Raw genomic sequence first — 51,929 nt, forward strand, 5'->3', positions numbered from 1 at the left:
CGACTGCAGCTCCAACAACCACAACAGCCGCACCAACAACCACAACAGCAGCCCCAACAACAACAACAGCCGCAGCCACAACCACAACTGCAGCACCAACAACCACAACAGCCGCACCCACAACCACAACACCAGCCCCAACAACAACAGCCGCAGCCACAACCACAACTGCAGCACCAACAACCACAACAGCCGCACCCACAACCACGACTGCAGCTCCAACAACCACTACACCCGCTCCAACAACCACAACAGCCGCACCCACAACCATGACTGCGGCTCCAACAACCACACCAGCAGCTCCAACAACCACAACTGCAGCTCCAACAACCACAACAGCATCTCCAACAACCACAACAGCCGCTCCAACAACCACAACAGCCGCACCCACAACCACGACTGCAGCTCCAACAACCACAATAGCCGCACCAACAACCACAACACCAGCCCCAACAACAACAGCCGCAGCCACAACCACAACTGCAGCTCCAACAACCACAACAGCCGCACCAACAACCACGACTGCAGCCCCAACAACAGCCGCAGCCACAACCACAACTGCAGCACCAACAACCACAACAGCCGCACCCACAACCACGACTGCGGCTCCAACAACCACTACACCCGCTCCAACAACCACAACAGCCGCACCCACAACCACGACTGCGGCTCCAACAACCACTACACCCGCTCCAACAACCACAACAGCCACACCCACAACCATGACTGCGGCTCCAACAACCACACCAGCAGCTCCAACAACCACAACTGCAGCTCCAACAACCACAACTGCGGCTCCAACAACCACAACAGCCGCACCCACAACCACGACTGCAGCCGCTCCAACAACCACAACAGCCGCAGCAACAACAACAACCGCTCCAACAACCACAACAGCCGCACCCACAACCATGACTGCGGCTCCAACAACCACACCAGCAGCTCCAACAACCACAACTGCAGCTCCAACAACCACAACTGCAGCTCCAACAACCACAACAGCCGCACCAACAACCACAACAGCCGCACCAACAACCACAACTGCAGCTCCAACAACCATGACAGCAGCTCCAACAACCACAACTGCAGCCACAACAACCACGACTGCAGCTCCAACAACCACTACACCCACTCCAACAACCACAACAGCCGCACCAACAACCACAACTGCAGCTCCAACAACCACAACAGCAGCACCAACAACCACAACAGCAGCACCAACAACCACAACAGCCACACCAACAACCACAACTGAAGCTCCAACAACCACTACACCCGCGCCAACAACCACAACAGCCGCACCCACAACCACGAATGCAGCTCCAACAACCACAACAGCCGCACAAACAACCACTACTGAAGCTCCAACAACCACAACTTCAGCTCCAACAACCACGACTGCAGCTCCAACAACCACAACAGCCACACCAACAACCACTACTGCAGCTCCAACAACAACAACAGCCGCACCCACAACCACAACTGCAGCTCCAACAACCACAACAGCAGCCCCAACAACAACAACAGCCGCTACAACAACCACAACAGCCGCACTCACAACCACGACTGCAGCTCCAACAACCACGACTGCAGCTCCAACAACCACTACTGCAGCTCCAACAACCACAACAGCCGCACCAACAACCACAACTGCAGCTCCAACAACCACGACTGGAGCTCCAACAACCACAACGACCGCAGCAACAACCACGACTGCAACTCCAACAACCACAAAAGCAGCAACAACATCCACGACTGCCGCACCAACAACCACGACTGCAGCTCCAACAACCACAACAGCCGCACCAACAACCACAACAGCAGCCCCAACAACAACGACAGCCGCAGCCACAACCACAACTGCAGCACCAACAACCACAACAGCCGCACCCACAACCACAACACCAGCCCCAACAACAACAGCCGCAGCCACAACCACAACTGCAGCACCAACAACCACAACAGCCGCACCCACAACCACGACTGCAGCTCCAACAACCACAACTGCAGCTCCAACAACCACAACAGCCGCACCCACAACCATGACTGCGGCTCCAACAACCACACCAGCAGCTCCAACAACCACAACTGCAGCTCCAACAACCACAACTGCGGCTCCAACAACCACAACAGCCGCACCCACAACCACGACTGCAGCCGCTCCAACAACCACAACAGCCGCACCAACAACAACAACCGCTTCAACAACCACAACAGCCGCACCAACAACCACAACTGCAGCTCCAACAACCACAACAGCAGCACCAACAACCACAACAGCCGCACCCACAACCACGACTGCAGCTCCAACAACCACAACAGCCGCTCCAACAACCACAACAGCCGCACCCACAACCACGACTGCGGCTCCAACAACCACAACAGCCGCACCAACAACCACAACAGCCGCACCCACAACCACAACTGCGGCTCCAACAACCACAACTGCGGCTCCAACAACCACAACTGCAGCACCAACAACCACAACAGCCGCACCCACAACCACGACTGCGGCTCCAACAACCACTACACCCGCTCCAACAACCACAACAGCCGCACCCACAACCATGACTGCGGCTCCAACAACCACACCAGCAGCTCCAACAACCACAACTGCAGCTCCAACAACCACAACTGCGGCTCCAACAACCACAACAGCCGCACCCACAACCACGACTGCAGCCGCTCCAACAACCACAACAGCCGCAGCAACAACAACAACCGCTCCAACAACCACAACAGCCGCACCCACAACCACGACTGCAGCTCCAACAACCACAACAGCCGCACCAACAACCACAACACCCGCTCCAACAACCACAACAGCAGCCCCAACAACAACAACAGCCGCTACAACAACCACAACAGCCGCACTCACAACCACGACTGCAGCTCCAACAACCACGACTGCAGCTCCAACAACCACTACTGCAGCTCCAACAACCACAACAGCCGCACCAACAACCACAACTGCAGCTCCAACAACCACAACGACCGCAGCAACAACCACGACTGCAGCTCCAACAACCACAAAAGCAGCAACAACATCCACGACTGCCGCACCAACAACCACGACTGCAGCTCCAACAACCACAACAGCCGCACCAACAACCACAACAGCAGCCCCAACAACAACAACAGCCGCAGCCACAACCACAACTGCAGCACCAACAACCACAACAGCCGCACCCACAACCACAACACCAGCCCCAACAACAACAGCCGCAGCCACAACCACAACTGCAGCACCAACAACCACAACAGCCGCACCCACAATCACGACTGCAGCTCCAACAACCACTACACCCGCTCCAACAACCACAACAGCCGCACCCACAACCATGACTGCGGCTCCAACAACCACACCAGCAGCTCCAACAACCACAACTGCAGCTCCAACAACCACAACTGCAGCTCCAACAACCACAACAGCCGCACCCACAACCACGACTGCAGCCACTCCAACAACCACAACAGCAGCTCCAACAACCACAACAGCATCTCCAACAACCACAACAGCCGCTCCAACAACCACAACAGCCGCACCCACAACCACGACTGCAGCTCCAACAACCACAATAGCCGCACCAACAACCACAACACCAGCCCCAACAACAACAGCCGCAGCCACAACCACAACTGCAGCTCCAACAACCACAACAGCCGCACCAACAACCACGACTGCAGCCCCAACAACAGCCGCAGCCACAACCACAACTGCAGCACCAACAACCACAACAGCCGCACCCACAACCACGACTGCGGCTCCAACAACCACTACACCCGCTCCAACAACCACAACAGCCGCACCCACAACCACGACTGCGGCTCCAACAACCACTACACCCGCTCCAACAACCACAACAGCCACACCCACAACCATGACTGCGGCTCCAACAACCACACCAGCAGCTCCAACAACCACAACTGCAGCTCCAACAACCACAACTGCGGCTCCAACAACCACAACAGCCGCACCCACAACCACGACTGCAGCCGCTCCAACAACCACAACAGCCGCAGCAACAACAACAACCGCTCCAACAACCACAACAGCCGCACCCACAACCATGACTGCGGCTCCAACAACCACACCAGCAGCTCCAACAACCACAACTGCAGCTCCAACAACCACAACTGCAGCTCCAACAACCACAACAGCCGCACCAACAACCACAACAGCCGCACCAACAACCACAACTGCAGCTCCAACAACCATGACAGCAGCTCCAACAACCACAACTGCAGCCACAACAACCACGACTGCAGCTCCAACAACCACTACACCCACTCCAACAACCACAACAGCCGCACCAACAACCACAACTGCAGCTCCAACAACCACAACAGCAGCACCAACAACCACAACAGCAGCACCAACAACCACAACAGCCACACCAACAACCACAACTGAAGCTCCAACAACCACTACACCCGCGCCAACAACCACAACAGCCGCACCCACAACCACGAATGCAGCTCCAACAACCACAACAGCCGCACAAACAACCACTACTGAAGCTCCAACAACCACAACTTCAGCTCCAACAACCACGACTGCAGCTCCAACAACCACAACAGCCACACCAACAACCACTACTGCAGCTCCAACAACAACAACAGCCGCACCCACAACCACAACTGCAGCTCCAACAACCACAACAGCAGCCCCAACAACAACAACAGCCGCTACAACAACCACAACAGCCGCACTCACAACCACGACTGCAGCTCCAACAACCACGACTGCAGCTCCAACAACCACTACTGCAGCTCCAACAACCACAACAGCCGCACCAACAACCACAACTGCAGCTCCAACAACCACGACTGGAGCTCCAACAACCACAACGACCGCAGCAACAACCACGACTGCAACTCCAACAACCACAAAAGCAGCAACAACATCCACGACTGCCGCACCAACAACCACGACTGCAGCTCCAACAACCACAACAGCCGCACCAACAACCACAACAGCAGCCCCAACAACAACAACAGCCGCAGCCACAACCACAACTGCAGCACCAACAACCACAACAGCCGCACCCACAACCACAACACCAGCCCCAACAACAACAGCCGCAGCCACAACCACAACTGCAGCACCAACAACCACAACAGCCGCACCCACAATCACGACTGCAGCTCCAACAACCACTACACCCGCTCCAACAACCACAACAGCCGCACCCACAACCATGACTGCGGCTCCAACAACCACACCAGCAGCTCCAACAACCACAACTGCAGCTCCAACAACCACAACTGCAGCTCCAACAACCACAACAGCCGCACCCACAACCACGACTGCAGCCACTCCAACAACCACAACAGCAGCTCCAACAACCACAACAGCATCTCCAACAACCACAACAGCCGCTCCAACAACCACAACAGCCGCACCCACAACCACGACTGCAGCTCCAACAACCACAATAGCCGCACCAACAACCACAACACCAGCCCCAACAACAACAGCCGCAGCCACAACCACAACTGCAGCTCCAACAACCACAACAGCCGCACCAACAACCACGACTGCAGCCCCAACAACAGCCGCAGCCACAACCACAACTGCAGCACCAACAACCACAACAGCCGCACCCACAACCACGACTGCGGCTCCAACAACCACTACACCCGCTCCAACAACCACAACAGCCGCACCCACAACCACGACTGCGGCTCCAACAACCACTACACCCGCTCCAACAACCACAACAGCCACACCCACAACCATGACTGCGGCTCCAACAACCACACCAGCAGCTCCAACAACCACAACTGCAGCTCCAACAACCACAACTGCGGCTCCAACAACCACAACAGCCGCACCCACAACCACGACTGCAGCCGCTCCAACAACCACAACAGCCGCAGCAACAACAACAACCGCTCCAACAACCACAACAGCCGCACCCACAACCATGACTGCGGCTCCAACAACCACACCAGCAGCTCCAACAACCACAACTGCAGCTCCAACAACCACAACTGCAGCTCCAACAACCACAACAGCCGCACCAACAACCACAACAGCCGCACCAACAACCACAACTGCAGCTCCAACAACCATGACAGCAGCTCCAACAACCACAACTGCAGCCACAACAACCACGACTGCAGCTCCAACAACCACTACACCCACTCCAACAACCACAACAGCCGCACCAACAACCACAACTGCAGCTCCAACAACCACAACAGCAGCACCAACAACCACAACAGCAGCACCAACAACCACAACAGCCACACCAACAACCACAACTGAAGCTCCAACAACCACTACACCCGCGCCAACAACCACAACAGCCGCACCCACAACCACGAATGCAGCTCCAACAACCACAACAGCCGCACAAACAACCACTACTGAAGCTCCAACAACCACAACTTCAGCTCCAACAACCACGACTGCAGCTCCAACAACCACAACAGCCACACCAACAACCACTACTGCAGCTCCAACAACAACAACAGCCGCACCCACAACCACAACTGCAGCTCCAACAACCACAACAGCAGCCCCAACAACAACAACAGCCGCTACAACAACCACAACAGCCGCACTCACAACCACGACTGCAGCTCCAACAACCACGACTGCAGCTCCAACAACCACTACTGCAGCTCCAACAACCACAACAGCCGCACCAACAACCACAACTGCAGCTCCAACAACCACGACTGGAGCTCCAACAACCACAACGACCGCAGCAACAACCACGACTGCAACTCCAACAACCACAAAAGCAGCAACAACATCCACGACTGCCGCACCAACAACCACGACTGCAGCTCCAACAACCACAACAGCCGCACCAACAACCACAACAGCAGCCCCAACAACAACGACAGCCGCAGCCACAACCACAACTGCAGCACCAACAACCACAACAGCCGCACCCACAACCACAACACCAGCCCCAACAACAACAGCCGCAGCCACAACCACAACTGCAGCACCAACAACCACAACAGCCGCACCCACAACCACGACTGCAGCTCCAACAACCACAACTGCAGCTCCAACAACCACAACAGCCGCACCCACAACCATGACTGCGGCTCCAACAACCACACCAGCAGCTCCAACAACCACAACTGCAGCTCCAACAACCACAACTGCGGCTCCAACAACCACAACAGCCGCACCCACAACCACGACTGCAGCCGCTCCAACAACCACAACAGCCGCACCAACAACAACAACCGCTTCAACAACCACAACAGCCGCACCAACAACCACAACTGCAGCTCCAACAACCACAACAGCAGCACCAACAACCACAACAGCCGCACCCACAACCACGACTGCAGCTCCAACAACCACAACAGCCGCTCCAACAACCACAACAGCCGCACTCACAACCACGAATGCAGCTCCAACAACCACAACTGCAGCTCCAACAACCACGACTGCAGCTCCAACAACCACAACAGCCGCACCCACAACCACGACTGCAGCTCCAACAACCACAACAGCCGCACCAACAACCACTACAACCGCTTCAACAACCACAACAGCCGCACCAACAACCACAACTGCAGCTCCAACAACCACAACAGCAGCACCAACAACCACAACAGCCGCACCCACAACCACGACTGCAGCTCCAACAACCACTACAGCCGCTCCAACAACCACAACAGCCGCACCCACAACCACGACTGCAGCTCCAACAACCACAACAGCCGCACCAACAACCACAACAGCCGCACCCACAACCACAACTGCGGCTCCAACAACCACAACTGCGGCTCCAACAACCACAACAGGCGCACCCACAACCACGACAGCCGCTCCAACAACCACTACAACCGCTCCAACAACCACAACAGTCGCACCAAAAACCACAACAGCAGCCCCAACAACAACAACAGCCGCAGCCACAACCACGACTGCAGCACCAACAACCACAACAGCAGCACCAACAACCACAACAGCCGCACCCACAACCACGACTGCAGCTCCAACAACCACAACAGCCGCACCAACAACCACTACAACCGCTTCAACAACCACAACAGCCGCACCAACAACCACAACTGCAGCTCCAACAACCACAACAGCAGCACCAACAACCACAACAGCCGCACCCACAACCACGACTGCAGCTCCAACAACCACAACAGCCGCTCCAACAACCACAACAGCCGCACTCACAACCACGAATGCAGCTCCAACAACCACAACTGCAGCTCCAACAACCACGACTGCAGCTCCAACAACCACTACTGCAGCTCCAACAACCACAACAGCCGCACCAACAACCACAACTGCAGCTCCAACAACCACGACTGGAGCTCCAACAACCACAACGACCGCAGCAACAACCACGACTGCAACTCCAACAACCACAAAAGCAGCAACAACATCCACGACTGCCGCACCAACAACCACGACTGCAGCTCCAACAACCACAACAGCCGCACCAACAACCACAACAGCAGCCCCAACAACAACGACAGCCGCAGCCACAACCACAACTGCAGCACCAACAACCACAACAGCCGCACCCACAACCACAACACCAGCCCCAACAACAACAGCCGCAGCCACAACCACAACTGCAGCACCAACAACCACAACAGCCGCACCCACAACCACGACTGCAGCTCCAACAACCACAACTGCAGCTCCAACAACCACAACAGCCGCACCCACAACCATGACTGCGGCTCCAACAACCACACCAGCAGCTCCAACAACCACAACTGCAGCTCCAACAACCACAACTGCGGCTCCAACAACCACAACAGCCGCACCCACAACCACGACTGCAGCCGCTCCAACAACCACAACAGCCGCACCAACAACAACAACCGCTTCAACAACCACAACAGCCGCACCAACAACCACAACTGCAGCTCCAACAACCACAACAGCAGCACCAACAACCACAACAGCCGCACCCACAACCACGACTGCAGCTCCAACAACCACAACAGCCGCTCCAACAACCACAACAGCCGCACTCACAACCACGAATGCAGCTCCAACAACCACAACTGCAGCTCCAACAACCACGACTGCAGCTCCAACAACCACAACAGCCGCACCCACAACCACGACTGCAGCTCCAACAACCACAACAGCCGCACCAACAACCACGACTGCAGCTCCAACAACCACTACAGCCGCTCCAACAACCACAACAGCCGCACCCACAACCACGACTGCAGCTCCAACAACCACAACAGCCGCACCAACAACCACAACAGCCGCACCCACAACCACAACTGCGGCTCCAACAACCACAACTGCGGCTCCAACAACCACAACAGGCGCACCCACAACCACGACAGCCGCTCCAACAACCACTACAACCGCTCCAACAACCACAACAGTCGCACCAAAAACCACAACAGCAGCCCCAACAACAACAACAGCCGCAGCCACAACCACGACTGCAGCACCAACAACCACAACAGCAGCACCAACAACCACAACAGCCGCACCCACAACCACGACTGCAGCTCCAACAACCACAACAGCCGCACCAACAACCACTACAACCGCTTCAACAACCACAACAGCCGCACCAACAACCACGACTGCGGCTCCAACAACCACAACAGCAGCACCAACAACCACAACAGCCGCACCAACAACCACTACTGCAGCTCCAACAACCACAAAAGCCACACCCACAACCACAACTGCAGCTCCAACAACCACAACAGTCGCACCAACAACCACAACAGCAGCCCCAACAACAACAACAGCCGCAGCCACAACCACAACTGCAGCACCAACAACCACAACAGCAGCACCAACAACCACAACAGCCGCACCCACAACCACGACTGCAGCTCCAACAACCACAACAGCCGCACCAACAACCACAACAGCCGCACCCACAACCACGACTGCAGCTCCAACAACCACAACTGCGGCTCCAACAACCACAACAGTCGCACCAAAAACCACAACAGCAGCCCCAACAACAACAACAGCCGCAGCCACAACCACGACTGCAGCACCAACAACCACAACAGCAGCACCAACAACCACAACAGCCGCACCCACAACCACGACTGCAGCTCCAACAACCACAACAGCCGCACCAACAACCACTACAACCGCTTCAACAACCACAACAGCCGCACCAACAACCACGACTGCGGCTCCAACAACCACAACAGCAGCACCAACAACCACAACAGCCGCACCAACAACCACTACTGCAGCTCCAACAACCACAAAAGCCACACCCACAACCACAACTGCAGCTCCAACAACCACAACAGCCGCACCAACAACCACAACAGCCGCACCCACAACCACGACTGCAGCTCCAACAACCACTACAACCGCTCCAACAACCACAACAGTCGCACCAACAACCACAACAGCAGCCCCAACAACAACAACAGCCGCAGCCACAACCACAACTGCAGCACCAACAACCACAACAGCCGCTACAACAACATCAACATCCGCACTCACAACCACGACTGCAGCTCCAACAACCACAACAGCCGCACCAACAACCACTACACCCGCTCCAACAACCACAACAGCCGCACCCACAACCATGACTGCAGTTCCAACAACCACAACAGCAGCACCAACAACCACAACAGCAGCAACAACAACCACGACTGCAGCTCCAACAACCACGACTGCAGCTCCAACAACCACTACACCCGCTCCAACAACCACAACAGCCGCACCAACAACCACAAAAGCCGCACCAACAACCACAACTGCAGCTCCAACAACCACGACTGGAGCTCCAACAACCACAACGACCGCAGCAACAACCACGACTGCAGCTCCAACAACCACAAAAGCAGCAACCACATCCACGACTGCCGCACCAACAACCACGACTGCAGCTCCAACAACCACTACTGCAGCTCCAACAACCACTACACCCGCTCCAACAACCACAACAGCCGCACCAACAACCACAACTGCAGTTTCAACAACCACAACAGTAGCACCAACAACCACAACAGCAGCAACTGCAACCACGACTGCAGCTCCAACAACCACTACACCCGCTCCAACAACCACAACAGCTGCACCAACAACCACAACAGCCGCACCCACAACAACGACTGCAGCTCCAAAAACCACAACAGCAGCTCCAGCAACCACAACACCCGCTCCAACAACCACAACAATCACAACAGCCCCACCAACAACCACAACTGCAGCAACAACAACCACGACTGCAGCTCCAACAACCACAACAGCCGCACCAACAACCACAAATGAAGCACCAACAACCACAAATGAAGCTCCAACAACCACAACACCCGCTCAAACAACCACAACAGCCGCACCAACAACCACAATTACAACTCCAACTTCAACAACCACCGCATCAACATCCACAACAGCTGAGGCAACAACCACGACTGCAGCTCCAACAACCACAACAGCAGCACCGACATCCACAACACCCCCACCGACAACCACAACTGCAGCTTCAACAACCACGACTGCAGCTCCACCAACAATCACAACAGCCCCACCAACAACCACAACTGCAGCTTCAACAACCACGACTGCAGCTCCAGCAACCACAACAGCCGCACCAACAACCACAAATGAAGCACCAACAACCACAAATGAAGCTCCAACAACCACAACACCCGCTCCAACAACCACAACACCCGCTCAAACAACCACAACAGCCGCACCAACAACCACAATTACAACTCCAACTTCAACAACCACCGCATCAACATCCACAACAGCTGAGGCAACAACCACGACTGCAGCTCCAACAACCACAACAGCAGCACCGACATCCACAACAGCCGCACTAACAACCACAACTGCAGCTCCAACAACCACGACAGCCGCACCAACAACCTCAACTGCTGCTCCAACAACCACAACTGCATCTCCAGCAACCATAACAGCTGCCCCAACAACCACGACTGCAACTCCAACAACCACAACAGCCGCACCAACACCAGCAACCACAAAAGCCGCACCAACAACCACAACTTCAGCTCCAACAACCACAGCACCTGCTCCAACAACCACAACTACAGCTCCAACATCAACAACCACCGCACCAACAACCATGACTGTGGCGCCAATAACCACGACTGCAGCTCCAACAACCACGAGTGCAGCTCCAGCAAGCACAACTGCCGCACCAACAACCATGACTGCAGCTCCAACCATCACAACAGCAACACTAACAACCACAACCACAGCTCCAACAACCACAACAGCAGCTCTGACAACCATAACAGCCACAACAACAACCACAACTACAGCTCCAACATCAATAACCACCGCACCAACAACCATTACTGCAGCTCCAACAACCAGAACAGCAACACCAACAACCACAACAGCATCTCTGACAAACATAACAGCCGCAACAAAAACCACGACTGCACCTCCAATAGTGACGGCCCCTTCCCCATCAACCACCAAAGCCCCGCCCTCCACCACTGCCCTTCCATTCACCATTACCGCTCCTTCATCAACCACAACAGCAGTTCATAACACAACAATCCCTCCAACAACTGGCAGGGATACAGTAATGAGATATGTCACATTCAGATCACTTCAGAGCAATTTTGAAACAGACTTGTTGAATTCATCATCTGCAGCCTTTATAAGTCGATCTTTAATGATAAAGAGACAGGTCAGTAACTGTTTTTCCCAAAATCCTTTGTGAAATTAATTTCCTCTCAATATTAGGTTAATGCCCTTTTCCAACAATATTTTCATGTTAATTTTTTTTGTTTAACTACATAAGCACCTCTACCATGACCATAATCCTAACACATCAGTCTGTTTCAATACCTACAGAGCTCTTCAATTCAATATAATTTCTGTTTTGTTATTCTTCATTCAAAGGGATGAACTTTCCACACACAAGAAGATGTCTATAATGTTCATACGTATTTCAAATATTTAAAAAAATACAACAGAAAAAATAGTTTTAAGAAAATCTCTTTTGTGTGTGTAGATTCAACCTGTTTACAGTAAGGCCTTCCCCTCTTCCTTTGTCTCCTTGGATGTGGTGAGCTTCAGGTAATTTCCATATTTTGACATATCATGTAGGGCACTGACCTAAAAAGCTAATATTCAAAACAATAACTTGTGTTTCTGCATTTGCAGGAAGGGATCAGTCATCAACACCATGGAACTTCAGTTTGTAAACTTTTCTGTCCCAAACTACACTGAGATTAGGAATGTTTTGATCGGTCAAGCCTCAAATGTGAGCGGCTTTGACATCGAAAGGGCCTCCATCAACATCAGTGACACTGCTCCAACAACAGCCACTCCACCAGAAACAACTGCAACTACAACAACAGTTGCAGCAACTCCAACCACTATCCCAACTACAAAAGCACCAACTGGACCTGTCCAAATTGTTCTGTTTCTACAGTTCCTTGAACCATATGTACCTGATCTCAAAGACCCCAACAGCATTGCATATCAAGATCGCAAAAAACGAGTTGAAGAGACGGTGAGTAATATTTGAACTTAATACAAATTACATGTTGACTGAAACAGTATCAAGAGAACAAATCTAGAAGCAAAAGATAGATGTATTTCAAATCATATATTTTAAATAAGGGTTTTTAGATAATGAAATTTTGAAGTTTCACCTGGTTTAAATTTTCTTTTTGTGTTTATTTTTTGCAGTGTGATAGAATATACAGAGCACAATTTGCTAACTTCATCCGTGCCATTGTGATTGGGTTCAGGTACATGTTTTTTAACTCTGGTTATTTTTCACACACTTATTAAATTTCATTTTGAATGTTAAAAGTGACATGTAACATCTGCCTCACTCTCTTTCATGACACAGATCTGTTATAGTCCAAAAACGAGTGGATAGAACTGAGGCATTGGTGGAGCTTGTGTTCAATCAAACAATTCCCAATGCACAAGTCCCAGAAAATATTACTATTGTTCAAGCTTTAAAAGATGCTATTAACAGTTCCAGCATTAATTTCACCATCCAAATAGTTCCTGAGACAGTATCAGTAACTTCTGGTGAGTATTAGAAAATGCAAACAAAAGTTAGTTTGGTAATTAATCAGTGATAAATAAATTATTTTAGTCTGTACAGAAATATATATTAATCTATTTTTGAAAAATATTTTATAGTTCCTGTCATTGTCACGGACAATTCCACCACACCTCTACCAACCACTGTCCCTTCCACTACTGCTGCACCGACTACTAGTTCCACTACTGCTGCACTGACTACTAGTTCCACTACTGCTTCAGCTACAACTGTTGTACCTACAACTACAGTTTCAAGTGGAGTATCCCACAAGATTAATCCCAGAATTGCTTTCCTCCTGCTGCTGTTGTTATGCCTTCTATCAAGCCAGCAATAGCATCTGTGCTGGTTTCCATGTGAAAGGCCAGCAGAACACGATCTCTTTTAATAACATGAAAAAAATGTAATGTCAGCAGAAATCTGATATGTTATTATTTATAAGGGTTGTTGGGTTTGTTCAGGTGCACTTTAGTTGGACACATCAGAAAGAGTAGCTCTAGTATGTTTTTATCTACATTAAAATATTTTCGGGTGGGAATGACCCTGCCCTGAACAGAATGACACAAACAATTTTAAGCATCCGGTTAATTAAATCACCAATAAAAAAAATTAGCCTGACAATGCATGGGCAAAACATTTAAATATATACTGTGGGTGCCCCGTAACATAGAGGCTTAGTAATTAGTACTATGCAGTGGCCTGAAATTAAGTGAAGTCCAGGTCTTTTGCTTGTAAGTGTATCTTTATCTTCATGTCTGTTAACTATTCCTCTTTCAAATATGAGGCCAAAAGAACATAAATTCTTCTTTTTTTTTCTTCCTTTCATCTTTTTAATATAATTATCGACAGCATTTTTTCATTCTTTACATCCATTCATTGTTTCTAAATGCTTGTAAAATTATATATTTTGAGTTCTATTTCATATATATCATACACAGTATATATCACAAATTACATGTAATAGTGTTAAGAATAGATCTTCAGGTGTCCCAAAACATGCACTGTTACTTTTCTTATTTATACAAATGTATTTTTATAAGTATCTTTATATGTATTCTGTGAAATTTCTTTTAATTTGCACATTTTCTGTAAGAAAAGTCAAAATGACCAGAATACATCTTTATGAGAAATTAACACTGTTAATTAACACTATTTAGGTTTGGGTAAATAAAAAGAAAATCAGGAAACTTTCAAGATGTGCAACAACTGCATGTAAAAAGCTTTAATAAAAACAGAATATTTACAGATTGGTTTCTGTTATGTTGTTTCTTTAAATGAATATTTGCAATAATTTCTCACAACCTGATAGTGTCAGACTCAGATATGTCGGGGGGTCAGCTTGCAAGAGAGAGCCATACCTTTCAAATATGTCCATTGATCCATTCATCCATCCATCCATTTTCTTCCACTTATCTGGGGCCGGGTCGCGGGGATAGCAGCCTTAGCAGAGAAGCCCAGACCTCCCTCTTCCCAGCCACCTCCTCCAGATTGTCTGGGGGAATACCAAGGTGTTCCCAGGCCAGCCGAGAGATATAATCTCTCCAGCCCCACCAACAACCACAACTGCAGCTTCAACAACCACGACTGCAGCTCCAGCAACCACAACAGCCGCACCAACAACCACAAATGAAGCACCAACAACCACAAATGAAGCTCCAACAACCACAACACCCGCTCCAACAACCACAACACCGGCTCCAACAACCACAACACCGGCTCCAACAACCACAACAGCCGCACCAACATCCACAATAACAACTCCAGCTTCAACAACCACCGCACCAACATCCACAACAGCTGAGGCAACAACCACGACTGCAGCTCCAACAACCACAACAGCAGCACCGACAACCACAACATCCGCACTAACAACCACAACTGCAGCTCCAACAACCACGACAGCCGCACCAACAACCTCAACTGCAGCTTCAACAACCACTATACCCGCTCCGACAACCATAACAACAGCACCAACAACCACGACTGCTGCTCCAACAACCACAACTGCATCTCCAGCAACCATAACAGCCGCACCAACACCAACAACCACAAAAGCCGCACCAACAACCACAACTGCAGCTCCAACAACCACAGCACCTGCTCCAACAACCACAACTACAGCTCCAACATCAACAACCACCGCACCAACAACCATGACTGTAGCGCCAATAACCACAACTGCAGCTCCAACAACCACGAGTGCAGTGCAACCACAGCTCGTGACCATAGGTGAGGGTAGGGATACAAATCAACTGGTAAATTGAGAGCTTTGTTTTTACACTTCCCTCTTAACCACGAAGGACTGGTACAGCATCCATATCACTGCAGCCACAGCACGAGTCCACCTGACAATCTCCTGCTCCCTTCTCCCATTACTCGTGAACAAGACCCCGAGATACTTCATCTCCTCCACTTGGGGCAGGAATTCGTGCCTGACCTGGAGTGGGCACTCCACCCTTTTCCACCTGAGGACCATTGCCTAAGATTTGGAGGTGCTGATTGTCATTCCCACAGCTTCACACTCAGCTGTGAACTGTTCAAGTGTGAGCTGGAGGCTATTAAATTCGGTTCTTTGGAATTCTTTTGGCGAAAGAGAAAGACTTCCGACTCAGAGTGGTCAAAGCTCAAAAAATGATCTCTATTGTTCATTTCCGGAAACAGAGAACTGCAGACACGAGCACGCACCCCCAGTTCTAAAGGCATTGCCAGCCAAAATACGTATATATAGTTCTGCTATACGTCACACACAGACACACACAGTTTCATTCAAAACAACTCCTTCTGGTCGGACTAATGTGTGTGTGTGTGTGTGTGTGTGTGTGTGTGTGTGTGTGTGTGTGTGTGTGTGTGTGTTACTTAGTTCTGCTTTTTCTGTCTGATTTCCTGTATTTTATTAATATGCCTCTGCAGCTCTGCACTAAACTTCCTGTTTCTTAACTTCCCCTTACTAAAGCCTCTGTTGCTGGCGACCTGTCACCCTCTGACCTAGTTCTTTCTCACATCTGCCCTTGGTTTATAAAGGCTTCTATTATTAAAATACATAAAACAATCTAATCAGAAAATAAGCACTAAGAATATATATATTTCGTAACAAAGCCATCACCCAATGAAGCCAACAGAACCACATCATCAAAATCAAAAAAGGGTTCTACTCACTCTGGGATTACAGGTGAACCTGGCAGTGTGAGCCCAATGAATAACCGCTGAACGAGCAGAAGTGGGAACTTAGCATAGATTTGGTGGACTGGTACTGGGGCCTGGCTCATTCAGAAGTTTCTGGTGGATGATTTCCTCGATGTCCCACATGAGGGAACCTACTTTGCAGCTGGATGGGAGGATGTTTTATGGCTCTGGTTGGTCAGGGTTGGTGGAGAATTGGGAACAGGTTTGAGTTTTCTGGAACATGGATAAACAGAAATGGAGAAATTAAAGCGGCCAAAAAACAGAGACCAATAGCCTTGGCAAACATTGAGCCTATTGGCAGCTCTCAGGTAAATTACATTTTTGCAATCAGTTCAGATAATTAAATGTTGTTCAGGTTCCTCTAACCAAAGACAACACTCTTTAAAGGCTGGCTTAACTGCTAGCAGTTTACAATCTCCCATATCTTGATGCATGCTCAATCATCCAGGTAAGTAAATCTCCAAAAGTTGATTCTGTTCATCTGGACTTAGCGTTTTCAGTGGGAGAAACATTTTGTTGCTCATCCAAGTGACTTTTTCAGTCTCAGCTGACTGCAGGTTTCCCCAATCTTATAAACAGTACATTGCATAATGACAAACTGGTGATAGCTAGTTTGTCTTTTCCACCACATAGTAGTGGTGGAAAAGACAAACTAGCTATCACCAGTTTTATCACCAGAAGACAAACTGGCTATCACCGATTTGTCTGTCTGTATCTGGAAGTCTCATAGGAGCTCAGTTTGGTCATTCTCAACCGCCAAAAACACGTGTCCCATTTTTACCTCCAGATTTCTTATATGCTATGCCAGTCACTTGGCTATGGTGTTGTATGCCCTTCCTGCTAGCATCTTCCACCCTGCTGTTATGTGCTGGATTGTCTCAGGGGCATTTTTAAACATCTTGCGCCTGGGGTATGTCTGGTGTGGTAGGCTCCTGTCTCAATGGATCTTATTTCTGAACTGCTGATGATTGCTCCATTCCGTATTCAGTATTGATAGCCAGTATTGTCAGTTTATAGCATTGGAAACAGGGCATCTCCTTGGTATATCGTGGACTTAATGGTGACTTGTGCTATTGGCCTGAAGTTGGTTTCAAGTGTTGTTCAACACTTTGAATTCTTGATGAACTTAAGGCTCTGTTGATCTTGTATAATTCCAGGATCCATGAGTGGGGCATCGAGTCATAGGCTTTCTTGTAGTCAATCCAGGCAACGCACAGATGAGTTTAGTCAGTTTAATCTTGCAGTTTATGTGGTACTGAGGCTGTCACGATCCTGGGTCTTTTGACCCAGCTTTTTGGGTTTTGGATTATTCTGATGTTTATGTTTTGTTTAACTTATCTAAGTTAATTTGTTTATTAGTTTTCCCTTGTGTTTTCAACCCCTGTGAAGTCTCCCTTGTACGGTGTAAATTTTAGGACATCGTCAGGTCTCAAGAAAAAAGTTGTCAGGTATCAGACAAAAAAATGTCAGGTCTCAGTTCTCAAAAAAAAGTTGTCAGGTATCAGACAAAAAATTGTTAGGTCTCAGTTCTCAAAAAAAAATTGTCAGGTATCAGACAAAAAATTGTCAGGTCTCAGTTCTCAAAAAAAATTGTCAGGTATCAGACAAAAAATTGTCAGGTCTCAGTTCTCAAAAAGAAAATGTCAGGTATCAGACAAAAAATTGTCAGGTCTCGGTTCTCAAAAAAAAAAGTTGTCAGGTATCAGACAAAAAATTGTCAGGTCTCAGTTCTCAAAAAAAGAAATTGTCAGGTATCAGACAAAAAATTGTCGGGTCTCAGTTCTCAAAAAAAAAAGTTGTCAGGTATCATACAAAAAATTGTCAGGTCTCAGTTCTAGGCGAAATAAAGCAGAAGGAAGCTGAGACTGCCTCTGACTTCCTCGATCGCCTACGCCCAGTCTTCAGACAACATTCAGGTTTAAATTACCAGGAGGAGCCACAAACACCATTTCAGCAACAGCTAAAAAATGCATTTCTGAACGGCCTCCTCCCAAAAGTGAGGGCCCACGTAGAAAAACATTGGGTCACACAAAATACAGGAAGTCTGCCAGATGCACTGCAATATGCTGAACACGCAGTCAAAATACAGAAGCAAAAGGAAAAAGGAGGAGTCTTTGCTGTAGATCCTGTAACAGGATTCGTGGCACTCTCTGCAGAATACAGGAGACATAAACCAGGCCCATACAGAGGAAAGGGAAAGGCAGGAGGAGGGAGAAAAGGAGAGAGAAGAGTGAAAAATACAAGCTGCTACAATTGTGGAAAGGAAGGGCATTTTGCCCGCGAGTGTAGACATAGAAAAAAGGATGACAGTGAGGAAGAGGATGACAGAAATAACAAATGACTAGGAAAAGACACAGAAGCAGAGAGCAATGAAAACACAGACGTGTATAACATAGAGCAATTGCTTTTGGGCTCTGAACATAAACCAACTGTAATTATATACGTAAATGGGCAGCCAATGACGATGCTCTGCGACACTGGAGCATGCAAAACTGTACTGATTAAAAAACCACCAAAAGTGAAATTCTCTAATGATACTCTGATAGTTAAGTCAGCATCAGGACATGTCAGTACTAAATCACTGACTGAGCCTCTACTCTTATCTCATGAAGACAGCGGCCGCAGCTGTAAAAACCAATGCATATATGACCCATCTTGCCCAGTTAATCTTCTAGGGAGAGATGCACTAGAGAGGCTGGAAATAGGAGTCTTGCCAGGACCAGAGGGCATGTATGCAAAGCTAATGTTAAACGAGAAACAAAGTCCAGCAGATTATCAGATTAATGTGTGTAAAGGACTCGGAGAGCCTCACTACTACTGGACATTAGACCTGCCCTCACTAGAGCCTTTACAACACATAGCAAATCGATATCTGCCAACTCATTCAACACGACAGGACTACACTCAGTATCACAACACATTGAGGTTCAAACAGAGTCCAGGTCCTAATCCCGTGTATGACCAAGAGGTACATAAGCTAGGCCCACAAAAGCTGACATTACAACACCTATATGTCACCCAAAGTGGTAATGCAGTGTGCTCTGTGCTGCAGCCTGAGGCAGTACAACGAGGAAACAGGATGCCAAATCCACATGTGTCAGTAGCACACAATGACAGCACTGAGTGGAAAGATTTAGGCCGCGTTCTCGCCCAAGTTGAAAGAGACAGATATGAAAAGACTAAAGACACGCATGAGGGATGGCTCCAAGGTCGCAGAACAGGATGCATGAGATACACATTAGGGTGGGTAATTACTACCCACCCAGCCACATACATGACTGACAGCACTGATTTGCATGTGCAGGAAGATAGTGAAAACTGACACGTACTCTCATTGGAACTACACCCAGAACTACAAGAATTGCCCACAACACTATGGTCCACAGGATCGACAGATGTAGGATTAATTAAAGGAGCAGATCCTGTTGTAGTAAAAACTACTACAACCTACAGGCCAGTTAAACCACAATATCCCTTGACGGCAGAAGCAAAAGCAGGGATCAGGCCAGTAATTGCAGATATGGAAAAAGCAGGCATTTTAGTGAAAACAACTGAAATAACCTGTAACACTCCAATTTTTCCAGTGAAAAAAGCAAACACAGGAAAATATCGCTTAGTGCATGACCTCAGAGCAATAAATGAAATAACTGAACAAATCCCACCTGTGGTAGCAAATCCACACACAATCTTAAATCAAGTGACACAAAAAGAACAATGGTTCTCAGTCATAGATCTGTCAAACGCGTTTTTCTCTGTGCCGCTACACCCAGACTCACAAAATCTGTTTGGTTTCACTTTTGATAACAAAAAGTATACTTATACAAGACTGCCACAGGGTTTTCAGAACAGTCCCACCCTGTATGCAGAGGCATTAAAGAAATCTATGTCACTATGCACGCTCCCTGCCACAGGGCAATTTCTTCTGTACGTTGATGACATTCTCGTCACGGGAGATACACGAGACAACTGCAGAAAAAACACCATGACTGTGCTGAAACATTTAGCAGAGCAGGGCCATAAAGTCTCACAGCACAAGTTACAGCTGTGGAGCCAAGAGGTCACATACCTTGGCCACAAACTCACAGGAGAGGGAAGAACACTGTTAGACAGCAGAAAGCTAGCAGTACAGAATGCTCCAAAGCCTCTCATAAAACAACAAATGATGAGTTATTTAGGTCTCTGCAATTTTTGCAGATGCTGGATACCTGAATATGCTCTGCTAGCTCAACCTTTGCAAAACATAATTTATGGAAAAAATCTAGCACTGAAAGATAAAATAGAATGGACACCAGAAGCAGAAAAAGCATTTAATGATCTAAAACTTGCACTGCAGACGCGCACAGTTTTGGCATTGCCAGACTATGAAAAACCTTTTTACTTGCATGTAGACGGAGGTGCAGGCTACATGAAGGCCGTTCTAACACAAGCCTTTGGGGAAAAGAAACGCCCTCTTGCATTTTATTCGTGTAAGCTAGATTCAGTGGCCTCAGGACTGCCCTCGTGCGTGCAGGCATGCGCAGCTGCAGCAGAGGCAGTTAAGAAATCAGCTGACATCGTCTTAGGACACACATTGATCGTCAAAGTTCCCCACGCTGTAACCTCCATCTTACTGCAGGCGAACTTGTCTTATCTCACACATGCAAGACAGCTCTCATACGTAGGCATCTTGTTATCACAGTCACACATTACAATCGAGAAGTGTGGTCAGCTAAATCCCAGCACACTTCTCCCCACATCAGAAGATGGTGAAAAACACTGCTGTATGGAAAAGCTAGATGAAGAAACAAAGCCACGAGCCGACATATATAGCACACCACAGCCAACTTTCACTGACATTTTTGTAGATGGATCAGCTTCTAAAAATAGCTTAGGTCGCAACTGCGTCGGTTATGCAGTAACCACAGTAGACACAGTTCTGGAAGCAAGACCTTTAACTTCCTCTAACTCTGCACAAAGTGCAGAACTTACAGCTGTTGTGAGAGCATGTAAGTTGAATGCAGGAAAAAGCATAAACATACACACAGACAGTCAGTATGTTTTTGCAGCAGTACATCATTTCGCAAAGATTTGGCATAACAGAGGTATGGTCACTTCTACTGGAAATCCAGTACAGCATTCACACCTTTTAAAAGAACTGCTAGAAGTGATAACATTGCCAAAAAAATTAGCATTGTGCAAATGTGCCGCACACCAAAAAGATAACTCAGAAGTTACTAAAGGCAACAACTTTGCAGACCAAGCCGCAAAGAAGGCAGCACAGCAACATATACAAACCTTAATGTCTGAAACATCAACGTTAATACCACTTGATGTACTTAAAGATGAACAGAAAGCTGCATCTATCACAGAACAAAAAAAATGGTTAAAGTGTGGAGCACAGCTACAAAATGACCTAATGACCTGTAATGGCAAACCAATACTGCCAAAATCTCTACATAAGACAGCAGCATTAGTGACACATGGCTTAACGCATTTGTCAACGGGTGGAATGATGAATGTCCTCTCTAAACACTTCTACACTCAAAATTTTGAAAATTCAGCAAAAGAATTCATCAGAACATGCATGATTTGCCAAAGACATAATGCACAGGGAAACCTTAGACCAAAAAGAGGTCATTTCCCCACACCACCTCACCCTTTCCATACAATCCACATGGATTTCATTGAACTTAACGAATGCCAAGCATCAAAATATGCTCTAGTAATTATAGATGTGTTTTCAAAATGGCCAGAAATCTATCCAGTAAAAAGAGCAGACGCAATATCAGTGGCAAAGTGTTTATGCAATCACTTCATCCCCACATATGGCATTCCCAGTCTGATAAGGTCAGACAATGGAACACATTTTGTTAATGACATCATCAGCAAAGTCTCTGAAGCTCTAGGATTTAGCATCAAACATCACTGTGCATATCACCCACGAAGTGCAGGACTAGTGGAAAGAACTAATGGCACAATAAAACAGAGATTAATAAAATGCATGGAAGAAACAGGAAGACCCTGGCCCGAATGTTTAGGTTTGGTAAAGATGTGGATGAGAATAACACAAGGTTCTCAGAAACTTACACCTTTTGAAATCATCCACGGGAGAGCGTTTCCATTGCCAATTACTAGTGAGCCTATTAACAAATCAATAAGGGAAACTACCCTAGCAGAATGGATGACTAAGCTGTTTGAAAATAAAGAGATTGTGTTAAACAACCAACTGCCGAGTGATATCTCTCCAGTGTCTTGCAGGTTGCAACCAGGTGATTGGATCCTGATCAAAGTACTCCAGAGAAAGAATTGGAGTTCACCAAGGTGGGAGGGCCCATACCAAGTCCTACTTACCACACCCACCGCCTGCAAAATAGCAGAAAGACCATCTTGGATCCACCAAAGCCACTGTAAAAAAGTGAGTGACAATCCAGACGCTTAGACGCCGGCTCCCCTGGCTTCTAGGTGATCTATTGGTGAAGGGAAGGGCTGATTGGGTATATCCCGCCCTTTTTTTACTTCTCGCCAATAGTCTACTCACCAGAGGTCTAGGTGTGCCTGGTCATCATGAAGACACTTGTCCTCCTAGTGGCCAGCATTGCGCTCCTAGTGAGCCTACTAACACTCACCCAGATGAGAGGAAATAAACAACACCACCTGCAAAAAAGATGGACACATGACAATTCGCATCTGCGTGACCTGAACCAAGACCATAACCACCCATGGATGAACAACGCGTGGTATAGATATGTGTATGATAGAACACGCACCGACAACAGCACGGAATGCTATGTATGTTCACATATGCCAACAACAGCCGTACACGCAACAATATATGGAAAGGCACCTGAACTTGACGAAGTGATGTGTGTGTTCAACAAAGCAACAACTGGCAATTGCACACGCAGAGATTTGATGGCAACAGGACTGACCCTAAAAGGTCAAAGCACAAAGAAAGAAGACCTAATTCCATGGTGTAGTGACACAGACGTCAAACGTGTCACGAAACCACTTTCACAACGACGGATCCTAATTGAACAGACAACCCCTTGTGCCTACAATCTGACGAACTGGAACTACACCTGCAACGAAAAACATTGGGTAAACGTCAAAGCCAACAACACAAAAAACAAATCATTCGCCATAGTTTTGCCGCCGGACATACAGCACCCAATGTGTTTCAACTTCTCCGATGGAAACAGGAAACTTGGACGAAACCGCAACTGCACACAGACACTTGACCTGACCCAATCCAAAGGAATACACACCTTCAAAAATGGAACTTTCTGGGTCCAGGGAGCCGCTTGGGCCTGCGGGCCTAAAACCTACTTCATGCTCCCACCGAACTCCACCGGTCTGTGTGCACCAGTACTAATTTCAGACCACACCTTCAAGATCACAGCAGAGACACACACGTCAAGAGCAAAACGTGAAGTTGCTGAAGTCACTGAAGTAATGCCACATGACTCAATCTATGGATCAGATGTGCCCAAGAACTTCAAACTATGGACTGATGGTCAGAAAGTCCTCCACTCCTTGTTCCCTTGGGTGGGAGCTGGGAAAAACATGCTGAGGATCGAGACACTTGACTATCGATTTGGACTGTTCCTAAATGCTTCAATGAAAATCAACAAAGCGCAAAATGAAGAAATCGACGCAATACGCATTGTAGTGATGCAACACAGAGTCGCACTAGACATGATTCTAGCTGAAAAAGGAGGTTTGTGTGTATTGTTTGACACTACATGTTGTACATACATCCCAGACAACATACACTCACAAAACATGACCGACGCTTTGAACACCTTGAGAAAGATTAAAGATGCTGAACAACAAGACTATGTCACAAGCACTGATGATTGGTTGACATGGTTACTAGGTGGTTCATGGAAGTCCCTACTGATTAAAGGACTTGTTGGAATTGCATTTTTGCTTTTACTGTTATGTGTTTTCACAACATGTGTAGTACCCTGTCTGAAGAAAATGGTGTCAAACATGGTAACAACTTCTATCAATGCTTATGTGATGATGTCTCAAATGGAAGAAATTTTGAAAGATGATCCATACAGTAATGTTTAGTTTAATTGAACACAGGACTGTTTTATGACGTTCAAACCGAAAATGTTTAGACAAGAGGTTATGAACTGACAAAAATAACAGTACTGTCATGTGAGAAATCTAAACAACAGGAGGGAATGTCAGAGTATTTTTGCTTTTAAAGGTTTTATTATTCATATAATAATCAGCTAAGAGTGTTTATATTTCTGTTCTGTACTCAACCAGCTGCATATTTTAATTGCTGGCTCCCTACTTTATAACGGAAACTGCTTGCCTTCACATTATCAGTCTTTGCCTTCACATTGTCACTGTTTGCCTTCACACTAGCAGGAAACCGCCACCCACGAGTAAGAAACAACCTTGTAGAGAACACGAAGTTTTTTGATAAACCACACCTGTTTTCTTGACAAGATAAGGATGATATTTCCTTTTTTGTATGCTTCATGATGTGTATAAATAAAGCCAGACTGCACCAAGGAGGTGTGTGAGTCTCTCCCTGAGTCTCTCACCCGTGCACGTTTAAAACTGCTCTAAGTGTCTGAGTGATATTTCATTGCATCTGAGTACTTTGATAATGGAATATCTTTAACATTACTGTACAGGGAGTGCAGAATTATTAGGCAAATGAGTATTTTGTCCACATCATCCTCTTCATGCATGTTGTCTTACTTCAAGCTGTATAGGCTCGAAAGCCTACTACCAATTAAGCATATTAGGTGATGTGCATCTCTGTAATGAGAAGGGGTGTGGTCTAATGACATCAACACCCTATATCAGGTGTGCATAATTATTAGGCAACGTCCTTTCCTTTGGCAAAATGGGTCAAAAGAAGGACTTGACAGGCACAGAAAAGTCAAAAATAGTGAGATATCTTGCAGAGGGATGCAGCAGTCTCAAAATTGCAAAGCTTCTGAAGCGTGATCATCGAACAATCAAGCGTTTCATTCAAAATAGTCAACAGGGTCGCAAGAAGCGTGTGGAAAAACCAAGGCGCAAAATAACTGCCCATGACCTGAGAAAAGTCAAGCGTGCAGCTGCCAAGATGCCACTTGCCACCAGTTTGGCCATATTTCAGAGCTGCAACATCACTGGAGTGCCCAAAAGCACAAGGTGTGCAATACTCAGAGACATGGCCAAGGTAAGAAAGGCTGAAAGACGACCACCACTGAACAAGACACACAAGCTGAAACGTCAAGACTGGGCCAAGAAATATCTCAAGACTGATTTTTCTAAGGTTTTATGGACTGATGAAATGAGAGTGAGTCTTGATGGGCCAGATGGATGGGCCCGTGGCTGGATTGGTAAAGGGCAGAGAGCTCCAGTCCGACTCAGACGCCAGCAAGGTGGAGGTGGAGTACTGGTTTGGGCTGGTATCATCAAAGATGAGCTTGTGGGGCCTTTTCGGGTTGAGGATGGAGTCAAGCTCAACTCCCAGTCCTACTGCCAGTTTCTGGAACACACCTTCTTCAAGCAGTGGTACAGGAAGAAATCTGCATCCTTCAAGAAAAACATGATTTTCATGCAGGACAATGCTCCATCACACGCGTCCAAGTACTCCACAGCGTGGCTGGCAAGAAAGGGTATAAAAGAAGAAAAACTAATGACATGGCCTCCTTGTTCACCTGATCTGAACCCCATTGAGAACCTGTGGTCCATCATCAAATGTGAGATTTACAAGGAGGGAAAACAGTACACCTCTCTGAACAGTGTCTGGGAGGCTGTGGTTGCTGCTGCACGCAATGTTGATGGTGAACAGATCAAAACACTGACAGAATCCATGGATGGCAGGCTTTTGAGTGTCCTTGCAAAGAAAGGTGGCTATATTGGTCGCTGATTTGTTTTTGTTTTGTTTTTGAATGTCAGAAATGTATATTTGTGAATGTGGAGATGTTATATTGGTTTCACTGGTAAAAATAAATAATTGAAATGGGTATATATTTGTTTTTTGTTAAGTTTCCTAATAATTATGTACAGTAATAGTCACCTGCACACACAGATATCCCCCTAAAATAGCTCAAACTAAAAACAAACTAAAAACTACTTCCAAAAACATTCAGCTTTGATATTAATGAGTTTTTTGGGTTCATTGAGAACATGGTTGTTGTTCAATAATAAAATTATTCCTCAAAAATACAACTTGCCTAATAATTCTGCACTCCCTGTAGAGACGATGTTGCTAATATAATGAGGTATATGGATGCAAGCGGTCTACAGAGGAGATCTCCTAGAAAAAAAAAATTCCCCGTCGGAATTACATCAGCCGTGGTCCAAATGACACATGGCACATTGATGGTATTTATTTTATCTTTTCAATTAACCTTCCAAACATGTTTTGATGGTACTTCTGTTGAAACAAATTGTAATTATTATTTGTTGTTTCATATAGGCAATGATAAACTGAAGTTCTTTGGAATGCGGATACATTTGGGGATTGATGGGTAGGTTTGAATATGGCATTCGCTACTTAATTTATTATATTCAGTGATAGTACAAAGTTGCTTCAAGATAAGGATGTGCGGTAAACTGAGGTGTTATCTCTCCTGAGTAGTCTAGGGCAGGGATGGGCAAGTCCAGGCCTCGAGGGCCGGTGTCCTGCAGGTTTTAGATGTGTCCTTGATCCACAGCTGATTCAAATGGCTAAATTACCCTCACAACATGTTTTGTAGTTCTCCAGAGGTCTGGTAATGAACTAATCATTTTATTCAAGTGTGTTTACCCAGGGTGATATCTAAAACATGCAGGACACTGGCCCTCGAGGTCTGGAGTTGGCCAAGCCTGGTCTAAGGGACCGAGATAAAGTATGAATAGTGAAGGAGGATTCAAGATGGCGGTTTTTAAAAGGCTTATTTCCTGCTAGTCTTAAAGTTCCATTTCAGACTGGCAGTTAATTTCAGGGAGGGCCAAGACCAACACAACAAACAAAACATCCCTGATATAAAGTAAACAGAATTTAACTCCAAAGAAAATAAAATGTACAATTTACGATAACCTACCTAACCAACACATAAACGGGAGAATACAAGGGATTACAAAACAAAAGGCAGCTCTCCCCTCGCGTCAGTTTGAACACAGTCAGGAGTCACATTCAATTCCAAAGGCATGTAAGTCTACACAACTATGGCAGTCAAAATGGCCGGAGGAACCAGAAACAACGCCTAGACATAATACAATGGAAAACCAGCATACTCTTGGGGAATGTAACAAAAACCAAACATAGTGCCAAAACATGATTAAATCATATGTACAAGTGGCCACTTTTCTGTTTCTTTCTTTTCAGATTTTCCAGGAAGGTTCTATGGCTAAAGGTGGGCACATCCAACCGCAAACAAAACTTTGTGGCCAGATATTTCTTTGAGGCTGTTCAAGAACAGGGTGGTATGCAATATACTAAAAAATGGGGGGTTAAAAAAGATTACATTTTGTTAATAAATTTATTTTTTCATCATTCACTAATTATCTTCAGTTTGTGTCTTTAGGCTGTCCTCAAATGATTCGGGGGGACAGAGGAAAGGAGAACCTTGTTGTGGGTCAAATGCAGATGGCATTTCACATGCGAGATCTTGGGAATCAGGCATGGAGGTGCTTCAGAATGGGGACATCAGTGCACAACCAGGTATGTCTTTAAGCTGGTAAATGACTATTTCTAAAGTAACAACCTGACAACAAAACTGATAATGTCATGCTTCTGTTGTTTAGAGAGCTGAATGTTTCAACAGTATTTTAAAGCGGACATGGATTAAGAAATTGCTGACAACATTTGAGGTAAAGCAAATCTTTCACCTGTAAAACCTATTAACAAAGACTAGCCATCAAAATTTCGTTAAACATACGATGGATTAGTTTATCTGAAAACACAAGGCCAGAATCTGTGTTTATGTACATCTGTACCTTTTCACTAATGAAATTCTCACCTTCACAACTTATGTCTTTTTCAAAACAACATGCGTAGGCCATGATGGAGTCTGGGATCCTTGAACTGGACAATCCTGTGCACATGTAAGTCAATATTTTTAGACATGAAAAATAATCAAGCAGCAGTATGAAAGTATGTGGTCTAGGAATGCCTTTGTTTTTTGAGTACTGATTAAAATTTAGCTTTTACTTATTCTACCTCAAAGAAGCAGATGAACATATTAATTTTTTAATTCTCCTTTTTCATAGCAACTGATTGCAGTACTCACACTTGCCACTGCTTCAAAGAGACTTAAAAACGGAGCAAACAGTTTGGAACACCCATGACATCCGCAAGCAACGCAATGCACCTGGTCCATTTGGGAAACCCGACCTTCTGTTTACCTCACCACCTCCTGGTATGTCATTTGAAAGCCTGTGGGTTTTTTGTTTTTTTGTTTTGTTTTTTAACTTTCATTAGTTTACTTTTACTTTGATATAGCACTCTTCACAGGATAAAAACTAGGGGTGGGTTTTTATAATCGATTCATCGATTAAAATCGATTCTGGCTTGGATAACGTAAAATCGATTCATTAAAATCCTGAATCGATTTTTTTAATATAAATTTATTTTGCCCGAAATGCCAGAATCTCTGGTGACATCTCACAAAATTTCAAGAACCACCAAACAGCTAAGACAGTAAATGAGAGCAGGTACACGGATTCTGCACAAAGACTTAAACACACAGCGTGACCCGCAGATCAGAATCAGTTAGATGTCGCCTTTTTCACGGTCGGGGCTGAAAGCCGACAGCTCGCTGATTCTGATCTGTCGGCGGGTCCGCGCTTTGTGTTCACACCCTTTATGAGCCGATTCTAAAGCTGTTAGTTTGATCTCTCTCCAAACAATATTGACCGAACCAGCAGCAAAAGAAGATCCAAACTACGCTTCACATAAACATCGCCATGAATTCACTCTGACTTTTACTGTTTTGCTTCCACCGCAATGCACAGCTCTCTCTCTCTCTCTCTCTCTCTCTCTCTCTCTCTCTCCCTCCCTCCCTCCCTCTCTCTCTCTCTCTCTCTCTCTCCCTCCCTCCCTCCCTCCCTCTCTCTCTCTCTCTCTCCCTCTCTCTCTCTGTACTTCAAGAACAGTTTCCCTTTTGTCATTATTCGCTTGCTTGTTACGCACCAGTCTACTGTTGCTTACAGCGCTGTCGGCCGCTGTTTTTTTCCCTTTTACATTCTTACGAAAAGAAAACCTCATTTCTGCTGTTCAATACTGAACAAATTTAAACTTTTTAAAATTATTCAAAATGCAAAACGCTTAGCTGTGTCTCTAATAAAACCGCTGTAACTTCAGAGGTAATGTTCATATGTTGATTAATGGTTTTCTTTCGTTTTTGATGTACTGCAGAATATTTTTATAAAATCCCAGGCCAGGAAAATCACCTTCATGTTTTTCTGTGTTTTATCTTCAGGTACTTTGACACAAAGGCATCTGCTGTGACGCTCACACCTTTGATAAAGTCTTGCGTGTGTCAGCTTCCTTTTTATTGATACAAAAATATGTAAATGTACTTATCTGAATTATAATATTTCTGACTGTCAAAATTTCCCAGATTTAAATTGAATTGAATTAAATCGAATCGTGGATCGAATCGATTCGGGACCTCGTGAATCGGAATCAAATCGATTCTAGAAATCAGTGACGATACCCAGCCCTAATAAAAACCACAAAGTGGCTTCACAATAATATAAAACAGATAAACATAAAACAGCACAATCGAACATACAGAATAAATACAATCAAGGAAACGTAATGATGGAGGCAGAGCATTCCATGACCTGGGAGCCACCGCTTTGGAAGATCTATTGCCTCTGGTCTTCTGGTGGGACTACTAACAGCCATTGATTAGATGATCACAGGCTGGGAGAGGGAGCGTGGGGTTCTATAAGATCAGAAATTAAGGCAGGAGCTTCACGATTCGGAGCTTTGAAATTCATTACTAAAATTTTAAAATGAATTTTGAAAAATATACTAGAAGCCAGTGTAATGAGCATAAAACTGTTATAATGTGCTTTCTCTTTTGTGTCTTCCTAAGAAGCCTACTTGTAGTACAATAAGAGATTTCTGAATTTCTACTGTCAATACTAAAATGGCTTCATATTGGCACCTTTAACTAAAAATTAATCTAAATGTTTGAGTGATATTTCCATCTTTAAGTTTCTGTAATAACATCTGTAAACACTGACTGCTTCTTATACAGGTTCTAGAACAGCGTTGTCATTATTCATTTATTTTTAACATTCAAAGTGAACATCTTTTCAATATTGTCTTTCATTCTGCACATGTGCTGCACATAGTTGACCCAGACCTTTTAGACTACGCCAAGCAATTAATCTGTGAGAGGGAAGAGCCTTCACTGGTAGCAAACCAGGAATGTGTGCCCACATCCCCTTTGGTTCCTTACAAATGTACTTAGGCAAGGAACCGCTAAATATAACCACTCCAGCAGATAAATACCTACTGAGAATTATTTTAATGTCAGCTAAGAAAACATTGACTAGGAATTGGCTGCAAACAGACGTACCAGGAATACAAGAATTTTACAATACTTTGCGGCTTCAAAGAGACAGATTCAACAAACTCTGGTCCAGATTGAGCCAGTGCATTAAAGAGCTGAACAGAGATTTTATCTAAATAACTCTCCTTCCCTAGGTAAACATCTAAGAGGTGGGCATCCCACCAAGATTGGATCAACTGCCTCCACTTGTCCAACTGGGTGTTGTTGTTTGTTTGTTTGTTTGTTTGTTTGTTTGTTTGTTTGTTTGTTTGTTTGTTTGTTTGTTTGTTTGTGGGAGGGGGGTGTGCATTATTGTTTATTGGTTTTGATTGTTCTTTGTTTCTTTCCCTACGATCAAAATATTGTCCAGATATATATTCCAAATAAACACACTATAAAAAGGGGGAAGGGAAAGGGGGTTTGGTGGGGGGAAATAATAATAATAAAAAGTTAGAGAAATGCAACTGCAAGTTATTACTTACATTTTTCTGCAGTTCTGAGAAATGGAAATTCTGTTTCATATGTTGACCTACAATGTATATGGCTATTAGAGTTGTTTCATTTAATATTCATTGCGGTAATGTACAGAACTGTGTGAATTATTAAGAACCCAAAATGCAGGTGGCTTCTGAGGTGAGCAAGCTTTATTGCGACAGTGATGTACAACACAAAAGAAAGGGTGGCGAGAAACAGAACTGAAAACACTCTAAACTGGGAAAACTAAAACTTAAACAACAAAACATGAACATGAACGAGAGTACCTTGCAGAGAGAACAACGCGGGGAGAATGCACAGGAAGACGGGGCAAAATACACAGAATGACCGAGGGGAATAACACAGACGAACCAGCAACGAGGACGAGGGAACACACACTATAAGTACACACACCAGTAATCAGGGGATGGGACACAGGAGGGAAACACACCTGGGAGACATAACAGCTGATGAGGCAGGGGAAACGTAAACAGAACACACTGAAATCAGACAGAGAAACACAAAAAAAACAAAAAAACAACAACCACAAAACAGGAGCATCTGAAGGTCTCAAAACAAAACACAAGTCCAAAATCAAAAAACACTGGAGCCCAAGAAAAACCAGTTCAAAGAGCAGACCAGGAGGTCAGCAGAACCGAGGTCCAAAACAGGACAGCTCAGGGGGCCGGCCCGGAGGCCGACAGCACAGGAGTGTGAACAGTTCAGGGGGTCGGAAGGAGACGACTGAGCTGGTCCGGAGGCTGGCCGTGCAGAAGGCAGCGGCGGCGACAACGCCCAGCCAGTGGCCTGGAAAGCGGCCGGTGATGTCAAGATAAGGCCGGCCATGCAGGGTGTGGACGAGGAAGTGGTGAGTCATCCGCAGGACCAGGCGAGGCAAGTCCAGGCGAAGGCAAGGCAGGACCAGGCAACGCTGAAGGTGTTGCGAAGGAGGCGAAGAATTATTTAAAGTACTTAGAACGGGAAGTTGGACTTCCTAGCGGTGCAAAATGTTATGAGTGTTATGACTCCATCTTGCGGCGGACGCGCTGCAATTTCCTGCAGGTGACAGGGTTAATTCGGGTGATACCCGTGACAGGTAGGGACAGTCGTTAATAATCAGTGATCAAGTACCACTTTTCTTGCACCATTTGACCGACAGAGGGGGGCCCTTGGGCGTGACCATTTCAAACGTGGACTGCAGGTAACCTTACGTAAAGCTCCAGACGCCAACAGGACGCTGGGGTGGGGTTCCTGTCGAACTGCGGGAAACGCTTTTAAATTAAGATAGGACTTAGCAATCGGGTCATTGTCCCGGGCAGATAACGGCTATAATTGACCAGCAAGGTGGGTGAACCTGGGCTTAGATGCTTTTAAATTAGTCGAAATGGTAGGATGACTAGTACTAGAGGAAGATGAAGTGAAGTTGTGATATGGTAATGGAATAATTTATCTTGGCACTCAGTGGCAGTCTTTTGCTATATATATAAATGTGTGAATGTATAGGTGAAGTGTAAAATTGTTATTTGGATGAATGATTTGAGGTGCACATTGTTTTGAGAGAAAAGCTGGTGTGAGTGAGACGATGATGAGAGTATTGCATGAATGATGCTGCAAAACTGAGCTGAAAGAATGGTGATATGTGTGGAAAATTGTTAATTGTCCTGATGAGCTCTGCTGAGCACGCTGAAGACAAGGAATGCTGTTATTTAAGGTGGGAAATCAAAATTTGGGTTAGCAAATTTGGGAAAGAAAAAACTGACTGCTCAAGTGGGAAAATTGTGAAGGAGTCTGAAACACTGCAAAAAGAAACACACAAAATCACACACACAAACAGAAAATGCATTAACCTTACAACTACGAGAGAGCTCATGAAGATTAGACAGCATGTTGAGCATGTGAGTCTGTGTATTAGTGTTAAAACAGTGTGAACACACAAACCCTGAAGTTGAGGAATAACTCAGGAAAGTTTCATGACAAGAGAGTGATGTTGGTGAAAATGAAAAAGTGATTAAAAGATTAAAGTAGTTTTAAAATAGTGAATTGGAAGTGTTCGTGTCGATTGAGCAAAACAAGTGATTACTCTTGGAAGAAAAGAAAATAATTTAATAATGTGGTAAGATTTAAATACACCTTTCTCTTGTCACGGTAAGTTCTTGAGATATGACTCAGTATGCAAATTAGCTGAAATGAGTGGTGAGAAAGAAGATTCCTGTGTGGCTGTGTGTCAGAGGCTTTCAATGGAGGAAACATAGCAGAGACTGAGAAGAATTAGTTGGTGAAATATACAATGGTAAAGTAACAGGATAATTAAATAAGGTGGTCAGGTCTGTTTAGAAGTGCAGATTTGGACATGAAATGTATAATTTAGTGAGGACACATTGTTATAATGGGTTTATATCTTATGCTAAATCTAAGTATGTTAAAGCGCTTAAAGGGGAACATTACTATGTGCAAACTGTGTGGCTGTTAACAAGATTTTCTGTGTATATAGCAGGTGAAATTATATCAGTTGACCTCGGACTCTCAGGACACTGTGGAATCTGAGGCCAACCACTGAGATATGATGTGGGGGAAATGAACAGAGGGAGTGATTTTAAGTCTGATTTCAGACTATGTAAGTATTAGTTAACCCAAGAGTAGGGCAAAACCTTTGTGGCCCTGAAGTTCTAATCTCCATAACATATCGATAGATTAATAAGCAAATTTTTTGTGTTTAAGATCTTTGGGGTTGTTGTTTGAGTGATGGGTGGATTCTGTCAGTTAGGTTGGGTTGTTTTCTTATTTTAATAGAGGGAGTTTTAGTAAACATGGACATGTCTAGAATTGGGCCCTTTAAAATTCTAACAGTCCACTTAGAGAAAACCTGTCAGGTGATTATGTTTTGTGTTTTGATGAGCTAATAATCAGCTCTCTTTTCTCATTTTTTGTAAGCAGGCCTGCAAGATTGAATTAACAGCGCTGAAAAAAAAATTTCGGGAGAGCAAATATAAGGTGACCTTTCCAGATTATAACTGGCTGAGGAGAAGGCTACCTGTGGGAACCTGGAGTTCCTGTCTAAAAGGATTGCCGCATGTCAATCCAGACCAAAAATGATAGACAATTGTTTTTCTTTTCAGTGAATGTGTGTGAATGACTGGACTGTGACTGGACTGATAACTGGACCAAGGTTAGCATGAATAAAGGGGGACAAACAATTGACTAGGTTGGGGAGAGAAAGGGGATGCTTTGCAGACTTACAGTGGGGCAAAAAAGTATTTAGTCAGCCACCGATTGTGCAAGTTCCCCCACTTAAAATGATGACAGAGGTCAGTAATTTGCACCAGAGGTACAGTTCAACTGTGAGAGACAGAATGTGAAAAAAAAATCCATGAATTCACATGGTAGGATTTGTAAAGAATTTATTCGTAAATCAGGGTGGAAAATAAGTATTTGGTCACTTCAAACATGGAAAATCTCTGGCTCTCACAGACCTGTAACGTCTTCTGTAAGACGCTTTTCTGTCCCCCACTCGTTACCTGTATGAATGGCACCTGTTTGAACTCATCATCTGTATAAAAGACACCTGTCCACAGCCTCAAACAGTCAGACTCCAAACTCCGCCATGGCCAAGACCAAAGAGCTTTCGAAGGACACCAGGAAAAGTATTGTAGACCTGCACCAGACTGGGAAGAGTGAATCTACAATAGGCAAGCAGCTTGGTGTGAAAAAATCAACTGTGGGAGCAATCATCAGAAAATGGAAGACATACAAGACCACTGATAATCTCCCACGATCTGGGGCTCCACGCAAGATCTCATCCCGTGGGGTCAAAATGATCATGAGAACGGTGAGCAAAGATCCCAGAACCACACGGGGGGACCTGGTGAATGACCTGCAGAGAGCTGGGACCAAAGTAACAAAGGTCACCATCAGTAACACACTACAACGGCAGGGAATCAAATCCCACAGTGCCAGACGTGTTCCGCTGCTGAAGCCAGTGCATGTCCAGGCCCGTCTGAAGTTTGCCAGAGAGCACATGGATGATACAGCAGAGGATTGGGAGAATGTCATGTGGTCAGATGAAACCAAAGTAGAACTTTTCGGTAGAAACTCAACTCGTCGTGTTTGGAGGAAGAAGAATACTGAGTTGCATCCCAAGAACACCATACCTACTGTGAAGCATGGGGGTGGAAACATCATGCTATGGGGCTGTTTTTCTGCCAAGGGGACAGGACGACTGATCCGTGTTAAGGACAGAATGAATGAGGCCATGTATCGTGAGATTTTGAGCCAAAACCTCCTTCCATCAGTGAGAACTTTGAAGATGAAACGAGGCTGGGTCTTCCAACATGACAATGATCCAAAACACACCGCCCGGGCAACAAAGGAGTGGCTCCGTAAGAAGCATTTGAAAGTCCTGGAGTGGCCTAGCCAGTCTCCAGACCTCAACCCCATAGAAAATCTGTGGCGGGAGTCGAAAGTCCGTGTTGCTCGGCGACAGCCCCAAAACATCACTGCTCTCGAGAAGATCTGCATGGAGGAATGGGCCAAAATACCAGCTGCTGTGTGTGCAAACCTGGTAAAGACCTATAGTAAACGTTTGACCTCTGTTATTGCCAACAAAGGTTATGTTACAAAGTATTGAGTTGTATTTTTGTTATTGACCAAATACTTATTTTCCACCCTGATTTACGAATAAATTCTTTACAAATCCTACCATGTGAATTCATGGATTTTTTTTTCACATTCTGTCTCTCACAGTTGACGTGTACCTCTGGTGCAAATTACTGACCCATGTCATCATTTTAGGTGGGGGAACTTGCACAATCGGTGGCTGACTAAATACTTTTTTGCCCCACTGTAATGTTTTGGCTGCTGATTTTGGGTTGCTGATGTTTGCTTTAAAAATAAAATTTCTGTTTTATTGTCTGGGTTTAGATTATGGTACTAGATTATATTGTTGGGAAAATGCCAAATGCTAAAGGAGAGAAACCTTTTGATTTAACTCATGCCATTAACAAAATAGGCCACTGTAGAAGTCAACTAAAGTTTGTAGAGGAATATAACTAAAACAAAAGTAATATTCATGAGTCACATAGGAGATTGCTAGACTTTTCATATAACATGCAGTAATAGAATAACAAACACTTCTCGAAGTGACCAAGGTTTTTTCCTTTAAAGCAGGAGCAAAGTAAGGAAAGCATATATATTTTGGTTAAGTCTGGTAAAGTATAATTAGAATGTACCGTTACATTGAGAGGAGCAAAATAAAATCAAAATGTGCTGTATCAAGAACATGTTATAATGTTTTAGTAGCTAGCTTTAGCGTATTTGATACATGAGATGTGTCAAGAAGGGGTGATTTTGGGTTTAATTTGAAATAAGTGGCTTTATGATCATGGTAGGACCTGGTGGGAGTTTGATTTAGCTATGATAAAACTTACGCATAAGTAATTGCTTTTATGCTTAAACTGAATTGATTAAATGTTTGTTTTCTCTTTGATCTTTTAGTAGAATAAGCGGTTATAATGATTTTCTTCTAATCTATTGTGAAAGGTGTCACGGTGTAAAAGGTCAATGAAGATGCTTGCAGAAACAGATAACATGTATTGTGACTTGTACTCAGTGTTGGGAAGGTTACTTTTAAAATGTATTCCATTACAGAATACAGAATACATGCCCTAAAATGTATTCTGTAACGTATTCCGTTACGTTACTCAATGACAGTAACGTATTCTGAATACTTTGGATTACTTAATATATTATCATGCTTTTTACAACAACGTGAATGTACTATTGCTGTGTGATTTATTAATATTACTGAAGGTCCGCGACTCCGAACTGTAGTAGAGGGACCTCTGACTAATACGGCGGGGTCCCTGTCGGCTCGTAGCCGAAAAATAGCTTTACTTTGTTGTGTGGGTCAACTTTTCTTGCGAGAGACAGAGAGAGGCATTGAAAGGCTGCTCCAACGGAACTTATTGTTTTCGGAGGAAAACACGAACACGGTGTACAGTCGAGTCTTAATAGCTTACTTACAACTGGGCTCGTCAGGCACTCTTCTTGGCTGCAGTGGTTATTATTATATTTACATGCTTCCAGCTCCCGTTTTTCCTCGATGACAACTCGTACCTTTCCACTCCCCTTTTTCTCCCTCCTCGCGCTCACAGACCCATAACGTGTATGGCAGTCCATTCTCCCTGCAACACGGACTACACTGCCCATGATGCTACATTCTTTAGAGCTATGCTTGTAGCATTCTGCCTGTTAGCTTAGCACAACAACAACAACAACGAAAAGGCGCTCTCTCACCCAGGAAACACACAGTCGCAGAGAGAGAGAGAGAGAGCGTCGCCTGTAACCATGGCAACCGTAACGCTGCCGCCTGGAACAACGGAACGTAGCTGTCAAACAAAACCCAAACAGTCCTGACCCGCGACAAAATGAAACAGGAAAGTACCGCAGTGTAATCCATTTATTTCAACAAAGTAACTGTATTCTGAATACCACCTTTTTAAACTGTAACTGTAACGGAATACAGTTACTCATATTTTGTATTTTAAATACGTAACAGCGGTACATGTATTCCGTTACTCCCCAACACTGCTTGTAGGTCAGAGTTAAGGCACATTCTGCTTGGAAACTTTCGCACTTGCAGAAGCAACAGTTTTGTGTACAGGATGGTGATAATCAGATAAGAGAGAAGAGAACGAGCAACAGGAAGCACCTAGGGGGACGTGAAAGCGGCGCTTTAAGTGTGTTAAAGGTGTTAAAAGGTTTTTTACTGAGATGAGTAACACTGAAGAATATATATAAATAAAAGTCAAAAACCTGGTTCAGCGTGACTGACTGAATTGATATATTGTAGGGAGGACCTTGAGGGCCGGTGGATAGATGCTAATACGCTTATACACATAATTAGATTAATCCTTTTGATTAGAGAGTCCCAAACATGATAGGTTGAACTAAGTTTGAATAATTAAGAGAACAATTGATGAACATAATAAGTTAGGGAGGTGTAGTAGGGAAAGGTGTTTGTGTCGTTTGCAGGAGATTTTGGGACCACAGCGACCACAGAGGTGGCAAGACTCCAGGGAGCACCGTACCGAACGGAACCACCAGAGAGGGGCACCCATAAGAAGCACAGAGCACCACAGTTGAACAAAATTTGTTGTTTAGGAGATTAAAAGCTTGTTAAGGTTAAATGTGAGCATAAAAGTAATGAAGAGTAATGAGAGCGACTTTAGTAATAGTTTCCAGGTTTTCTATGTTAGGTAAATTGCCCAAGAAATAGTGCTAAGACCGGATTTATGTTATCCGTAGAGGGGGTGGGAAAACTTAACTCTACAGAGGCTGTTTCCAAAGAGTGATAAACGTAAGTAGGCCCTTTGACCAGGAAAAGCTAATTATATCTGTTGTTCGTAAACAGTAGCTATTGAGGGAATCAGTTAATTAGTTTAACTAATAGAATTAGTTAAAGAGGGGGTCTGTTAGGTAATAAATATATAATCTTAAATGCTTATATGCTGATTATATTGGTTTATATAAGAGAGGCCCAGACTTCAGTGTAAAACTAGGTTGCAGGCTGACAGGAAATTACATGATTTTGCAGAGCGTGCTTTTGCAGCTAGAAAGTGAAACCAACTAGGCTGTTTGATTGAAACTTAAAGTGTGGTGTGACGTAGAGAGCAAGTATATAAATACCTAGGCTTCCGTTTGTGCTTCAGACCTGGGGTTGTGTGTTTTGTGTTCAGGTCTCCATATCCAGGACATGTAAAATAAAGATCATTTTTAAAGTAAAAGGACCACTTCTGAGCTGTGTCTTTTTTGGCCGTAAAGAATCTAAAAGAACCCAATTTAATAGGCTGCTGCAGGCCAGGCAGATGAGGCTGCTGCAGGCCAGGCAGATGAGGCTGCTGCAGACCAGGCAGATGAGGCTGAAGCTGGACCAGACGAGGATGATGAGGCTGAAGCTGGACCAGACGAGGGTGAAGACTCTGAAGCTGGACCAGACGAGGGTGAAGACTCTGAAGCTGGACCAGACGAGGGTGACGACTCTGAAGCTGGACCAGACAAGGATGTAGGCGCTGCAGGCGACGGCGTGGCAGCCGGAGATGGTGGCGCTGCAGGCAACGCCGTGGATGCCGGAGACAGTGGCGCTGCAGGCAAGGCCGTGGATGCCGGAGACAGTGGCGCTGCAGGCAAGGCCGTGGATGCCGGAGACAGTGTCGCTGCAGGCAAGGCCGTGGATGCCGGAGACAGTGGCGCTGCAGGCAAGGCCGTGGATACCGGAGACAGTGGCGCTGCAGGCAAGGCCATGGATGCCGGAGACAGTGGCGCTGCAGGCGGCGGCGTGGCAGCCGCAGTCAGTGGCGCTGCAGGATCGCTGGAGGATCCCTTGGACCCTCCAGTGGAGACAGGAGATGAAGGCCGGATGAGGCTGGAGACTGAGCTACGGGAGACACTGGAGACACAGGAAGCTGAACTATGGGAGACACTGGAGACACTGGAGACTGAGCTGAAGGTGGCTGCTGGGCAGCTAGCTGAACCGAAGGTGGCTGCTGGGCAGCTAGCTGAGCCGAAGGTGGCTGCTGGGCAGCTAGCTGGGCCGAAGGTGGCTGCTGGGCAGCTAGCTGGGCCGAAGGTGGCTGCTGGGCAGCTAGCTGGGCCGAAGGTGGCTGCTGGGCAGCCAGCTGGGCTGAAGGCAGCTGGGCAGGGGATAAGCAGTTCTTATTGCTGTTTGCCGCACAAAACACAGTCCCTGAATAAACAGTCACACAGTTCAAAAAAAGAAAAAGAGTCCCTACTCACCACAGCCGGCAATTCTGAAGTCCCCACGTCCAGCTGTGGGGCGACGCGCCGGCGGCGCAACCGTCGTTTCCTCCCCGCAGACAGCTCCGACAGGCTGGGCAAAACCACATCCGGCGGGTCGGGCAGCGAGGCAGTAGTGGCTGGGAGATGGTGTGGTGTGTGCTGGAGAAAGGCCTGTATGGTCGGGGAAAGTGAGCCAAACAGCCACAGAAGGCCAGAGAAGAGCCGCTGTAGGCGTGTTTCCGGGGGGTGTTCCAGCCACAGGTTGAGAAGACTTTCAACAGTGTAAATGATGTCATCCTGTAGCTCCTCAGAAGGATTGAAAACTGGCTGGCTAGTTCGTACTGTCACGGGGCAAGCCGTGTGAATTATTAAGGACCCAAAATGAAGGTGGCTTCTGAGGTGAGCGAGCTTTATTGCGACAGTGATGTACAACACAAAAGAAAGGGTGGTGAGAAACAGAACTGAAAACACTCTACACTGGGAAAACTAAAACTTAAACAACAAAACCTGAACATGAACGAGGGTACCTTGCAGAGAGAACAACGCGGGGAGAATGCACAGGAAGACGGGGCAAAATACACAGAATGACCGAGGGGAATAACACAGACGAACCATCAACGAGGACGAGGGAACACACACTATAAGTACACACACCAGTAATCAGGGGATGGGAAACAGGAAGGAAACACACCTGAGAGACATAACAGCTGACGAGGCAGGGGAAACGTAAACAGAACTCACTGACATCAGACAGAGACCGTCAAAGTAAAACAGGAAACACACCGACTGAAGACAACACTCACCAACTAAACACAGGCTGGGGAACAGACATAGGAACATGAAACGTGAAACAGGAGAGTACAAAAACCCAAGATAACCAAAACCACAGAATAATAATAAACTTAACATAAACACAGAGTCACAGACTCCGGACCATGACAAGAACGAAAATCTATAAAAGTTTTCTCTTTCCAAATATTTATGGACCTAACTGTATATTAACAAAATATGAATAGTGTGAGTACAAGAAAACAATGATTAGAATAAAATATGCTCAAGTTTGTTTGATGGGGTGCAGCTGTTGATCAGAAGAATAGGTAAGGATTTGTGAATGTGTGGGTGTGAGTTGTAATTGAGTAATTGGGGGGAATTTATTGATACTGGGGGTCTGCCTGTCATAAAAGGACATGGGAAGCCACAGCTGGGGGTGTATAGGGATGCACAGAATAGAGTAAAAGCAGATGTAAGTCATGAGCATACAATCTCAATCATCCAGGTAAATAAATCTCCAAAAGCTGATTCTGTTCATCTGGACGTAGTGTTTTCAGTGGGCGAAACGTTTCGTCACTCATCCAAGTGACTTCTTCAGACTGAAGAAGTGGTAATCTTACAGATCTTAAACTAAACCAACCTGTTTGTCTTCCTGTTTGTCACTGATTTATCACACAGTGATCATTGCTCACAAAAGTTAGATTGTTTTAAAAATTCTTATTATATATATTTGACATCTCTATTCTTATGAGGCATTATTCCTGGGGCAGGGATAGCTCAGTAGGTAGAGTGGTGGCCCCATGATCGAAAGGTTGGGGGCTTGAATCCACTGAACAGCTACCCTGAGGTACCCCTGAGTAAGGTACCATCCCTACACACTGCTCCCCGGGTGCACAATGGCTGCCTACTGCTTCACTGAGTGAATGGGTTAAATGGAGAGAGGAATTTCCCCACAGGGATCAATAAAGTATTCATCATTATTATTATAGTATTGTCTTTTTGTAGAGAACAGCACGCAGTGCCTACAAAATGTGTTAGACCAAAACCCAGTAAAAGGTTTTATGTCATCCTGTTAATGTGCCCTACATTAACAGGACTGGTAACTAACAAAATAATTTTTTGCGTTTCTATAATAGTTAACCCCCCAATATATGCAAAGTCTTTAGTCAAAATAGTGTTTTCAATGCTAAAACAAACAAGGTCCCAGCATCCTTGACGGGGCAGTGCTTTTTTGTTCTCTTTCAGCCAAATATAAATAAATACAATTTTAATAAATAAAAAGGGTGCTATTTAACACAGTTCTTATACACAAACCTCACCTTGTCCAACAAGTCTAACAAGAGCATTTAAGCTACACTCGACATGGACAACTAGCAGACAAGATCAAATAACCTTGAAATGACACTAGGAAACACAGTTATGGTAACATATATGTTTTAAAAGACAAATTGTTAAATTCATGCTAACAATCAGCTGATATTTTTGTTAAAAAAAAAAAAGATATATTAGTATAATATATTTAATTTAATCAATATCATTTTCATACTATGAACCTTTTTACAACTAACACCCCCTAAAACTAGACAGTTGAATTGAAATTTTGTGCATTTTAAGTGTGCTTATTCTCTCCAGTATATTTGAGCTCTCTTCATTTCCTATGTCCACGAGACAGCCACATGATATTTTCAGGCCTGAAAAACCAGACCGTTCTCACTCCCAAGGCGTAATATCTCAACGTGCTGCAGCGTTCCTGAGGTGACTTTCCGCATTCTTATGGTACGCGCTGGGTTATAGATGAAATCCTGCGGTAATAAACATTCCAGCCCTAAACCTGACCTTATCCCTAACCATAACCTTATTCCTGACCATAACCAGCACTTTAATGACGTTAAATAGTGTTTTCCCAAGCGATTTGAAGAAAATTAACAAACATGTGTGGATTGAGTCTAAACGATTTTCATATTTCCTCATTTTTTTTCCCAATCTTGTCATTTAGGAACGTGTTGGGTGCCCGAAAACGTAATATGTTGACGATTTGTTACCTAGTGTAAAATGTTACGCTTTGGGAGTGAGAGCATGTTGGAAAAACATATCCAGATACTGCAACCAAACCGGTTTTACGCTCATTCCAAGTGGCACAATCTAAAACCAAAATCTCAAGCATAAAGATCCATGACAGTCATTAAGTTCAGTTTCTTGTTACCTTATGGACCATGCGTGTGACCTTATTTAATAACAAATGCGTCACAAAAGAGATTAATGAATGAAGATATTATATTTAAAGAGCAATAACTTGAAACAGATTGGATGAAGGAATGTGCAAGGGCATGGTGGTGGTGATAAACTCTTGTTTAATCTAAAGATCAAACAAGAAACAGCCGATCTTCCCCTGTGAACTTCATTATTGTACCAATACATGACTTAAAGTAACTAAAGTAACTATTTAAACCAGTTTTTGTTTGATTTCTTCTTCTCTATTTAGCCCCTAAAGTGCACGCTTCAAATATGTAGGAAGAAATGATTGATTCGTTTTGGGAATTTAAAAAAATGTATATGGTCTGAATTTATGAAGACAGAATTGTTATCATGATCATGATGATCATCAGTTCTCATTGCCTGATGTGGGTGCAGCTGTATTTGACAACTAGATAAGGTGCAAAGTGAAACTATGCAGTAAATCAGGCTTGTATCAGAATCAGAATCAGAATCAGAAAGGGTTTTATTGCCAAATGTTGAGCAGGTTTACAACATTAGGAAATTGCTGCGGTGCTTAGTGCAAACATAGTGTCATAAATTACACTAAAATAGACATGAAAATAAAAATAAGAATAAGAATTAAAAGTGCTAAGTAGATAGATATATACATATCTATCTACTTAGCGATCGTGGCTCAAGAGTTGGGCGTTCGCCTTGTAATCGGAAGGTTGCCGGTTCGAGCCCCGGCTCGGACAGTCTCGGTCGTTGTGTCCTTGGGCAAGACACTTCACCCATTGCCTACTGGTGGTGGTCAGAGGGCCCGGTGGCACCAGTGTCCGGCAGCCTTGCCTCTGTCAGTGCGCCCCAGGGTGGCTGTGGCTACAATGTAGCTTGCCATCACCAGTGTATGAATGTGTGTGTGAATGGGTGGATGACTAGATATGTAAAGCGCTTTGGGGTCCTTAGGGACTAGTAAAGCGCTATATAATTACAGGCCATTTACATGAGTGCAGGTGGTGATCAGTGCCAAACATGGAATGATGCAGTGAACACAGCGTAGGGTCATGTGTTAGTGGTGGGAACAGTCATATGGTTATTGTTCATGTGTCCAACAGCAGAGGGGAAGAAACTGTTCTTATGGCGAGAGGTTCTGGTGCGAATGGACCGGAGCCTCCTGCCTGAGGGGAGCAGGTCAAACAGACTGTGTCCAGGGTGAGAAGGGTCAGCTGAGATCCGAGCTGCACGCCGCAGTGTCCTGGAGGTGTACAGGTCCTGCAGAGATGGGAGTCTGCAGCCAATCACCTTCTCAGCAGAGCGCACAACACGCTGCAGTCTCTGTTTGTCCCTGATAGTGGCTCCAGCGTACCACACGGTGATGGAGGAGGTGAGGATGGACTCGATGATTGCAGTGTAGAATTGCATCATCGTCCGTGTTGGCAGGTTGAATTTCTTCAGCTGCCTCAGGAAGTACATCCTCTGCTGGGCTTTCTTAATGATGGAGGTGATGGTGGGCTCCCACTTCAGGTCCTGGGTGATGGTGGTACCCAGGAAGCGGAATGAGTCCACAGAGGTGATGGGGGTGTCAGTCAGGATGATGGGGGGGAGTGGGGCTGTGTGCTTCCTGAAGTCCACAATAATCTCCACTGTCTTCTGGGCATTCAGCACCAGGTTGTTGTGGCTGCACCAGGACACCAGACGTTCAACCTCCCTCCTGTAGGCAGACTCATCCCCGTCCGAGATGAGTCCAATAACGGTGGTGTCATCTGCAAACTTGATTAGCTTGACAGACTGGTGGGTGGAGGTGCAGCAGTTGGTGTACAGAGAGAAGAGCAGAGGAGAAAGAACACAGCCCTGAGGGGAGCCGGTGCTGATGGTCCGGGAGTCCGAGACATTCTTTCCCAGCCTCACGTGCTGCTTCCTGTCCGTCAGGAAGGATATGCTTTGAGAAACCACATACAGTACATGTTCAGGGAAATGCTTTCCATATTGATCAAGGCTTTCCATCTACAGTTCAGTCATGTGTAGGCTATATTTATATTTTCATGTCATTTCAGTTGAGTGAATGAAATGCAAATGATTTCCTTTTGGTTTACCAAAACAAATTATTGAAGGAGTACCTTCATGTTGTGAAGTACACTGGTTCTAAATTGACTTGTGAATGTGAGTTAGTCTGTTTCTCTGTGTTAGTCGTCTTTTTACATCACACAATGCTATCTGGGAAACGCTCCAGATTCCCTTTGCAAGGCAAAGCAACAATATGTTGGATGAATGGATAACTATACATTTATATCACAAAGCCAGCCAAAATCATACGGGGTTTGCAGTGTAAATTCAAAAATACCCTTTTCTGTCTTCTGTTCTGAGAACTAAAGGAGGGTTTGGGATCACCTGATCCACCTTGATCTATAAGCTTTATCAAAAAAGAAAGTTTTGAATCTCATCTTAAAATTAGAAAGGGTGTCAGTCTCGCAAATCCAAACCAGGAGCTGGTTCCACAGGACAAAGGACAGAGAGCTGGGTTCTGGGTCACATTCTAAAAGTGCTCATTATTCATGAGCTTCTTGATCGTGACTGCTGTAATAAATTGTAACCAATTAATTCCTTCAGCTTTGTCCATTAATTTTCTAGAATAAAACAATAATATATGAGTCTTTGTGTTTTCTAATCCTACACCACCTTACTATAATTAAGAGCAAACATGCTGAATGTGTTCTGAACCAGACTGGATTTTTGTAAAAGGGATCATAAGACATTTATTTCCTGTATGAAGCCAATCTTCGCTTAGCCTAAAATTAAAATAACAATAATAATAATAATAATAATAACAAGCAAGCAGTTTCTTGAGTGATCTTGCAGAGTACAAAGCAGCACTTTAAAGGAGTGGTTGAGAATTTGGGTGTAGGGATCCAGGCGTGCAAGAACAGGTTGTGTTGTGGAATGGACAAAGGCCTAACTGAATACTTAAAATAACCACATGCTGTATTAACAATGAGCCTTCGTGACTGTGCTAAAAAAAAAAACAGCTCGACACAGGTTCTTCAGGACATTTAAAGTTAGCACAATCATGACCTCAGATGAAATGTTTCTCACAGGAGGATTGGTGGTTTCAACAGTGTAGGAGGCTGTGGTTGCCACAAGATGTGTTAAGGAAACACAAGTTGTAACTACACAATCAAATAAAAAGATTGTGAAATGCCTGCCAAACCAAGCAGGCAATTGTATAGATAAGACTGGATTTTCAGTATCCTCTATCAGAAAAACACTTGCAGGCGGTGAGATTTTATTTAGAACAACCAGTGTTAAAATGTTATCTGATCAATCAATATAGAAGCACCATGATTGCTTATGCATTAAATAAAAATTAAGGTTGATGTGAATGAATTTTAGGGGGGGAAAACAACGTTTGAAACTGAATATTTGTCCTGATAATGGGTGATGATGGATAAACTGCTGCCTGTAAAGTAAGCAGTCACTATTGAACATTAGGGCCACTCACATTAAAAAAGGCAAATGGCAGTCATTCATAAATTACTAAGATTAAAAATTATGCCCACTGATATGTTTTTACATATGAAAGTTAAGACCACAGAGGAGTCTCGCAGATGTATTGAAGGAGGACATGCAGGGGGTTGGTGTGACAGAGTTATAGGATGAGATGGAAGCAGATGATCTGCTTTAGAAACCCTTAAAGGAAGCAGTCAAAAGAAGAGTAAAAGTTAAGACTTTGTCCTGCGGTGCCTTACTTACAAGGTTTTTTTTAAGATTTTAAAAACTTGACAAGCAAAATGTATAAAGTTTATATGAGATATTGTTTAGAATGGCTATGTTTAGATTTTACATAAAATCCTTGAATGCGATACACAACCTACACAAAAGAACACACCCGCTTACACTGTACTACTGAGCGTTCAGACAAACCCATGGCGCAACACACCTTCCAAAATAGAAAGAGAAGAATCAGTGTAAAGAACAATAGCAATATCAACAGGGATTTGAGCGCACTGTACTCAAGCTTATATCTATGAACACACTGTCTCAAGGAATGAGGGGAAGAGTTGCTTTCAGAGCATGACATTTTTTTCTCAGATCACCACCAAAGTGTCTATCCTGACGTCAAGTTAGACCAAAGGCGCTTTATTTTTTATTGTTTTATTTTTATTCTCAACCACTTTCCAACCCCTTTTGATTTTGCCATGTCATTATAAAATGCATAAACACTAAAACAGTTCAGCTTGATGCATTGTCAAATAACTTTATTCTGCACTTACATAGCACCTTATAAATCTTAGCTTGGTTTTACTTGGTTTTCTCACTGACACATTCAACCTCTCACACTAGTGACAGCAGAAATGCCGTGCAGGTGCTTGCCTACTATCGGGACTAAGGTGGGATTTAGTGTCTTTCCCAGGGACACCAGAATCTGAAATTGCTACACATAGTCAGAATCTGGTATAAACAATATGAAAGTGTGGATCCGTCCTGCCTTGTATCAACAGCTCAAGCAGTTGCTGGTGTATTAGCATGTTGAATATTTAATGCAAATGCAGTTTTAAGGCAATGACTCATAAGAATATAAAAAGGAGTTCAAGAAGATAACACCAAAAGCTATAATTAATAAGAAGATAAATTTAAATATACTGCCTACCATTCAGGTTTATATTTGCCTTCTTTTTTCATATGGCTTAACTAGCTGCCATGCTTTGACTAAGAGGATCTTCCAGGTTAAGCTGAATTTATTATTTGAACAAAGGAAATATACCAAAATTGCATGAGAATAATTTAGAAAATGCAGACATGTAAATTAAAGTGTGACTCAAACAGTTCACTGTAAATTATTTGAAGTTATCAGCTTACATTGAACACGTCAATTGCCAGTTCTTTAATTACAGATTAAGAACTGTCGTACTGTCACTTGGCTTCATTGGAATTCTGTTATGAAACCTTTTCACAAGAAGCAACTACGCCCAATGTTGTTTACATAACTCCTTTGATAGTGACGCACAAAGGGACTGCTTAGCAAATAAAAAGGTTTTAAGAACTACTAGACATGATCCCCCGCATAAAGTAATCTTAACAAAGGTTAATTTTTTTCTTACAACAAAACCATTCATCTTAGTTTATGCATATTTCGTTTCTTGTTTTGTTATTTTATTAACCCTTGTTAATTCTCAGCACACCAGCAGTTTATTCAGATCAGTTAGTTGATCAGTCTTGCCTGATCAACTAACAGATGCTTTTTTGCATTGTGTTGCTAACTTTTCTCCACACGTATCATGTCAGTCTTTTCAAATCCTGCATCAGTTGTGATTATATTGATTAGATTTTTTTCAAAAAAGATGTACAAATGACCTTTTGAAATCATCACACGCATCACGGCACATGTATCTCTCAGGTCCTGTGTCAGATTTTTGCTGGATTTTTCCCCCCCTGTTCCTTAGGACACAAATTAAAGTATGTAAGATGTAAAATTAGGAAGTCATCCTCTATTTTCTAAATATTTTCTTAAATGTTACTGACTCACACCTTACTTGACAAGCCACATCTCTTACGTCTCTAAAGGTTGATGAGATGACTCAGCGGGTTTGTAATGAAATCTTGAAACGCCACACCAGCATAAAACCAAGTCAAACATGAATGATTGTCGCTTTTAAATCTGGCGAGTTGCCGGGTCTGGGTTTGTCATATAGCTCTCTCATTTGTCAAGTGGAATTTGTTTTATTTATTTATTCACTATTTTTTCAGTTCTTTGCAAGAAAATGCAGAGAAGAAATTTAGTGAAGTAAAAGTTTGCTGGAACAAAATAAAGGAAAAGAAAATGAAACTGTATAATCAATTTTTGAGAACCTCTGCCTCAGCTGGCCTCAGATTTGGAGGTGCCGATTCTTATTCCCACCGCTTCACACTAAGCTGCGACCCATTCCAGTGCGAGCTGTAGGCCATCACCCGATGAAGCCAACAGAACCACATCATCCGCGAAAAGCAGAGATGAGATTCTGAGGCCACTTAAGTGAAAGCACTCAGCCGCCGGGTCTGTCCAGCGTTCTCCCCCGCCACCTAATCCAACTCACCACCAGGTGGTGATCAGTTGACAGCTCAGCCCCTCTCTTTACCCGAGTGTCCAGGACATGTGGCCGCATCATTCCTCTGAGAATGAGTGAAAAAGCAACCAATGTTCAAAGAAAAACTTTGAAAGATCTTCATGAAGTCTACTGCTCATTACCATTTAAAAGTAAAGTACTACAAAGTCTGGCTTCTTGTAATAAAAACAGAAAGAAATGAAGGTGGCTCAAAGTGCTTCTCCAGCACTGTAAAATAAATAATTCATGAGTATTTGCTATTTACTTTGGATAATCTTAACAATCTTACTCTTCTCCTCTGTTGCATTCCCTTGAATAGTAGGGGAGACCGGGGATAGTTGTAACGTGGGTCAGTTGTAACACTTCCAATTTCTCCAATCAGGGCTAAGTTTCAAATGATGTGACTCATCCTGTGCATGCCCAATTCAGTTCTGCTATCACATGTGAAAAATCAGCACATTTTGTCAAACACAGACAATTTAACATGAAAAAAAGTGATTTGTATGCCAAAAAGTAAGTTTTTCTACTTTATTTCAATTTGTAATAGCATTATCTGCTTTGCAGTTAAACTCATCAAACTTAAATTATGTTATTTGTATGTCTATGGGGATATATTCTGTGTAGGTCTTTAGTGCTAATGTTTTAGCCGTTGGCTGTAATGTTAGCTAGTTCATGGCTATAGGAGGCTGGGTTAGTTGTAACAATAATGCAGATGTTGCAACTTACCACACTATTACTTTAACTTATATTAAACAAGTTGGGGCAACGACATCAGCAGAGAGAGGTTCACTGGTCGCATTTGTATATGCGGTTAATGCCATTGGCAACACAATTCCTCCACTGTTTGTGTTCCCACACATACATTATGCAGACCACTGTGTCAGAGATGGACCAGTAGGAAATACTGGTAGTGGAAATAAATCAGGATGGGGGCAAGAAACAGATTTCCTCATCTTTCTGAAGCACTTTGCAAACCACACCAAGGTAAGCCATGATAAAAAGTAATGGAATTGCGATGCTGGTGAACAACTACATTTTTTCAGCTTCATTGTTATGTTCAAAATTGGTGCAAGAGTTGTAGGTTATAATGCCCACTGAGCCAATGAGGCCAAACTCAAGGAAGACCAACCAAAATTAATGAAATATTCAGTTGCAGAAAATTCCATAATTTGTCTTTTTGGGGGGTTGGAATATGTTCAAAAGCTAGATTTCTGCATTCTGTCACACACACACATAATTACATAAATGGCTCTAAGTGCATTCATGTGTTCAATAAACAAAGATTACACGTTAATTTTTTGTTAGTACCCTTATTTCATTGTGTTACATTTTACCCCAGGATATGTTACAACTAACCCAGACTATGGGGTTAATTGTAACATTTCACTCTTCGTGTTTGAGACCATACCATGCAATGGGTAATTGTGCTGCAGAGAAAATATCTGCACTATTTAATAGCAGAGACATGTAAATACTTTGCATTACATTTTGAATCCACTACCTTAAAAGAGCTCCAATTTACAGACAGAAATGTCAAAAATGTTACAACTATCCCCGGTCTCCCCTACAGACCTCTGGGAATTCCGCCTACATTTGTGCAACCCTGTGGACAGCTTTTTGTCTCTCTTTCAAGTCACCACAAACATCCAGGCACAAGATTACAGGGTACTCATTTCTGAAGCGCAACTCAACAGCATTCTTTGAGAGCCCCTTGCAATTAAAATGCTTTGGGGGGGAAAAAACTATTGAGAAACCACTTATGAAGTCTGAGAAACCTTGTTGTACATCTAAGTACTGAATACCTAAATATATTTCTAAAGGTGCTACTGGCATGAAATTCTGTGGTCAGCAGCAACTCATCCCATCAAACAGGAAAGAAATCAGACCAGTAGATGTTCATATATTAAGTTTTGTGTAATAGTGAGAATTGACCCAGA

General features: G+C 44.7%; 1 protein-coding gene across 1 annotated transcript; it reads left to right on the forward strand.

Annotated features, from left to right (window-relative positions):
* The first annotated feature begins 27,457 nt into the window (after positions 1–27,457).
* LOC309692402 (uncharacterized protein) lies at positions 27,458–29,381 on the forward strand. Its single transcript, XM_082510830.1, has 6 exons — positions 27,458–27,515; positions 27,610–27,661; positions 28,501–28,598; positions 28,700–28,836; positions 28,920–28,985; positions 29,173–29,381. Exons 2-6 carry the CDS (start codon positions 27,636–27,638, stop codon positions 29,221–29,223), a joined length of 378 nt encoding a protein of 125 aa, XP_082366956.1. The 5' UTR covers positions 27,458–27,515; positions 27,610–27,635; the 3' UTR covers positions 29,224–29,381.
* Positions 29,382–51,929: the final 22,548 nt, after the last annotated feature.

The sequence above is a fragment of the Aulonocara stuartgranti genome (assembly GCF_965226115.1).
Source record: "Aulonocara stuartgranti genome assembly, chromosome: 3".
Taxonomy (NCBI): domain Eukaryota; kingdom Metazoa; phylum Chordata; class Actinopteri; order Cichliformes; family Cichlidae; genus Aulonocara; species Aulonocara stuartgranti.

Coding starts and splice junctions, on each gene's coding strand:
- LOC309692402 (XM_082510830.1), top strand. CDS start 27,636: ATGCGGATACATTTGGGGATTGATGG. Junction 27,662..28,500: donor ATACATTTGGGGATTGATGG/GTAGGTTTGAAT, acceptor CTTTCTTTTCAG/ATTTTCCAGGAAGGTTCTAT. Junction 28,837..28,919: donor GGACATCAGTGCACAACCAG/GTATGTCTTTAA, acceptor TCTGTTGTTTAG/AGAGCTGAATGTTTCAACAG.